Source organism: Nomascus leucogenys, chromosome 15 (assembly GCF_006542625.1).
Source record: "Nomascus leucogenys isolate Asia chromosome 15, Asia_NLE_v1, whole genome shotgun sequence".
Taxonomy (NCBI): Eukaryota; Metazoa; Chordata; class Mammalia; order Primates; family Hylobatidae; genus Nomascus; species Nomascus leucogenys.
Genome location: NC_044395.1, coordinates 50,290,785 through 50,362,873, shown reverse-complemented (window position 1 = coordinate 50,362,873; position 72,089 = coordinate 50,290,785). Strand labels below are relative to the sequence as shown.

Genomic DNA, 72,089 nt, shown 5'->3' with positions numbered 1-72,089 from the left:
AAGCCATCAGAAACTAAATAGTATTTTTTTCTGTACTATGGTCATTAGAGGGAGAACCATGAGGCTAGTTAAGCCTTGTTCTACCTCACAAAATGTTCTTTGTTTTATGCAAATGTACTGGCTGTGGGAGATATTAGATGTACTTTTCATGAGTATGACATGAATAAGTGTCAGAGGTAAGTTGACAATCTCCTCATAAAGATATTAGCAAAACAGTATTATTATGGCCCTGCAACACCTTAGAAATATTTTCGCTATAATCCATCTTGTGATAATTATACCTGTTTTACTGGAATTTGACCTGAAAGAATAGAACTTGGTCAACAAGTTTCCAATCTTGTTGAAAGGGTACATTTTTGCAGCTGACATGAAAAAAAATTTTTTAAGTAATGTGTAGGTTGGGCACGGTGACTCATGCCTGTAATTCTAGCAATTTGGGGGGCCAAGGTGGAAGGATCACTTGAGCTCACGAGTTTGAAACCAGCCTGGGCAACATGGCGAAACCCCATCTCTACAAAAGATAGAAAAAAAAAATTAACCAGACATGGTGCTGTGTGCCTGTGGTCCTAGCTACTTGGGAGGCTGAGATAGGAGGATGGCCTGAGCCTAGGAGGTCAAGGCTGCAGTGAGCTATGCTTGTGTCACTGCAGTCCAGCCTGGGTGACAGAACGAGATCATGTCTCAAAAAACAAAACAAAACAAAGCAAACAAACAAAAGAAAATAAAAAACAAAAGAAATATTTAAAAAATAATATGTGTAGTATAAAGCTGAGTTATATACTAGTGTGCTGCAATTGGGTAGATCCCAAATACAGGTTTGAACAAGATTATTTCAAGGTCTTTTTCCTTATGTGGATTAGTGAGCCTGTGGAAGAGGTCTCGACTCAGAAGCGCCAACCTGTAAAAGTGGTTTCAGCTGGAGTAATTGTGTTCTCACCGTGGGAAAAAGCCTTTCAGTCCTTGCGATAGCAAATTTCAGGAGCTGACGTCTTTTAAATCCTCTAAACAAGTCAATATAAATTAGGATAATAGGCAGAAAGATAATACTGATTTCATTCATTCAGAAAATGTTTGTTGAGGCCAGACACAGTGGCTCACACCTGTAATCCCAGCACTTTGGGAGGCCGAGGCAGGAGAATTGCTTGAGGTCAGGAGTTCAAGACCAGCCTGGCCGACATGGCAAAACCCTGTCTCTACTAAAAATACAAAAATTAGCTGGGCGTGGTGGCACACGCCTGTGATCCCAAGTACTCAGTGGGGCTAAGAGAATAGCTTGAACCCAGGAGGGGGTTGCAGTGAGCTGAGACTGTGCCACTGCACTTCCGCCTGGGTAGCACAGCGAGATTCCGTCTCAAAAAAAAAGAAAAGAAAAGAAAAAGAAAACATTCATTGAATGTGAAGTCACTACAGAAATCACAATGAATGAGAAATGGATTCTGCCCACAAATAACTTAGCCTGGGGTGGGGACATGGCACAGCTAATTAGCTGGGTTAAGGCTGACATTTCTGTTAGGAACTTGAAGTACAGGTATTTTGTGTTGTTAATCCACAGTCTTAGGAGTGTAGACCAAGAAACATGGCGTGTAGCAAAGTTGTCACCCTAATATAAATGTCGAAAAGCTCAGTGGGTGTTTTCTGACTGTTCCCTGGAGCCACTTGCTCTTCCTCCTCCCAGTGGAACGATCCTTCCCTGCAATTCCAGCAACACTTTCAGGATGTGGCCTCTGAGAGATTACGTATCTTTTAGTCATCAAAGGGCAACCTGGCTCCACTGAGGGTGTTAACTGGACACATTTACCAGAGTACAATGTAACTTCCAACTAGTGATTTGGCTTCCCTCTCTTTTCCCTCTCCTAAGGAAATAATCAGAGCCCATATAAACGTGCACATGCAAGTATGTAAATATACATGGAAAGATCAGGAACCATCTAAATGACAAACAGCAGGGGTGTGGTTAAATAAATTGTGGCTATCTTTATGATGTAGTACTATGCAGCCATTAAAATGATATTACAGGAAAACAAATATATATCCATCATATGCTGTTATAAAAATTACTTATAAAATTATAACATGGTAAGAATTATATTTTCCAAATACGTGTGTATTCATGTTTGTGTGTGGACAGAAAAAGACTAAAAAAAATAGAAGACTCTGATATTAATAGTGGCCATCTCTGCATAGAAGTATATGAGTTTTCTTCTTGGTGCTTTTCTCGTGTTTTCCAAATTATCCAAAATATACATGTGTTACTTTCACTATATTTGAAGAATAAAAAACAAAAAGTGGTCTAGTTCTTCCTATTTTATAGCTCTCTTTGACAAAGAAGTTTCACCAAATTTCTCAGGGGCTGGAACAGAAAGCTATTTCAGTGATGCCAACTGTGCCAACTCAAAACATTACTCAGAGAACTGGTTTCTGAAGGCAAAGAAGAGTCACTTCCTATCCTGTCTTGGGGAACACTCACCAGGAGCTGGAGGAAATCTTCAAAGATCTTTTTGTTGTTGTTGTTCAAGGGTTTTTAATTCTGTTATCTCTGGGGCCTCACAAGCAATACCAAAGTCTCTGCCATATCTCCCAGTATACCAAGTGGCCATGTGTAAGTAGGTTTATTGGTGGCCTTGAGTAATATCCCAGAGTTTCTGAGAGAGACTGGCAAAATGGGCTCTATTTGGAGTCAGACCAGCATAATTTAAGAACACAGAATCTGTAGGCAAACAGATCTTAGTTAAAATCCAAACTCTGAAATGTATTAATTATATGGCCTTGGATATATTACTTAATCTCTTTGTGTCTCAACTTCCTCAACTTTCAATTAGAACATAATAATATCTACTTATAATGTTTCTATGATGGGTAAAAGTTATAATACATGTTAAGAAAGTATTTAGCAAACTGTATTGCTCCTCGTAAGCAACAATGAATGAAAGCTATTATATTACTACAATAAGTAACATAAAAGAGAGAAAAATAAGTGTCATGAGAGATCAAGAAAAGGCACAGTTAGTCCTGGTTGAAAAGATGGCAAAAGGCTTTGTGGAAGGAGATAATTTAGATATTCTACTTTTTATTACTTTATTTTAAATTTTGTTAGAGATGAGGTCTCACTATGTTGCCCAGGCTGCAGTACGTTGCCCATGCTGGATTGCTCAAGCAATCCTCACACCTCAGCCTCCTGAATTGCTGGGACTACAGGTGTGTGCCACCACACCAAGCTCAGAACATTTAGATATGGCCGTGCTTTTAGTTTAATACCAAAAATTACATATGTGTGCTAACCAAAACCCTGGTAACTTAATGATTAAAACCTTTACCCAACTTTGTACATTGTAGCTTTTCATACCACTCAGAGTTTACATGTTAAACTTTATTTTAGGCAGTGTTATTACAAAATAGTCTGGTACAAATAATTACCCTGCTAAATCAGGAAAAAAGAGAGAGAGAGAGATAAAGTAATAGTTTACATAGAAGATATAGTAAATTGATGTTATTAAATCTGTTTCTTCCTCCAAAACTGGGGTGAGGGGGCAGTTCTTAATGAAGAGTATCACCTCCATCCCCCCACCACCACCACCCCAGGGTGTTTGGAAATCTGTGCATGGTTTTGTTCAGTTGATTGGGAGAGCTATTAACATTTATGGGTTGGGGCCAGAGATGCTAAATGTCCTGCCATGCTCAGGTCAATCCCCTACATCCAAAAGCTGTTCTGCCCTAAATGCTAATAGCACTCCTTTTGAGAAATACCATTAGAAATACTATTAGAAGGTCTCCAATGGCCTTTCCAGCTCTGCAAGTTTGTTAGTGAATTCTATTCATCCCTTCGAACTAGCATTTCTTTAGTATTCTAAATGTCAAATTTAATTAACAGGCAGACAATATGAACAAACGAAGCATCTGTAAGGGTTAATTTTGGCTGGGCCACCGTGTTCAGCTATTTGGTCAAACATTATTCTGAACGTTTCTGTGATGGTGTTTGGATGAGAATGACATTTAAATCAGTGGACTCCGAGTAAAGCAGATCACCTTCCATAATGTGGGTGGGCCTTATTCAATCAGTTGAAGGTCTGACTAGAACAAAAGACTGACCTTCTGAGCAAGAAGGAATTCTGCCAGCACATGATCTTCAGATTAGAACTGTAGATTTTGTACTTTTCAGCCTCCATAATGGCATAAGCCAGTTACTTAAAATAAATCTGTCTCTTAAAATAAATCTGTCTCTCTATATATGTACACATACACTACTTGTTCGTTTCCTCTGGGGAAGGCTAATACAGCATTCTTATTCCTGCACATAAGATTTAGAAAATATGAGAATGAAAAATGAAGATAATACAAATTATCTCCACTATTTACCCTGGATATAGATTTCTGTGGTCTCATTTTGTGCACACCTCAAATGCTGAAATGCAACATTTGAAGTATTTGGGTTTCAGGATGCCTCTGAGCATTTTACTGAGCATGTTTTCCTCTGCACTTTTAAACTCATGTGTACTTTGAAGAATACAAGCCATGTTTCTGATTCATTTACACTTAACTCATCAAAGTCTTGATTCACAATTATTTGACACTACACCTTATTAGTGCTTGAACTCACTCTATCAAGTCTTTGTTCTAAGTCACCTTTTGGTCCCTCAAAGAAAGAAAATAAAGTAAGAACCCATGTTAGAGTAAATTCAAGATATTTAATTTCTAATTTATCCCTTTTCAAAGAAAATATATTTTTACTAATATCTTCGTTTGGAAAAACTTGTTGTTTTAACCCTATTTAAGATTTTCTCCCAGGCATGTTTTTAAATATACACATATCTTTGAATTAAAAGCAGCAAGTAATTTTTGCATAAAACATATTAAGCATATTTATTTTCTTGCTTTGTTTGTATGTACTGATGGTAGATTAGTGTCAAAGTCAGTGAAATCACATGCAACCTATTTTAAAAGTTGGTTTTTTCATTTATTTTCTTTTAATGCTCACATTGTTTTGCAAAGTCTGTGTAATTTCATATATGTAATTACTCTTTCAACACAAAACTTCCCTGATGTTGGCTTATTTCAACAAAAAACAGCATTATATCTGATCCAACAGGCTAATTCTCCTGAGACATCATATAGTAACAAACCAATATGAACGTAAAAAAAAAAAATTTACAAAGAAATTGGGAATACAGTTTTGCATTTCAAAGGGGCTAGCCTCACAGTGCTAAGTTAAATTTCAGATCTCAACTTTTCTGCATAGTTCACAGAAAAAAAAATAAAAGTGGCTGGGCGTGGTGGCTCACACCTGTAATCCCAGCACTATGGGAGGCCGAGGCGGGAGGATCTAGAGGTCAGGAGTTTGAGACCAGCCTAACCAACATGGTGAAACCCTGTCTCTACTAAAAATACAAAAAAATTAGCCAGGTGTGGTGGCGCACGCCTGTAGTCACAGCTACTCAGGAGGCAGGAGAATTGCTTGACCCTGGAAGGCAGAGGTTGCAGTGAGCCGAGATCGCGTCACTGCACTCCAGCCTGGGCATCAGAACAAGACTCTGTCTCAAAAAAAGAAAGAAAAAAAGAAAAACAAGAAAAGTAAAAATAAATTTCGGATCTCAGGACTCTTTGGGCACTGACTTTAATTTATAGATAGGAGTGAATTTCTTATGGCTGATTAATAAACTTTCAGACAATATAAAGATTACAAAGGTTGGGAGGCTGAGGCAGGAGAATCGCTTGAACCTGGGAGGTGGAGGTTGCAGTGAGCCGAGATTGTGCCACCACACTCCAGCCTGGACGACAGAGCAAGACACCATCTCAAAAAAAAAAAGTTTACAAAATGTTAAAAAAACAACAAAAGTCCCATTTATCTGGCTTTAATTCCCAGTTTTATTTCAGAATTAGGCATTTATCTGTAATAATCCAGACTTTAAGATAATAACAGTTAATTAACCTGGTATTAATTGTAACCTATTTTTCAGAGAATTAGGTACAATAATCATGTACATGCACCAGGCAAGACTTTGCCTTCAAACTGCAGTGTATTCAGTGCTTAAAGTTACAGAGGTGATCTTTTCAGGGAATCAATGGGAAGGGATATTTAAAATAAATTCATTGATCTGATTGATTTTTAAATTCAAGTAAGCTTTTTTCTTAATACAGAAGTAATACATGCTTATGACCTAAATTATAAAGAGGAAGGAAGGAAGAGAGGGAGGGAAGAAAGGAAGAAAGAAAGAAAAGAAAGAGAGAAAGAGAGAGAAGGAAAGAAAGAAGAAAGAAAGAGAAAGGAAGGAAGGAAGAGAGAAAGGAGAAAGGAAAAGAAAGGAAGGAGAGAAGGAAAGAAAAAAGAAAGAAAGAGAAAGAAGGAAGGAAGAAGGGAGGAAAGAAACAAGGTAGGAAGGAGAAAGGAAGAGAAAAGAAGAAGGGAGGGAAAGAGAGAAAGAAAGAGAGAAAGAGGCAAGGGAGGAAGGAAGGAAGGAAGGAAGGGAGGGAGGGGAGAGAAGAAAGGAAAGAAAGAGAAGAAGAAAAGAGAGAAAAGAACGTGTTGACAACTCAGCGGGATGCCATATGGTGAAGTGATAAAAAAAAACTCAGATCTCAGAGTTAGGCTGTGTGGATTCAAACCTAGCTCCACCACTTACTACCTCTGTGACCTGGAGTTAGTAATTCAACTCCCTGTCTCAGCTTTCTCATTTGTAAATACAGATGCAGGAATGTTATGAGGATTAAATAAGATAAATTGTGCAAACGTGCCTGTATAGAGCAAACCCCGTCAATGAATACAACTCAGTACAACTTTCTGGATCCTTTTTGTCTTAGTGTTTAAACAGGGACATTGCTGGTTTTGATTTACATTTGAAAAGAGCACTGAGAATCTCAGAAGATAGTCACTAAAAAAATATATTTTTCTTCAGACTTTTTCTTACTGTGTAAGAGGAAGATTGTGGATAAAATTTTATTGTTCATAAAATCATGGCTGGTAATTTAAAAGCAGGAGCAAACCTTTGTTTCAAAAATTGAAATATATTTATTGTTCAACAATTTTTCCTCCAATAATAAATGGTTTAAGCTTTTCCACACACATATTGTCTCACACACTTTTTCACACAGACATATTTTGAAAGAACAAAATATTTGGCTGGGCATGGTGGCTCATGCCTGTAATCATAACACTTTGAGAGGCCAAGGTGGGAGGATTGCTTGAGCCTAGGAGTTTGAGACCAGTCTGAGCAACACAGACGCCTGTTTTGAAAGAAAAAAAAAAGGAAAGAAAGAGAGAGAAGGAAGGAAGAATGGAAGAGAGGAAGGAAAAGACAGAGAGAGAAAGAGAAAGGAAAGACAAAATGTACAAGACATTGGAATTACATCCATTTTTTCAGCCAATTATTCCTTTTAATTAGTGATAGAGCATTGTTGTTGGCCTTTACCTTTAAGACTATATTTGGGTTTAGGGAGAAGTTAAATTATATTATGCTTATCTTCTCAACACTAAAAGTTAAAAATTCCACCTACTTCTCCTCCTATTTTCTCTATCTTAGAGATACCGCGATCCAGGAAGTCAGCTAAACTATAAACCTGAGTCATCCTAAGCCCCTCACGGTCCATGAATTATTGAGTCCTGTTGATTGTATCTTTAAATATCTCTGAAACCAACCCCTTGCTTTTCATCTTCATTGGCACTGCTTTAGTTCAGGTCTGCGGTACTGAAATAGCTGAAATAGCCCCTGAGCCCATCTCTCAGCCTTACCCTCTGACCTTTGTCAAAGAGAAAACCCTTCTTTGGCTACCCATTACTTTACAGACCAATGACATAAGGCCTTTCATGATGTGACCCCTCCTAAACTAGACACTTACTCATGAACCATTTGCCAAAGTATTAAAGTTATGCTGTGGCTACTTAGGAGGCTGAGGGTGGAGGGTTGTTTGAGCCCAGGACTCTAGCCTGGCTACAGAGCAACACTTTGCCTCAAATAAACAAATAGAAGAGATGCTGTTGGCCAGGCACAGTGGCTCACGCCTGTAATCCCAGCACTTTGCGAGGTCGAGGCAGGCGGATCACAAGGTCAGGAGATCGAGACCATCTTGGCTAACACGCTGAAACCCCATCTCTACTAAAAATACAAAAAATTAGCCGGGCATGGCGGTGTGCGCCTGTAGTCTCAGCTGCTGGGGAGGCTGAGGCAGGAGAATGGAATGAACCCGGGAGGCAGAGCTTGCAGTGAGCCGAGATCATGCTGCTGCACTCCAGCCTGGGCGACAGAGCGAGACTCCGTAAAAAGAAAGAAAAAAAAAAAAAAAGAAGAGATGCTGTGGAGTATACCTCTCCAGTGACTGCAGTACTAATATCCATTCTTTTTTCTTTCTTGTTTTTTTGAGATGGAGTCTTGCTCTGTTGCCCAGGCTGGAGTGCAGTGGCATGATCTCGGCTCACTGCAACCTCCGCCTCCCGGGTTCAAGTGATTCTCCTTCCTCAGCCTCCTGAGTAGCTGGGATTACAGGTGCCCACCACCACGCCTAGCTAATTTTCGTACTTTTACTAGAGATGGGGTTTCACCACGTTGGCCAGGCTGGTTTTGAACTCCTGACCTCAGGTGATCCGCCTGCCTCGGCCTCCCAAAGCGCTGAGATTACAGGTGTGAGTCACAGCGCCCGGCCCGGAATGTCCATTCTTTAGGGCACTTTCTATTATCGAGGAAACCAGAAAGCTGAATTAGCAATCATAAGATAGCATTTCTCTCTCTCTCTTTCTTTTTCTTAGAGACAGGGTCTTGCTCTGTCTCCAAAGCTGCAACCTCGAATGCCTAGGCTCAAGTGATCCTCCTGACTCAGCCTCCTGAGTAGCTGGGACTGCGGGCACACGCCACCATGCCTGACTAATTTTCTAATTTTATTTTTTAAGAGATGGGGTGTCCCTGCGGCCCAGGCTGGTCTCAAACTCCAGGCCTCAAGCAATCCTCCTATCTCAGTCTCCCGAGTAGCTGAGTCACGCATCTCTTTAACAACAAGAAATGCTTTATGCATTGTGCTACATTGCGCTACCATGTTGTTACTGCCATGACATCAATAGGCAATAGGACATTTTCAACTCCATTAAAATCTTATGGGACCACTGTGCATGTGGTCCGTCATTGCGTGAAATGTCATTAGGCAGCACATGACTGTATGTGGTAAACAAAGGCACTGCATAATTACAAGGGAGATTTCACGCAAACTATAAGTGATCCTAATCAACTTTTCTTTAGCCACAAGAGAGTGTTCTTTGCTAATGTTCAGAATGCAGTGTTTGCATCCGATGGATTGTCTGTCTCTCAGACTTTTGTCAGGGTAACACTGACAAAAATTTACTTTCCAAGCTAATTCTCACCTCTTCATGATGCCTTCTCATATTTCCACCAAATTACTCCCCTACCTGTTCTGTCATAGTACTGTATGTATTCTCTGTTGAATATTTCTATTATAGCACTAGGTAGCACTAAAATTATTCATGAAGGTTGTTTTCTAACAGAGAGCTGTATTAGTGTTTAAAAGGACCAGCACTTGGGTCAATGAGATCTGGGTTTGAATTCTGATTCTCCCACTTACTTGTTGAATGTCCTTTGTCTAATCCCTTAACATCTGTGAGCTACAGTTCATCTGTAAGACATGGATAATATAGTACCAGATTTATAGTGATATTGAGAGGATTAAATGGCATGCTGTGTAGAAGGCATTTTGCAAGTACCAGACACATGGGAAACACTTAGTAAAGTAGGTCTTACTGATTACCTTTGCAGTTAGCTTGATAGTAAGGAATCCTGTGTCTAGGACATCCATTATACAGCCTTGCTTTTATTCCTAGTGGTTTATCTACACTAGTTTTTGTTTTTGTTGTTGCTTGTTTTTTTATTTGGTTGCATTTTTTTTTTTTTTTTTGAGACAAGTCTCACTGTCACCCAGGCTGGAGTGCGGTGGCATGATCACCGCAGCCTTGACCTCCCAGGTTCAGGTGATCGTCTCACCTCAGCCTCTCAAGTAGTTGAGACTACAGGTGCATGCCACCATGCCTGGCTAATTTTTTTCTTTTTTTCTATTTTTATTTATAGACTCAACGTCTCCTTATGTTGCCCAGGCTGGTCTTGAAATCCTGGACTCAAGCGATCCTCCCGCCTCTGTTAGCATTATAGGCATGAGCCACTGCACCTGGCAGTTTATCTACTTTGGAAAGCAAAAGCACTTTCTCTCTTCTAAGATTTTTTTCCATTAGATAGTGAACAGATTTTCTAAGACAACTAGTGATACTCATTTGGTTTACCTCTGTCTTCCCTTACTAGACTATAAGTTACTAGAGGAGAGGCGTGATGTTTTATTTTTGAATCCCACCACCTAGAAAGTGCCTAGCACATAGCAGGTACTTTAAGAAAGTGTTTATTAAATGAACAGAAAAATTCCTTGAAACTGGTTATAAGACATTTCTGATTTTGTCATCTAGATCAGTGGTTGTCAAAGCGTGATCTTTGAATCAGCAGTACTGGTATCACCTGTGAGTTTGTTAGACATGCACATTGAGAGGCTGGATCCCAACCCAGTGTATCAGAGTCTCTGGAGATGGGGCCCAGGCAACTGTGATTTAACAAGCTATCCGGATGTTTCTGAATTCTGTTACAATTTGAGAACCATTGACCTAGACAGTATTTCCCTTTAAAATATAGTATTTTTCTTTAAAAGCTAATAACAGTTTTTGTTTTTGTTTTTGTTTGAGATGGAGTCTCACTTTGTTGCCCAAGCTGGAGTGCAGTGGTGCAATCTCTGCTCACTGCAGCCTCCACATCCTGGGTTCAAGTGATTCTCCTGTGTTAGCCTCCTGAGTAGCTGGGATTTCAGGCACCCATCACCATGCTCAGCTAATTTTTACATACAGACAGATTTCACCATGTTGGCCAGGCTGGTCTCGAACACCTGAGCTCAAATGATCCGCCCACCTCAGCCTCCCAAAGTGCTGGGATTATAGGCATGAGCCACCATGCCCAGCCATAAAAGCTAATGACAATATTTAAAAGCTAAAGATAGTATTTGAAAGCTAAAGGCAGTATTTTTCTTTAAAGGCTAATGTCATTTTATACATCTAAAAACCATTATGCTGAGCAAAAGAAGCCAGATACAAAAGGGAACATACTGAATTATTCTATTTATATAAAGTTCTACAATAGGCAAAACTAATACGCAAATATAGGCAAAACAGAATAGTGGCTGCCTGGGGAGAAAGAGAGGAGAGGTTTGACTGGAAAGAGGCATGAGAAAACTTTCTGAAGTGTTGGAAAGCTCCATCTGTATCTTGATGGTGTGTGGATTATATGGGTGTATGCCTCTGTCAAAACACATGGAACTATATACTTGAGATCTGTGCATTTCACTGTATATAAGTGAAATAAATACAAACAGAGTTAAAATAAAATAATGCCATTCTAATTCCTTCTGTGTAAGTCTTATCAACAGGACATATATTTTAACAGAGTTGTCTTAAGAAGGTCTATCAGATCTTCCACGACCTGGCCCCTTACCTCCTTTTCTAGCCTTCTCTGTTACCACACTTTTGTCACCTTCTCTTTTCAGTCCTTCACCAGCACTGACCTTTCAGTGTTCCAGTGGCATTTGTACTCTTCTCATATTCCTACCCCAGGACTTTTGCACATGCTGTTATCACTCCCTAGAATGTTTCTCCTTCTCTTCTTAATGGGAGATTGGTTAAGTCCCATTCTTCTTTTAGTTCTACTCTTCTGTTTGTTTCTCAGGGAAACCCTCCCATGTCTTGCTTTATTATACACGTCCATGGAAACTTTGTCCAGCTCCTATGTATGCCTGTGCAGCTTGTTCATCTAAACAACGGTTCCCAGCTGAGGTGACAACTAAAACTAAAATCAAATTTGTGCTCCACTCACAAAGCCTTGCACATGGAGCAGGGTTGTATCAATCTGGGAAAGGGGGTGCCTTTTCTAATTTACCAAAGTCATTGTTTGCTTGCCAAGCTTTATCTACTCTGGGCTCTTTCTGTTATGGCCTTTTAAAAAATAGCACAAAGATACCATATGGGCTAGCAGCAGCCCTGACCTTGTACTTCCCCTTCATACCACTTAGCACAGTAATTTCACATTTATTTGGTTAATGCTTGTTTCTCCTACTTCTCAATAAGCATGATAACAGCAGGAAATTGGTTTTGCTTATTGTCAAGTTTCCTCAGCACCTGGAACAGTGTTGGGCATATAGTAGGTACTCAGTAAATATATATTAAATCTATTCGTTATTTCTTTTCTTTTTTTTTTTTTTTTTTAGACGGAGTTTCACTCTTGTCACCCAGGCTGGAGTGCAATGGCATGATCTCAGCTCACTGCAACCTCCACCTCACGGTTTCAAGCTATTCTGTCACCTCAGCCTCCCGAGTAGCAGGGATTACACGCTCCAGTCACCATGTCAGGCTAATTTTTGTATTTTTAGTAGAGACGGGGTTTCGCCATGTTAGCCAGGCTAGTCTCGAACTCTTGACCTCAGGTGATCCACCTGCGTCAGCCTCTCAAAGTGCTGGGATTACAGGCATGAGCCACCACGCCCGGCCCCATTCGTTATTTCTTAATGCTGGATGAATATTAGGCTGTTTGAAGGTAGAGACTGTGTATTATTTTCTTTTTTATTGTCCCCTCCTCCCCATTGCCCCTGGAATTATCCTACTGCTTTGCACATAAATGGCATTCAGTAAATTCTTCCTGATTGATTTGAAAATGTTCAAAGAAGCCATATGATGTTCTGTTCATAGAAAACCAGATCTGCAAGCATATGATTACACATTGCATGAATGATGAACAGCTGCTATTTATGAAGCAGAAGAGACAAAAATGTTGAATGAATGAGAAATAGACTCCAGTTGAAATGGGAAGGATTTAATTTAGCTTTTGAAACTCATTTCCTGATATGAAGCTTACAAGATACCAGGAGACAATGCCAAGGAACGCTGTGAATTTTCTTTTTCTATATAAGTAAATGATCTTGGAAAGTTCCAAGATGGATCAACCACTTACTTGAAGGCTAAGGGGTATTTCTTACTGAATTCTCAACAGCCAAGTATGAGATAGACATTTTAAAGTAAGTTTTTATTTTGGAATACTTTTACAGAAAATTTACTAAGAACAAAGTGTAGAGAGTTCCTGTATTCCCCTCATCCAGTTTCCCTCATTATTAACATCTTACATTACCATGGTACATTGGTCAAAATTAAGTAAAGAATGAAATCCTTACATTACTATAAATTATGCTATAGATTCTTTGTTTTCCCAGTTGTATCTTCTTTCTGTCCCAAGTGAGATAGCTTTTTAAAGTTCTTTGATACTTTATAAACAATTCTGTGGTCTAAAGACCAAGCTCTGTGCATAGAATTACATAAATTTAGAGCTGCCAGGGTCCCTCATCTTGAGGTAAAAGTGCTTTGGCTTTCCAATCAATTGGAAATCAATTCTGCCACTTGAACAGCTGTGTGTCTTTGGGCATACTGTTTACTTATCCTAAGTCTTAGTTTCCTGATTTGTAAAATGTGGGTAGTAAGACCTCTCCAACTGTGATGGTTCCTGAGATCGTTCACAGTAGGAGAATGCAGTGTTGAGAAACTTACGAATTTTTCTTTTTTAGAGAAGTAGGTCTCCCTACGCAGAGCAGCCTGGCTTTGATATCCTGGGCTCAAGCAATCTTCCTGCCTTAGTCTCTTGAGTAGCTGGAACTACAGGTACACATCAACTTACTCAGCAAAACTTATTTTTAATAGGTAATTAGACTTTTATGGTTATTAAATTAATACCACAAAAGTAGTACTCTGCATAGAATACCTATGACATTTTACATATCTTAAATTAGTAACAAAGACTTTCCTCTGAGCCCTCTTCTCCATCTTCCTGTCTAGCTTGCCTGGCTCAGCTGTAGCAAGAATTCTGCGTCAGTTTAGAGAAAAACCCACACCCTTGTTATCTGATCACCCTGGCCTTTTTTAGCACAAATTCTGTTAAGTTGGTTTAGCAAAAATTTCCCCATCCGTGATGTCTCTTCTTAGTAATTTTCCAACCACCAACCCCTCCAACTTTGCTCCTTGACTATACATCCCCACTCCTTGCTGTAATTTGGAGTTGAGCCTGATCTCTCTCCTATTGTGATAGTCTTGACAGCTATCAAAATAGTCCTGAATTAAGTGTTCCTTACTATTTTAACAAGTGTCAGGATATTTTTTCTTTAACGCAGTGACAATAACGTAGTAATATAAACTAATTTCCATTTATCACCCCTGATTCATCAGAAACATTTTAAAAATAACCACTTCAACTTTTAATAAGCCTCTTTAAACTATTTTTGCTTTGTTACAGATAATATGAATGCTGTAAGGCATTTTTCTACCATATGTGTCCTTTATCCAAATGTTCAGCACTTTTCTAATTTTATGACTAGACGTTGACTCCCACTTCCCAGCTCCCACTAATCTCTCACACACAGAGTAATTTTAATTTGAAATGCTTTAGTTAATTATCCTTTACTTGTAGAACTATATTTCAGAAACGTCCTTCCCTTTATTGGGAAAGATGTTCTCAACAAAGGGAAGGATGTTTCTGTCTGCTGATGAAAATGTCATACCAAAGCACGTCTTACTTTCTCAGGAGCTTACTCTACTCCAGTCTCATCTCTTCCTCACCAACTGAGGAGTGCTTAGTAGTGCCTGGAACGTTGGAAGTGCTGAACAAATGACGGCCGTCATTGAGACCTCAACTTTAATTTTTTTCGGCTTCTTTATTTCAAAGTCTTCACTGCAGAAACCTCTTATTCTGACCTGCCTTTGCTTTACTTCCTTTTCTCATTCTCAACCAAAAGTTCTCTCTTTATCTATAAAAGAAAGAGTGACTTGCAATCTGCAGATAAGGAAACTGATGTCCTGGTTATAAAGTTACCATGCAGAAATAATTGAAGTATACTAGAATTTTATGGATGGTGCACTCTAGGTGGGTAATGAGGTCTAAAAGAGAAAAGATACACAACATCAAGTAGGTGCCCAAGAAATGGTAGGTCCCTTCCTGCCTCCTCATTTTTACAGATGAGGACATTTTTACAGAAGCCCGAATAGATAAGTAGTCACAATCATGTTCTAAGAAAAACAAAAAAAGGGTGGTGGATGCCGTATTTTATTTTTCGTCATCATTCTCCTTTTCCTGCTGCTCATTCAGTTATGGTTTCATGACCCATATAATAATTCCACAAGGCTCACCAATGTTATCTGGCACCTGCTAGAGAATAGGTATAGGAACAGAGTCAAATATTTTGGTGAAGTATAACAGTTGTGTTGCCTTCTAGAATTTCATTGTATCTAATGTGCAAAAACAACCAAAACATTGTCGGTTAAGTCTCACAATCTCATAATGGAGATGAGCACTGATTCTTAGGCCTTGGCGCAGTTCAGGGCCTATCCTTTAGCAGCTAAAAAGAGCACTTCGGCTGTAACTCATTGGAGTCTAGTCTCATAATTTTAGGATATTTCTATTTAAGTCTTAACCACTATTGGTAGCAACGGGGAAGGATAATCATTCATTACAATAGATAGTCAACAGAATAAATATCCGGCAAGAATTTACGAAGCGTCTAAAGTATAATTCGGTAGCGCTTTGAAATCCACCCTGGGATTCGGAAACCGGGTAGAAAACTACCTGGTTCAGCAAACGAGAATTCAAACAGAGGAGGGGCTTGGAGGAGGCGGGTTTCGATGAACCCAGCGCAAGAGTACGCCACGGCGCCTGCGCATCCCCTGACGGGTACTTTCCATTCGCCAGATGGGGGAAGCCAGCGGGAAGCAGGTTACTGTTTTTGCATTTCTATCTTCAAGGAAGAATTAGGTTATGAATAGTTCCGTGAATAGTCAGGAAGCGCCGTCCTCCAAGTTCAAGATTAAGGAAACGTGGCATGCACAGCTAAAGCAAGAGGTGACGTCTTGTATCTTCCCCCGTTTCCTGGGACATTGGTGGTGTAGCCCATTCCACAGACTTTCGCTCCCTAGCAGCGGGTCGGAGATCGAAGGAACGGGCCAATTGCGGCTGAAACGTCTTTGGAAGGAGGAAGGGGGTGAGGGAGCATCCCTTTGAGTTTCGCTGCTTCTCGAGGCGGTGGTGGGAAGGGAGACATACTTAATACTGCCCTCTTAATCCAACGGATCTTACATCGTGTAGCCTGCCGGGAGGGCGGCGGGAAAAGGGCAAGACGGGAGTTGGGGAAGGGAAGGAGCCAGGAAGCCGCGCGGGAGGGCGCGCGCGCGCGCCCCTTTTTCAGCAGTGTGGCGGGGTCGCACGCACGCCCGCCTCGGCGGCTGGGCGCGATTTGCGACAGTGGGGGGGGCGGGGGAGGTGGCGGCGGCCCCGGCAACTTTGCGGCAAGCTCGGGCCGGGCTTGCTTGACGGCGGTGTGGCGGAGGCCCCGCCCCAGGCGGCAGGAACCTGGAGGGAGGCGGAGGAATATGTCCGAGAGGGAAGTGTCGACTGCGCCGGCGGGAACAGACATGCCTGCGGCCAAGAAGCAGAAGCTGAGCAGTGACGAGAACAGCAACCCAGACCTCTCTGGAGACGAGAATGTAAGTGTAGCTCCTGGCAGTTACGAGACTCCGAAGTGAAAGTTTTAAATTCTTTTAAAACGGGGGGCGCGGGGACGAGCGGGCTGCTGTGGGGGGAGGGAGAGGTGTCACTCAGGAAAACGCGGGCGTGCGGGAGAAAATCGAAATTGCCTACGGGGATTTTGATGTGGGGTCGAGAGCAAGCAGGAACTAGGCGAAGGAGAGTGGTTCTAGTGATTGCGTGGGTCTGAGAGGTCTGCCCTGAAATCAGTTTGCATGTGATGGGGAGTGTTTTTGCCTTTGGGGAGATTTAAGGGGAGAGTGCGGGTCTGAGATTCTAGTAGTTTAAAAGGCACGTTAGAGACTTTTCTAAGAAAGTTGGAAGGACGGGGCAGAGTTAGGGACCCTGTTAAAGGAGCGTAAGGGTTGTCACTCTAAGACCCTTGTGGAATTTTCAGGATGGAAAGTGATCTTCGATTTGCGGAGTTTGGAAGACTTTATTAAAGGGAGTTTTGTGTCTGCCTCCGTCCTGTCCGCGGAGACCCGGTGCGCCTGAAGGTCGCCTTTTCTGTAGGAGGAGCCGAATTGAGAGGGTCGATTTTTGATTTGGGGGTGGGGAGTGACTACCTTTGAGGAAGTAAGAGTGGGTGATTTCTTCTTTGAACGTTTTTACTTAAGTTAAAGTTGAGGGGGGTGGCGACCTGGAAGATTTTAGGCAATAGTGATATAGGCAGATGTATTTAAGTGTGGGCTCCTGGCTTCGCCAAGTGCGAGATGTTTTGCAATCAGATTTTTTTTTTAAGCTCTGAAATGGATATTCGTAATCATTCGGTACCAACATTTAACCCAACTGAGTTTTAATTGACTCGCCAGTAACAGCCGAATTGACATAAATAAGTTTTCAGTTTCATGTTTTAGGTCGATAACCAGTAAGGTCAACGAAATATCTTGACAATTTATTCAAAGATACTACTCCAAAATGTGATTCTCCTTCTCATGATATATAACAACTTGTGAATATCTTTTTAAAATCCTTAAAATGTTTCGGAAGAGTGGCGTAAGCTCTTCGTTTTCTCAGTTTGGCTAGTTTTAGGAATAAATGTTACATCTTCTACACGCAGTTTCTAAATTCTGTCATAATTCCTAGCTGAAACATATAATGGTGTCATAACTAAGATTTTCACGGAAAAGATGGGAAAGGATTCTTTTTGCAGAGACAAGATATACTTGGGATTGTCAGTTTATGGGATCTTAGACTTGAAATTTCGGGAAAGCTTGGGTATTAAGTGTTACTTTTGTATTTTTTCCCCCGATTGTGCGCCCCAATCTCACTGTACATTATTGGGATCTAATATTTTTTACCCTCTTCTTTTTATTATTTGGAGACCGTTCATTTTATTTCTGCGTTTTCTTAAATTTCTCTAGGCAGATGAGAGTATTAAGAGCACAGATGCTGGATCCAAGTGATAGGTTAAAATTTCTGTTCCATTAGCTTGACCTCGAGCAAAAGACTGACATAATTGTCTTAGTTTCTTAAAAATGAGGATGGTGGTGTGTGGTATTTACCTCATAGAGTATTTGCAAGCATTAAATGAGTTAATATAGCTAAAGTACTAAGAAGAGTGTCTGCCCCATAATAAGTACTATACACGTGTTATTTATTTATAATAATTACTACTACTAATTTTATGATTACATAGAATAATGTTTCTGGCCCTTCCACAAACTTAATAATCAGGCAAAATATAATGAAACTGTCAGACCTGTTTAGAACGAAGAAACTTGCAGAGGACAAAATGAAGCTTATTTTCTTCTTGCAGACCCTTAAAGGAAAGCATATTCTTTGCTGCAATTTTAAAGCTGTTCAAGACCAAATGATTGGATTAGTTTTGTTTTGGTTCCTCCATTTGGATAGACTTAATTTTGTGTGTGTGCGTGCGCATGCCTTGGAAGCCTTAATCTTGTAGAGTCTTCTCAAAATAACATTTTCAGATGTATGAAATACAGGATATGAGGTTGCAAACAATTCAATTATAAAATTGTACACCATGTTATAAAATATTTCTAAAACAAATTTTAGATGTAGTACTATACTATATGTACTTTATTAGCACATGAAGTAACAAGATCTAGCAGCAGGTCTGATAGTAGTGATGGGTATAAACACTTTTTCGAAGTATAATATAAAAATACTTGATTTCCATTGGTGACAGAGTCACAACTTCAGTAACATTAAGCATGTGTTACCTAGATAATAATAGAAGGAAGTGCTAAATTTTAAAGGTGGCAAAAATTAAGATGCAATTTTTTTTCCCCATTTGAGTTCACAAGCCTTCTGAATTTCATCCATGTACCCCTGACTTAGGGGCAGTAGTAAGGTAAGGGAGTAGAGAACATCGTATAAAAATGAGTTTAGAAAAGATAAGGGCAATAGTTTTACTCTTGAGGGAGCCAAATAATGGCAAAAGGCCAAAGCAGATGGGGGAGGAATATGTTTTTGTGTTAGAGTTAAGGTAACCTGAGCAGTTACTGTTAATGTGAGTCAGAGAATTATAGGCACATATTTTAAATTTATTGTATGTGTTATCTGCCATTTTATTGAACTTTTTGAGATCATATGACTGCAGAGTAGTTGGCTTCTGCAAGAGTACTAATGGATGCCTTGGTAGTAAGAACAGAGGGCTGAATCTGGAGACTTGTCTTTTTGCTTAAGCAAAAGCAAAGATGCAGGGCATCCCTGTGGCATGATGCAGGTGCAAATTACTGCCCTGTGTCTGTTTCCTCGTTGGGCAAGTGAAGATGGTAGTACCATGTCTGTTGCACAGTATCATTCTTTACTTTGAGAAGGGAACAGGATGGAGGTCAGCCTGTACATATATTAGACACTCAGCAAAGACTTGATTTTAGTTTAAAGATAAAATGGAAGCATGGTGGCTGTATTATATTTTCATTTGATTCCATCTTGATTTGCCTTGGGAGGAGATGGGTAAATTAAGTGGTCAGAAGTAAAATAAGCAACGTGCCCTATTAACGAGTGTTTTGTGTGGCCTCTTTATTGGCAGCTCAGTGTTTAGCCAGGATGTAAAGAAACTGATATGTAAAAATGTCTTAGAGTTTTTAAAATTTCATTTCTCTAGTGTTAAAAGGTAATTTTACAGAAAAAATGGCAAGTGAACACATGTTAAAACTTTTACTCAGAGGGAACCAGGCAAATGTTATACAGTAATAGTTAACCCGCAAAATCAAAACAGTACAAATTTATTAATATATGGAGTAAAGGAATGGAGAGATGAATTCCAAATGGAGACAGAAACTTTTTTTTCCCTTGAGTGGAAGGGAAGACATTTTGAACCTCTACTGTAGAGACAAAATTTACATGTCTATCAGTTATACATAATGAAAAAAGAGTTGTGGCTGGGTGCAGTGGCTTACACCTGTAATCCCAGCACTTTAGATGGCTGAGGTGGGAGGATCCTTGGAGTCCAGGAGTTTGAGACCAGCCCGGGCAACATGGTGAAACTCTGTCTCTACCAAAAATTAGCTGGGTATGGTGGCCAGCTCCTGTTGTCCCAGCTACTCAGGAGGCTAAGGTGGGGGTAATATCACTTGAGTCTGGGAAGTGGAGGTTGCATTTAACCAAGGACGGAGTGGGCAACAGAGGGAGAGCCTGTCTCGAAAAAGAGTTGTAAGATAGCTCAAAGACATAGTGGAGGGCTATAGTCTGGTAACTTGGAAGGGTGTGCTATATAGATAATGCATAGTTCTCCAATGAGATACGGAATTGTTTTCTGCATTTGATTTTAATTATGTGAATACAACTGAAAAGGTGGAGAGAAAAAGAGATTAAAATACCGCATTTTCTGTTTCTGTAAAGACTAATGATATTTACATTAAATTGCAATTCAAATATTTGTTGAGTACCTACTGCTTGCTACCCACCTATTATTTCATTTATGATAATTTTTGACCTTCTATATAAAACCAGCTTTAGGAAGCAATAATTTAGAAATAGCCTCTAAAGCAGTGTTTCCTAGGCTGTTTAATAGGCATTTCATGGAAAAAAAGGCTTCCTCTGGAATGTATTTTAGAACTGCTGCCCTAAGGTCATAGATTAAATAAATCTTTTCTTTCCAAAGGAGACATTGGAATCTGTAATCAGGAGGTAGTGGAATCCTCTTCTGAGATTAGAGAGCTGAGATTAGAGGGCCACTCGTGTGTGAGATAAGGTATGAATTAGGAGAATTTTCAAGGTTTCCTGCAGTCATTTCTTTTTTTTTTTTTTGGAAGGATTTACTTTAATTGTGATTGAGAGTCTCTGGAGTTCTGGTTTATGAGTATTATTATTACTTTAGAACAATGAGACAGTTTTAACTTGTAAATAGCATAGAATATATGTAGCACTTTTAAAAAATTTTAAATGGTTTGCGTTATAAGCAGAATTTGAATAACAGGATTTTAAAAAGTGACAGCTAATGTAGAAGCCATTAGCACTCCTGCTTCAAACGGCTCCCCAGCTCCATGCTCCGGACTGAGCAGCAGTCAAATACATTATGAAGACATATACATCAGTCAGATTTAAGAGTCACAGCTTTGGGGTGGAATTACCAGCCAAGAGACCAGTTAGGCTTTTTTAACACTACCAGTACCTTTTGTAAAGAGCTGTAAAGATTCACTGATACAGTGTATTAAAGTGACTGGAACAGGCCAGTGCCTTATTAAAGACAGTATTACTCTTCCATTATTCTCATTAGTATTTATTTCATTTTCATTTTTGCTGAAATATAAAATATCTACAAACCTTCTAACGTGTAGCTGGATTATGTTTATCCTTATGTGGAGGCAAGAATACATTTTTTTCTTCTTGCAGAAATTATTTCTCTTAAGTCAGTCAGCATCTTCCCAGTAGAGTTACTTACTGCTAAAAACAGTATTGCTGTTTCATGTAATTTTTCCTCACTTACTGCTTACAGGATGACGCTGTCAGTATAGAAAGTGGTACAAACACTGAACGCCCTGATACACCTACAAACACGCCAAATGCACCTGGAAGGAAAAGTTGGGGAAAGGGAAAATGGAAGTCAAAGAAATGCAAATATTCTTTCAAATGTGTAAATAGTCTCAAGGTATGTGCAAAAAAAGATCCTTTGGGGTGAATGCTAGGCTTCAGAAATTAATTCTCTGTGGCACGCATTTCGTACTCAGGATACTCTGTCAAGTTGTAAATATTTTAAAGTTACAGTGTTTTGAAGGGTTTTTTTTTTTTTTGTAGTTCATACTGCATATCTATTTTAGTCCATCCCATGTTTAGTTTTTTGGTTTTGTTTTTTGTTTTAATTTAAATATGTGACACTGAGTGTTGCAGGATGTTTTTGATTTATTGTTTGCATTCAAATTAAAGATTTGGGTAACTATTACTCTTTATATTTTAGTAAAACTTAAAAAGCATAAGCCACTTCTGGCATCAGTTTTTAAAAAGAACTGAATGTAACCCATTAACTTTGAGTAAGTATAAATTGAAATAGATGTTTTACTTTGTACAGTTTCTGTCTTTTGTTTTATTTGTAACTGTTTTCAAAGAAAAAGGTGTAAAAAATTTTTAAACTTTTTAATATTAAATATTTAGGGAAAAGGGGGTTTTGGTTATTTAATGTGTCCCCAATAGTATTTTTATTTACTTTATAAAAAGGGTTACTGGTGTATAAGATAGTTTCTTTTATATATGTCCAGTTTGTTTTTTAAATGTAAGGTTATTTTTTTCTATACTGAGGAAAAATGTCTATTATCTCTTACCTAGGTAGGTTAAAACCTTTTCTAAATATCCAAATGTATTTTTTTATAAGTAAAGTCTTGGAAAAGCGTAAGAAGCTATGACTGTATGACATTTTTCTGTCTGTATAGCAAAAATTCGATGCTCAGTGTGTCAGATTTTGCTCCTGTAAAAGGAGAGAAATTAATCTCAGCATACTTTTTAAAAGTCAATTATAGTTTCATGTGCATATTTATTTACATTAACGTACTACTTTTAGGTACTGTACCTGGAAGATGTTTTTAGCTGCCTTTTATACTTAAGGCCATATTTCAAAATCCTAAAGCTGTGGCTTTTCAAATGATGAGAAAATGAAAGTCGTACTTTAAAAGTGAAAACAGTGCCTTAAACTGAACATGAAAGTCAGTGTTAAATGCCAGAAGATGGTCAGTAAAATCCTACAGCTGAAAAATAACTTTGTGAACAAAAGCGAATAATTGTTCTTTGTACATCTCCTATAGCCTCCTGGTAACTGTGCAGTTAGAGTTTATTTCTTCCCCTAGTCCCCAGTTCAGATATTCTCATTCTGACTAACAGAAAACAGTGATTTGAATGGAGTCTGCTATGCTTCACTTTACAAGGGAAAAATTTAGCCTTATAAAATTTAGTGAATGCCAGAGAAGCTATTAAGGCCATCTGTTAATTTCCTATTTCAGAAAAATAAATTGTGTCCTTTTGTGTCCACCAAAATTATCCAGTCTATTGTGATTCAGAATATGATTGGCTTAAGAAAGTAAAGGGCAAATATTATAAGTGTTTTCATAGGTAAGTGGTTATTACCTAACTTGTGATTTCAGCCTTTGGTTGTGATAAAACTTTATCATACACAATATTTTAAAATGTGAAAACTAGACTAGTAGACATCTTTTTAGTGTCAAAAATTACCTTATGTATAATACACAAAATAATGTATCGCATTTTGGAAAAAAGAAGGGGATAGGTTAGTTTACTATCATTTTCTGGTTTGTAAGATACATTAATTTTTTCTTATTTCATGATTATTTTATAGGAAGATCATAACCAACCATTGTTTGGAGTTCAATTTAACTGGCACAGTAAAGAAGGAGATCCATTAGTGTTTGCAACTGTAGGAAGCAACAGAGTGAGTGTTAAGGGGTCTATTTAGTATTTGGCTTGATTTCCAGATCTGGTGTTAATGTAATATTGAAATAGAATAATTTCAAAGTACATTTTGTGAAGCTGGTTTAACAATATGATTCTTTCATGTAAGAGTGAAGCTTTCTAGAAATTAATTAAAACTAGTATGCATGGCTGAAAATACATCTTTATTTAATATATTACCCCTAATTATTTATGAAACAGGTTTTATACTTGTGTTTGTCTTCATAAATATTTGGTTGAAAGAATTGGCGTTCTTTTTAAAGTGATTTTGGTATTTGTCATTCAAATAGTGTAAGAACTGGCTGTGATTTTTTAAAATTAAGGTAATGAATGGCTCTATAAATGAAGCATAAATCCAGTGGATTTAAATAAGTTATTGAGATGTTTTATTTGCAGTAAACATTTGCGTTTGCCTTTTTTTTGGTTTTGTTTTGAGACAGGTAGTGTTTGGTGGTGGTTTTTGTTGTTGTTGTTGTTGTTGTTTGTTTTTGAGACAGAGAGAGTCTTACTCCTTCCTCCAGGATGGAGTACGGTGGCTAATCAAGGCTTACTGCAGCCTCAACTTCTGGGCCTCAGGTGATCCTCCCACGTCAGCCTTCTGAGTAGCTACAGGCATGCAGTACCATGCACTACCATCCCTGGCTAATTTTTTTTGTAGAGATAGGGTTTCACCATGTTGCCCATGCTGGTCTTGAGCTCTTGGGCTCAAGCAATCTACCTGCCTTGGCCTCCCAAAGAGCTGGGACTGCAGTCATGAGCCACCATGTCCAGCCTTTTAAGGAAATTTTATAATGACATGTAAGGCTCTAGGCCTTTTACTATTTGACAAGGTCAATTCATTGAAACTCTAAATATTTTTAAGTTACCACTGAAGTTGATAACATGAAATAATAGCTTTTTTTCTTCTGTTTTTGGTGTTTAGTCAAATGTAGGTTTTAAGATAATGTAGTCTGCTTATAGTTGTTTAGTTCCTAGATTCTTTGAAAACAACAATTCAGAGGAAAAATTATGCGGTTTTAAGAAAAGGTTGAGGTTATTTTTTTTCCTAGTTGGGAATGTAGTCCATTAATTAAATTTGAATCCACTTTTAAGACACCACTGTAAACCTAAGTTAATATTTAGCTTTGATAGTATTATAATTGGTATAGTTTGTGCTCCAGTATGCTGATTGCAGTGTTTTAGGTTTTCTAACAAAAAAAAATCCCTATTTTTATTTTAAGTGACATAAAGGGGTATCATATAATTTACTGAATTATAAAAAGTTCTGCTGTTAGAATTTCTTTAAAAGGAAGAAAGAAAAAACAGTTATCACATAAGACATAATCAACCTAGTTAGCAGCCATATAAAGAATTTTTTTTTGAACGTTAACATAGAGGAGATAATGAATTAATAGGTTGTGATGATATACAGGATCTTCAGAGGTCAGTACTATTATAAAATAATAATAGGTTTTTGCTAATGTGACTGACTATAAGCTATAAGAAAAATGGGGCCGGGCACAGTGGCTCACGCCTGTAATCCCAGCATTTTGGGAGGCTGAGGCAGGTGGATCACCTGAGGTCAGGAGTTTGAGACCAGCCTGACCAATGTGGTGAAACCCTGTCTCTACTAAAAATACAAAAATTAGCTGGGCGTGATGGCGGGTGCCTGTATTCTCAGCTATGCGGGAGGCTGAGGCAGGAGAATCACTTGAACCCGGGAGGCAGAGTTTGCAGTGAGCCGAGATCATGCCATTGCTCTCCAGTCTGGACGACAAGAGTGAAACTCCGTCTCAAAACAAAAAAAAAAAAAAAAAGGAAAAAGAAAATGGAAAGAAATTTATAAAAGTTTAGTATTACAAAATTGTGTATGGTGTATGTATAGTTTTAATTTTAAAGTATGCAACAAATGAAAAGGCCTGTCATACATGTGAAAGTTAATATTTGATTATCTGTACCCATGAGAAAATAATTCATTAAGCAAATTGTAGACTTTTAAATATGTAACTAATATGTAAATACTCTAAAACTATCCAGATTTATTTTTATTTATTTATTTATTTTGAGACGGAGTCTTGCTCTGTTGCCCAGGCTGGAGTGCAGTGGCACGATCTCGGCTCACTGCAAGCTCCGCCTCCCAAGTTCACGCCATTCTCCTGCCTCAGCCTCCCGAGTAGCTGGGACTACAGGCGCCCGCCACCACGCCTGGCTAACTTTTGTATTTTTTTAGTAGAGACAGGGTTTCACCATGTTAGCCAGGATGGTCTCGATCTCCTGACCTCGTGATCCACCCGTCTCGGCCTCCCAAAGTGCTGGGATTACAGGCATGAGCCACTGCGCCTGGCCTGAATTTTTATTTTTTATGTTTTTTGGGTTTTTTTTTTGAGACAGAGTCTCTCTCTGTTGCCCAGGCTGGAGTGCAGTGGTGCGATCTTGGCTCACTGCAACTTCTGCCTCCTGGGTTCTAGCGATTCTCCTGTCTCAGCCTCCCGAGTAGCTGGGACTACAGGCACATGCCACCACACCCACCTAATTTTTGTATTTTTAGTAGAGACGAGGTTTCACCGCGTTAGCTAGGATGGTCTTGATCTCCTGACCTCGCGATCCACCCGCCTCAGCCTCCCAAAGTGCTGGGATTAAAGACTTGAGCCACCGTGTCCGGACTTATTTTATTTTTTTTTTGAGACAGAGTTTTGCTTTTGTTGCCAGGCTGGAGTGCAATGGTGCAATCTTGGCTCACTACAACCTCTGCCTCCCGGGTTTAAGTGATTCTCCTGCCTCAGCCTCCTGAGTAGCTGGGATTACAGGCACGTGCCACCATGCTCAGCTAATTTTTGTATTTTTGGTAGAGACAGGGTTTCACCATGTTGGCCAGGATGGTCTTGATCTCTTGACCTCATGATCCACGCGCCTTGGCCTCCCAAAATGCTGGGATTACAGGCATGAGCCACCGCGCCCGGCCTAATTTTTATTTTTTAATAGAGATGGGTTTTGCTATGTTGCCTAGGCAATTGAATGGATGAAATATAAGTTTAAAAGACTGGAAATCGAAACCACTATTACTGCAATATTTAATATACTCTATGTATTATGTAAAACATTCAGCTTTATAATGGCTTCTTTAAGCTCACAGGAGGTATTTTAAGGCAGTAGTTTCTGTAGTATATTTAAGATATGATTGCGATTAAAGTATGTTTAAAAGTTGGAGAGAGTATGTTTCTATACTTGAGATGAAATTTACCATATTTTTATTTTCATTAGGTTACCTTGTATGAATGTCATTCACAAGGAGAAATCCGGTTGTTGCAGTCTTACGTGGATGCTGATGTATCCTTTCCTGGGTTTTTAATATCTTTAGTCAAAGGAATTTGTTTTCAATAAGTGCACCAAAACTTTTGTAAATTAATCAATTCCCTAAAGTTATTGTTCTTTCTTAACCTATTTCTTCACTATCAACCAAGAGAATCCTGGTATCTAGTTTTCCTGACCCTTAGAAATCCATTGTGGTATGTGTCAACTCAGCTAGGCAAAAAGAAAAAGAAAAAAATCCATTGTGGGATGGATGTGCTGGTTGGGTGCAGATGTCTATAGAGATAGGAGCATTAGAAATCCAGTAATAGAAAATGTTAGCAAAGACTGGTTAAAACCTCCTTTTTCTTTGCCCTTGCCTAGAATATATCATTTCATTGTAGTTATAATGATGAACTTGGGTTGTGACTGGTAGTCATTCCAAGTATTTGATCAACGAAGCCTAGGAAGAAAAAAAAAGTTTAGAAAAAATATATATAAAAATAAAATAAAATAGGAAATAAAATATTGCAAAACAGGTTCATAAAGAAATGGAAAAATTTGAAAACCCCAAGAGTTAGAGCGGTGAAAGCTAAGTAATAAGATATTCCAGAACCATTTGAAAAACCTAGCAAACAAGACAAGGCAAGGACATTCAGTCTTCTCTAAAAGATATTGAAATGTGACCTGTTGTTGTATTGAGACTGTCTCACAAAGAAAAAAGTGGAAAACTGAATTGTTCTTTTTTAGATATTTATAGATGTATGGGGATAGAGCAGAGGTTAAACTACAGCTTGCAGGTTGGCCACCTGTTTTTGTAAAGTTTTGTTTTGAACACAACCATGCCCATTCATTTGTATATTGTCTGCAGTTATTTTGGTACTACAACTACAGAGTTGAGTAGTTGTACAAGCAGCTAAAGAGTAAACAAAATTGAATGGAGAGACTGTAATTTTGTTTGATCATTTGTTATGGATTTTAGACCTCAAATCACCATTGTATATATTTGGTTGTATAAGGAAAATTGAGAACTTTTGTGTCAAAAACTTTAGCAGTTCTTTGTTAAGTTTCTATTATAATTATTGACATGTGTCTTTTTCAAAAACATTATGTTTCTTAACTGTGGAATTTCTTAGGCTGATGAAAACTTTTACACTTGTGCATGGACCTATGATAGCAATACGAGCCATCCTCTGCTGGCTGTAGCTGGATCTAGAGGCATAATTAGGATAATTAATCCTATAACAATGCAGTGTATAAAGGTGGGTTTTTCTGGTTAAATTGTAGATCTGCTTCTTTTGAATCCACACCTGTAAAAACTTGTAATGTTAAATTTAAAACTAATGGTATGAATGTAACATTTCTCATTTGATTTGTACTTTTCTTACTGCTCTCTTTAGATGAGTCTTTTGAGACCTTTGTCACATTTGGGTAATGTAAATTAAGGAATAAGTAGGAAAATGTTAATATTTGTAGTGTTTTCTTTTTAAATAATTTCCTTCCTTCACCCTTGTCATGGTTTGCTTTGGGAGGCTCTAAATGAACAATAAGAGCGAGTCCATTTTCCAAGATGCCTAAACTGGAGGGGTGTTATCAAAGAGACCTTGTTAACGAACATAAAGGTGAAGCCTAGGAAGTTGATAAGAAGACGGGTTTTTCAAATCACTTTCATCAGCTGTTTTTAACTGTGGGGCCACATCAAACTCTCCTGAAGATCTTTAAAACCCTAAGCATATTGGAGCCTCCGCTAATCCGATCAGAATATCTGCAGGTAGAGTTTTGAGTATCTTTTTTTTTTTTTTTTTTTTGCTTTTTTTTTTTGTTCTGAGACAGGTTCTCACTCCTTTGCCCAGGCTGGAATGTAGTGGCATGATTATAGCTCACTGCAGCCCGTCTCCTGGGCTCAAGCGATCCTCCCATCTCAGCCTCTCAAGTAGCTGGGGCCAATTTTTAATTTTTGTGTGTGTGTGTGTATGAAGATAGGGTCTTGCTGCATTGCCCTGGCTGGTCTTGAACTCCTGACCTCAAGCGATTCTGCCTTAGCTTTCCAAAGTGCTTGGATTAAAGACATGAGCCACCCACTGTGCCTGGGCTCTTTTTTTTTTTTTTTTTTTTTTTCCTTTTCACTTCAAGTTTGTTGGGTGATTTTAGTATGCAGCCAAGGTTGAGAACCACTACTTTAAGTGAAACTATTTTTACATTCTCTAAAGATTTATGAAAAAAAATTTACTGATTTTGAGATAGGAAACTTGAAATGTTTTAAATTTATTGTAGCACTATGTTGGCCATGGAAATGCTATCAATGAGCTGAAATTCCACCCAAGAGATCCAAATCTTCTCCTGTCAGTAAGTAAAGGTAAGTGAAGCAAATATTTCTTTAGTCTGTGCAATTTGTCAGAATTAAGATGAAGTCACTAATGTCAAGAAAACCCTGACAAATAGGAAAAACCATGAGAAAGAGTCCACATGCTTGTATGTCTGATAATAAAAACTCACAAAAAAACACAACCACAACCTTGCACAAAGGCCGTCACAACCGTACACAGAAAATAATGCAGTAAGTGCCTCTCCATCCTGAGACTGGCATCACCCTTGTTACTGATTTTGTGGCCAATCTTATTTCAAAACAATTATGTAATCGTTCTCAGTTTTTTTCTTTAAAAACTTCTGTCTTTCCTTTACCTCTCGGAAAACACACATAGTTTACTTTGGCATGCACATTCTCATTGCAGTGCTTTATTTCCATATAAACATCTTTTATTTTAGAGAGCCTCGCTGTTACTTAGGTTAACAGGTCCTGTTTTATTTTAAGTCTAGTATCTGTTAATTATTTTTCCTGATCTTCTCACTCCTCCCACCCTCTACCCTCCAGTAGGCCCCAGTGTGTGGACAGATAGTGTTCTAAGGAAAAAAAGCCAAATTAAAAAAAAGATTATAACAGTAAATTTTAGTAGGAAAATCCCAGGCTACGTTAGCATATCCAAATCATTCTGTCCAATCATGTAATAATAAATACTACATATGAAAATTCATATTGCTTTTCTTTTTTAAAAAAGCTTTTGTTTTATAAAGGATTTCCTATAGAATTTCTTTAAAATGCTAAGTTTTTCAGGATAAGTTATTTCAAATATTCCCATAAAGGGAAAGCATTGCATTTTGGAAATCACTCTAGGAAGAGTTGATTACTTTTTCTTGTCTCTTGATAACACTAATTGGGGCTCAGATATTTCTGGACAAGTGTATAGGCCATAATGCCTCACTTGTTCTAAATATTACAACTTTTTTTTTCTCTTTTCTTTTTTTTTTTTTTTTTTTTTTTGAGACAGAGTTTGGCTCTTATTGCCCAGGCTGGAGCGCAATGGTGCAATTTTGGCTGACCGCAACCTCTGCCTCCCAGGTTCAAGAGATTGTCCTGCCTCAGCCTCTCGAGTAGCTGGGATTACAGGCATGTACCACCATGCCCGGCTAATTTTTGTATTTTTAGTAGAGATACGGTTTCTCCACATTGGTCAGGCTGGTCTTGAACTCCCGACCTCAGTTGATCCACCTGCCTCAGCCTCCTAAAGTGCTGAGATTACAGGTATGAGCCACCGCGTCCTGCCTCTATTTATTTATTTATTTATTTATTTTTGAGACAGAATGTTGCTTTGGCGCCCAGGCTGGAGTGCAGTGGCTCTATCTTGGCTCACTGCAACCTCTGCCTCCTGGGTTCAGGTGATTCTCCTGCCTGACCCTCCCAAGTAGCTGGGATTACAGGTGCCCTCCACCATGCCTGGCTAATTTTTTGTATTTTTAGTAGAGATGAGGTTTCTCCATGTTGGCCAGGCTGGTCTCAAACTCCTGACCTCAGGTGGTCCACCTGCATCGGCCTCCCAAAGTGCTGGGATTACAGGCGTGACCCACCGTGCCCAGCCCAATATCACAACTTTTAACCCTGGTCTTCCCCTATTGTGTCAGTAAGAGCATTTTTAAAAATCAGACGTTTGAGCATGAATAAGAATTGTACTGCAAGCGATACTATCAAGAAAGTAAAAAAGCCTACCCAAAAGGAGAAAAAATATTTATAAATCATTCTAATAAAGGACTTTGATTTTTATTTTTTGTTTTTGGAGACAGAGTTTCGCCTAGTCACCCAGGTTGGAGTGCAGTGGCGTGATCATGGCTCACTATAGCCTCAACCTCCTGGGCTCAAGTGATCTACCTGCCTCAGCCTCCCGAGTAGTTAGGACTACAGGCATGTGCTGCCACACCTGGCTAAATTTTAAAAAAATGTTTTTGTAGAGACGAGGTCTCCTTGTGTTACCTAGACTGGTCTCAAACTCCTGGCCTCAAGCAGTCCTCCTACCTCGGCCTCCTAAAATGCTCGGATTACAGGCATGAGCCACGATTCCCAGCTAATAAGGGATGTGTATCAAGAAATTTTATAGCTCAGCAATAAAAAGACAGCCCAATTTAAAAATGGCCAAAAGTTCTGAATGACATTTCTTCACAGAGCATACACAGATGGCCACTGAGCACATGAAAAGATCATATTAATCATTAAGGAAATACAAATGAAAATCACAGTGAAATACCACTTCACACCTACTTAGGGTGGCTGTAATAAAAACGTTAGATACTAACAAGTATTGACTGGCACAAGAAGAAATCAGAGCCCTCTCAGATACTGCTGGTGGGAATGTAAAATGTAACTACTTTGAAAAACAATCTGGCAGTTCCTCAAAATGTTATAGAGTCACTAATCCTAGGTGTTTACATATGTATGTATATCCTAGGGTTGTGTGGGTGAGGGTGTACATATGTATCCCCAAGAGAAATAACATGTCCATACAAAAGCTTGTACAAAATTGAAATCGAGGAATCATTTTTACAGCACTGTTAATTTTCACATGTATTACTACCTCTGGGGTGTTTATGTGATGCATTTATATTCACAGACAGAATGAACATTGTTATATTTCAAGTTTACATGATGTGTCTTTGCTTTACACTCTTTCTTTTTTTTTAAATACTGTTTTAGAGACAGGATCTCACTCTGTCAACCAGGCTATAGTAGAGTGATGTGATCACAGCTCACTGTAGCCTTGAACTCCTGGCCTCAAGCAATGTTCCCACCTCATCTTTCTGAGTAGCTGGGACTACATGTGCACACCACCATGCCTGGCTAATTTTTAAAAATTTTTTGCAGAGATATGGTTTCATTATGTTGTCCAACCTGGTCTCAAACTCCTGGCCTCAAAAGATCCTCACACCTTGGCCTCCCAAAGTGCTGGGATTACAGGTGTGAGCTACTGCACCTGGCCTGCTGTACATTCTTTATTAATGTTTAATATAACATTGCTCAAATTATAGTTGCATAATTTTTGAAGAAGGACTATCATTCTATAAACTTGTGCATGATATATGTAGTTACGTTTTCGGCTTACTGTAAAAATCATAAATCTCAGTCCCCTTTCAATTTTTTAATGTGAGTATGGTGAAGGGAAAAGCTAGTATCTTGTTCTGTGGGATAAAATTGCTTATGTCAAATCTATATTTTATTTCAAAAGTATATTTCCATCAAATTAGGTTATTTAAAGAAAGTTATTTGAGATAAATATACTTAAAATATTTTTCAGACCACATAAATATTTCTGAACTTACTGTCTTAGTCCATTTTAACCTGGCATTAGAGAGTAAGAACAAGAAATTGAACTTGAAGCCTTTTTTTTTCTATAATTGGAATTAATTCATTCGTAAGAGTGGCACTCTCATGACCTAACAGTTCTCATTAGGTCTCATCTCCCAACACTGCTGCATTGGGATTAAGTTTCCCAACATGCTTTTTGGGGGGCTCATTTAAGCTGTAGCATTCTGCCCCTAGCCCCCAAAATTCAAATCCTCAATCAGATATGGGTGAGACTCAAGGCAGGATTCCTCCTGAGGTAAATTCTCCATCTGTGGGTCTGTGAAATCAGGCATCTTATCTATTTTCAAAATACCGTGGTAGGAAAAGCATAGGATAGACAGTCCCTTCCAAAAAGGAGAGAGAGGCAAGAATAAGGGTAACTGGTCCCAAGTAAGTCCAAAACCCAACAGAACAAACAAGATTAAATCCAAGGCACCAGAATAATCTTCCTTGGCTCCATGTTTTGCCTTCTGGGCATGCTGGGTGTGGGGTTTGGGCCCCAGAGGCCTTGGGCAGCCCCATCCTTATGGGTTTGCCACGTGCAGCCCACATAGCATCTTATGAGTTGGAGTTGGGTGCCTGCAGCTCTTGCAGGCTGGTGGTGTGCCCTGGTAGCTCAGCAGTTCTGGGATTTGGGGGATGGCTTTTTCCCCGTGGCTCCACCAGGTGTTGCTGTAGTGGGAACTGCTTTGTGGCTCTGCCCTTCTGAAAAGTTTCTGCCTGGAGCCCCAGGCTCTTTGTGATGTCTTTTGAAATCTAGAGAGGAAGCTGTGCCTCCACAGTTCCTGCATTCTTTGCATCTGCAGACTTAACACCACATGGACACTGCCAAGATTTGCTGCTTGTACCTTTAGAAGCTATGGCCTGAGCCATACTTGAGCCCCTTCAAGCTATGGGGTGACCAAAGAGCACTGCCTTGGAATAGGGGGAGCAAAGTGCTGAAGTGGCCCTGGACAGTGAATGTAGAGGTTCCACGGGTGCTACTCTGGAAACCTTGCCCTCAAGGTCCTAGCTATGTCTTGAAGATCTCTGAAATGCCTTTGTAGTCATTATCCCATTGTCCTGGTGAATAGAACCTGCCTTCTCTTCCCTATTAATCTCCTTAGCAATTAGTCACTTAGCCACATCCTTAATATTCTCTCCCAAACACCCTTTTTTATTTTATATATTTTTGAAGAGACAAGGACTTGCTATGTTGCCCAGGCTGGTCTTGAACTTCTGGGCTCAAATGATCCTTCCACCTCAGCCTTTGAAAGCGTTGGGATTACAGGTGTGAGCCACCACACCCAGCCTGCTTTTTTATTCTTTACGTGGCCAGGCTGAGAGTTTATAAATGTTTCTGTTTTGCTTTCCTTTTTAATTACAAATTTCACCTTTAGATCATTTCTCATTTTATGATAAGCAGCCAGAAGAAGCCATGCATCACTGTGAATGCTTTGATGCTCAGATATTTCTTCTGCCAGGTATTGGATTCACTGCTCTTAACTTCTGCCTTCCACAAAGTCCTAGGGCATGGACACAGTCCTGCCAAGTTCTTCACAACTGTATGGCAAGGATGGCTTTTATTTATTTATTTATTTAATTTATGTTTTTGAGGCAAGGTCTCATTCTTGTCACCCAGGCTGGAGTGCAGTGGCACACCCTCTGCTCCGTCGCACCCTCTCCTGCCCTTTTGCTATGAGATGATTCGGCATGAAGGCCCTCACCAGATGCCGGCACCATGCCAGTGATCCTTCCACCTCAGCCTCCCGAGTAGCCGGGACTACAGGCACATGCCACCACACCCCACTAATTTTTGTATTTTTTGTAGAGATGGGGTTTCACCATGTTGCCCAGGCTAGTCTCGAATTCCTGAGCTCAAGTGTCCACCCACCTCAGCGTCCCATGCTGCCGGAATTACAGGCATGAGCTACCGCACCTGGCCTGGCTTTTTATTTTTATTTTTTAAAGACAGGGTTGGTCTCTGTCACCCAGGCAGTGCAGTGGCATGATCATAGCTCACTGCAGCCCAAAACTCCTAGGCTCAATTGATCCTCTTGCCTCAGTCCCCCAAGTAGCTAGGAATACAGGTACACACCACTAGACCTGGCTAATTTATTTTCTGTAGGGATGGGGTCTCACTATGTTACCCAGGCTGGTCTTGAATTCCTGGCCTCAAGTGATCCTCCTGCCTCAATCTCAAAGTGCTGGGATTACAGGCATGAACCATCACACCCCCCCCAGCAGGGATAGCTCTTACTCCATTTTCCAATAACTTCTCATTTCTGTCTGAGACCTCATTGAATGAGACCAACCTCATTCTGTCTGAGACCAACATTGTTCTACCAACATTCTGATTACAATCACTTAAGTAATCCTTAAGAAGATAAAGGCTCTCCCTGCAGCTCTTGTCTTCTTTTCAGCCTTCACTGGAATTACGCTCAATGCTCCACTCACAGCAGTATAGGCTTTTTCTAGCCTGCTCCTCCAGATTCTTCCAGCTTCTCCTCATTACCCAGTTCCAAAGTCATTTCCACATTTTCAAGTATTTATAGCAATAGTCCCATTTCTGAGTACCAACATTCTGTCTGAGTCCATTTTGTGCTGCTATAACAGAATACCACAGACTAGGTGACTGACTGATGGATTCATTAATTAATTTCTTTCCTATTGCTCAGGCTTCACTAATTTTTAAATTTTTTGTTGAGACAGGGTCTTGCTATATTGCTAGGGCTAGTCTCAAACTCCTGGGCTTAAGCAGTCCTCCCATCTTGGCCTTCTGAAGTGCTAGGATTACAAGCATGAGCCACTGTGCCTAGCTGACTGGGTGATTTATAAGGACCAAAAATTTATTTGGCTCATGGTTCTGGAGACTGGGAAGTCCAAGAACATGGTGCCGGCATCTGGTGAGGGCCTTCATGCTGAATCGTCTCAGCGAAAGGGCAGGAGAGGGTGTGAGGGAGCAAGAGATTGAATTTATAGCCTCAGGCCCTTTTATAATCAGTATTAATCCATTTGTGAGGATGGAGCCCCCATGACCTAAATACCTCCCATTAGGCCCCAGCTTACACCTCTATTGCATTGGGGATTGAGTTTCTAGCACATGCTTTTGGGGGGACCTATTCAAACTATAGCACTTACCTAGCTAATTCTACATCTGATGTAAACATTTTAAGTTGCTGTGTAATATGGATTCCATTTTTAGGCTTTACTGTGCATAACTTACATCTAGACTTTAGTAGTTTTTCCTTCACAAGATGTTGAAAGTTCACAGTAAATAAAAAACATTCGCCTAATTTTTGTATGTTTATACTAGATCATGCTTTACGATTATGGAATATCCAAACGGACACTCTGGTGGCAATATTTGGAGGCGTAGAAGGGCACAGAGATGAAGTTCTAAGTGCTGTAAGTTGGAAACTGCAGGGCAATGACTTTCAGGTTTACATAGCTGTGAACAGTCTCCATGGAACTCTTTCCTTATAAGAAAATGTGTTTCATGTAGCCTGTCAGGCAGACATTCACTTATGTTTGACATAGAAGATTTTAATCTCCAGATGAAGGAATAAAACAAGTAAAGACTATATTTATTTATTTTTTTTAAATTACTTGCACTTTTTACCAATCTCTGGAGTCTTATGAGAGCAGTATGATCTTACTCCTTTCCTTTTAATCTAAAATCAGTAAGTTAATGTTTGTTTTGCTGTTTCACAGTTATTAAAGAAAAAAATTATGTAGCCATTAAAGTGCTTTTCAATCTTTTGTTTGAAGTTGAAACGTAAGTTTTTTGCTTTTTGGAAGTGTTTTATTGTGCTCACACAGTTTTAGGTAACTTATTTCTAGCCATTCTCTTTGGGTGGCGTGGTATAATACAAGACCAGTTTAAAGATAAATACCACCTTTATATTGATGTATTGTAATCCATCAGTCTATCATACCAGTGTTTTTAGTTAGGTTTCAGATTTTAACATTATTTTCGCTTATGTTCCATATTTAGCTCATTTGATTCCTGTAGTAATTTCACACCTCTTAGATTGTTTTCCATTAAACTATGTAAAGGGGCACCATATTTTACAGCATGTAACATTTTAGTTGAAGGTACTAAAATATTCCTATGTTGAGGTTTGGATTCTTTTGTGAGAATCATACCTTCCTTGGAATACCTTGTCAACTTGGATTTCCTAAAAGTTGCAGTAGCATTCTACATCTGGCTTTATGTGTGTAAAAGCCAAGTGAACTGTTCTTTATTAATAACTCCAAATTAGTGGTATTGTCTCGAAGGATGTCTTGTTGCTGTTGACAGTGAGGTAATTAGAAGTACCACAACTGTGAATTCAATAAACATCAAGCCTAAAGTTCTTAGGCTCTTATAAAATGGTGCTCATAATTAATTCAAAGGCTGGATTAACATATAATATCTAGGTTAGCAAGGAAAATACACTTCTTCAATAGAATTCTCTACTGTTATTTCTTAGAATGAGAGCAGGAGACAGTATATAGCTCTTCTGTGTAATACAGGAGAGCAGGAGACAGTATATAACTCTCTGTGTAATACAGGAGTTCACTGATAGGTGGATAGGTGTGTGAGATTTTCATTACTCATTATGTGCCTTTTGCTAAATTAAATAGCATCTCTGGGCCTTAGTGTCTGCCTATGAAATGAGGTTGTTACAATAGATGATCTGTTACATGCCTGTTAAAAATCAGTAAACAGCAAATGCAAAAAGTTAAAATCTGTTTTTTATTAGACTTTTAAAAATTCACTTAAAAGTGAACTCTAAAACTAACTTCAAAATATTTTGACTTAGAATTATAAAGTAAAATGTCAGCTCTTTAAGGATTCATGTATTTTCACATGCACATGTCAGTTTCATTGGCTGGTTGAGGTTGGATAGGAAAAGTAATATCACTATTCAGCTCTTTGTGTCAGAATAATTATTTTACCTTAGCATTCAATTTACCTTCAAAATAAGCAAAATAAATATTTTAGTGTAATTGAATAGATAAAACGAAGTTTAAGTAATTTTTTCTTGATTTATACATTGTAACAATGCTCACATATCCCGATGTTGACAAACTAAAACTGTAAATCTTGAAAGTAGTAAACTCTGATTTATGGCCTATTTAGATGAAACCCAAAATGTAGTTTGTATTGTGATTTGAAATACAGTTTTCACTATGTTGCACATTAGGCGAAAATTGGATAAATATAATTTGGAGCTGTAATTTATATAAAACTTTTTGGTTTTACATACAGGATTATGATCTTTTGGGTGAAAAAATAATGTCCTGTGGTATGGATCATTCTCTTAAACTTTGGAGGATCAATTCAAAGAGAATGATGAATGCAATTAAGGAATCTTATGATTATAATCCAAATAAAACTAACAGGTAACAGTTGTGGTATTTGAAACAATTTGCTATGTTGTGCTATTGAATATATGTTTTATTTTTTCCCAAAATTGCTATATAAGCCCCAACATTGAGTTTAGAAGACCTTCTTTTAACTTTAAGGGATAATTTACATACCATAAAATTCACCCCTTTAAGAAGTCCTTTATTTGCAGTGTTTGTGGCTTAGTTTTCAAAATCCCCTTTAAATTGTGTTGTCATCTTAGTAGCACATTTTACTTATTTGTATTTTGGTATGCATATGCTTGGCCTTTTAAGTTATAAGTGTAAAAGTTTTAAATCACTTTAAGCTTATTATGGACTAGGGAGAGTAAAGGACACTTTAGAATAATGTTAACTTTTTTAAATGATATTAATTCTAATTCAAGATGGTAAACCACAGTTTTAAACAATGGAGTTCTTAGCTCTAATTCATGATAATGCTTTTCCCTAAATGATGCTCACTTCATTAAACGGAGAGAATTCAAATGCAGGAGCCTCGCTTCATGGTACTATAGGTTGGGGAATTTTGCAGTTTTCTTAGTATATTTTTGAAATGTCTCAATTCTTAATGCAGTAACTGCGTGTAGAATCTTATCAGGCTGTCATTAACACTTTCACTGTAAATGTTGTATGTCTGCATGTTAACTTTGTTGGCACTTTTGTTTTAGCAAAGAGCTAGAATTCATTTTCTGGTTATCAGGCCAAATTGTTAATAGATTATTAAATTTGTAAGCATCAGTAAATATTTCAATGCACTAACATTCATCAGACCTAAGTGTCCTCTACGAATTATTAAAAGTTTTACCTTTCTCCTTTAAAACACCAGGAGCTAGTAGTACAATGTTAAATTTATATTTTTAGATTATTTTCTAGATATCTGGAATAAATACAAGCTATATTTCACAGTTTTCAAAAAATAACAGTTGTACTCGTTTTTTCTTTGAGAGAGGTTTGGCCATACAATTATAATATGTACTTAGCTAAAAAGCAATTAATATAATTATAGCAGAGTTAAGAATTTATATCAGATCATAAATAACATTTTAATGTTTCAACAAAATATCCCAGAATTTGAATTGGAAGGATTGTTTTTAGTTGCTGCAATCCAAAGTGCTTTTTTACATATCTGAGGGAAAAGGTAAAGAGAGGATATATGAATTGCCTAAGACAACCAGTTCACGGCATATTATACTTATACAGCTATTTCTGATTTCAAACTGAGTATATTAGGAATGTTAAGTGTACTGTTAATTAAATAACTCCAGAATTAATAGCAGCTTGTTTTGTTTCTTCTCACAAATATCTCTAATGAAAACAATGGTGCCATTTAGTTTCCTAAATACAGAAATTATTTGGAAAAGTCCTAGGAAATTTTATTTTATTTTATTTATTTTTTTGAGACAGAGTTTCGCTCTTGTTTCCCAGGCTGGAGTGCAGTGGTGCAATCTTGGCTCACTGCAACCTCTGCCTCCCAGGTTCAAGTGATTCTCTTGCCTCAGCCTCCCAAGTAGCTGGATTACAGGCACCCGCCACCACGCCTGGCTAATTTTTTTTTTTTTTTTTTTTTTGTATTTTTAGTAGAGATGGGGTTTTACCATGTTGGCTAGGTTGGTCTCGAACTCCTGACCTCAGATGATCCACCTGCCTCGGCCTCCTAAAGTGCTGGGAGCCACCGCACCCGCCCCACTTAAGAAATTTTAAATTCCTATAAGGCATCCTTTTCAGAAATTATTGCTCAAGGCAGGACTCCAGACTTATCTTTAGCAGACTTTGGAATGATGTTTAGTTGTTCCTGGAAAGATGACTATCTTTTGAAATAGTGTAGATATATTGACTTTTATAGACTTAATGCTTAATTTTAAGGACTGAGTAGGTAGCTTAGTATATTTTCTGTGGGAAACTGATCAGGCTTTTATTTATTGGTTAGGGTACCCAGAATTGAAGTGATTAATTTTGGGTTATATACAGTAAAAGGCAGGAAACTACAATGTTTATAAACGAAGTATCTATCATAGGACAAAAATAAAATTGGATAATAATGGAGAAAAATAAACAAAAGTAGAATGAGACTTTAGCTTTCAATAAATAGATAAGGTGGTTGGTTATGTAGGAACACAGAGGAATTAATAGTCTTACATTTTGTTTTTCCAAGTTTTATAAATCCAAAAATGAAAAAGAGTATGATTCTACTATAATTTTTTCTTTTAACTTTTTACATTTCCATTCTTCCTTCAGGCCATTTATTTCTCAGAAAATCCATTTTCCTGATTTTTCTACCAGAGACATACATAGGAATTATGTTGATTGTGTGCGATGGTTAGGCGATTTGATACTTTCTAAGGTATGGTAACTGCAGTTAAGCTGTACTTCCATCGTGTGTGTGTGTGTGTGTGTGTGTGTGTGTGTTGGAACTTGGCAGGGAGCAGTTTATGTAGTTTATTAAATTGAATGGCAGCTGGGAAGTTGCCTTTTTTAAAGTCTCCTATTTTGATATATTTAGAAACTTGTTTTAAGAATAAAACATGCCATTGAATTATAATTCTTTGTGCTCCAGTAAGATGAGTATAGTTTTATAAGGTGATAGTGTTCTCTGATATTCAGTATTGTTAAAAGATAACCGGTAACTAAAGCCAACAGAATTGGCTTTTGTTTTTGTTTTTTTGTATCTCTGTGACTATTTTAGTAAAATTTTATTTATAAAAACGTGGCTGGAGTTGGCTTATGGGCTGTAGTTTGCCAACCCCTGCCCCTGTTGATGGATTTATACAGATGCTCCTCAACTTATAGTGGGATTACATCGTGATAAACTCATCATAAGTTGAAAACGCATTTAATACACATAACCTACTGAATATCAGCTTAGCCCAGCCTACCTTAAATGTGCTCAGAATTAGCCTACAGTTGGGCAAAATTATCTAACACAAAGCCTGTTTTATAATAAAGCATTGAATATCTGACATACTGCATACTGCTAGCCCAGGAAAAGATCAAAATTAAAAATTCCAAGTACTTCAAAATTGCAGCTGTTTTGTACCATTTTGGTAAAGTTGAAAAATTGTAAATCAGACCATTGTAAGTCAGGGCCATCTGTGTGTGTGTGTGTGTGTGTTTGTGTGTCTGTATTTTTTTGTAGCTGATAATTTAGAGAAGCTATTGGTGATGTTACATGAGCATTTAGGATTATCAAATTTGGTGAAATTGGTGTCCAGTTTCTTTTCTTGATGTGAATTTCAGGCCACTTCACATTTTCTTGGGCAGAGCCTGATTTACTTTTTTCTTGGCTTTATGTGTAAACTGTTTTTTAATTTTTTCTTTAAACTTTTGACCTTCAAATAACTTGATTCATAGGATGTTTCAAAGATTGTGCAGAGAGGTCCCATATGATCTTTATCCAGAATCCAAAGTTTATATATTATATAACTAATATAATATCAAATCCAGAAAATTGACACTGGTACAATGTGTGTGTATAGTTTTATGTCATTTTATCACATGAATTTTGTCATTTCAAGAATGGTACAGTTTGGGACCTTTTAAGATTGTTTTTTTCCATTCAGACCCTTGAGATCCATCCAAGTTGTTGCCTGTATCAGTAGTTCTCCTTTTTTATTGCTGAGTAGTATTCCATGGTATGGATTACCATAGTTTATTTAACTATCTATGGTAGGAGGTTTTGGTCGTTTCCAGTTTTGGGCTATTGCAAATAAAGCTGCTAATCAACAGTTGTGTCCAGGTTTTTGTGTGGACTTAAGTTTTCATTTCTCTGGGTAAATGCCTAGGAGGGCAATTGCTGGGTCATGGTTAAGTTTGTTTAGTTTTTTAAGAAACTGCCAAACTATTTTCCAGAGTGGCCGTGCCATTTTACATTCCCACCAGCAATGTATGAGAGATCCAGTGTCTCCGAATCTTCGCCAGCATTTGGTATTGTCATTATTTTTTATTTTAGCTGTTCTGATAGGTGTGTAGTGATATCTCATCGTGGTCTTAATTTGCATTTCCCTGATGGCTAGTGATGTTGAACATCTTTTTCATGTGCTTATTTACCATTCATATATCCTTTTTGGTGATGTCTCTTCATATCTTTTGCTCATTTTCTAATTGGATTGGTTTTTTGTTGTTGTGTGTTTTTTTTTTTACTGTTGAGTTTTGAGAGTTTGAATATATTCTAAATATGAATCCTGTATCAGATACATAGTTTGCCAATATTTTCTTTCAGTCTGTAGCTTGTCATTTCATCCTCTTTAATAGGGTCTTTCACAGAGCAAATGTTTTTAATTTATTTTAAATCCAGTATATTGATTTTTTAAAATTATTTTATGGATTATGCTTTTGATGTTGTGCCTGAGAACTCCTTACCAAGCCATAGACCTTAAAGATTTTCTCCTGTGTTCTCTTGTAAAAGTTTTATACTGCTATGTTTTACATTGAATGTGTAATCCATTTTGAGTTGATTTCCTTATGAAGGTGTGAGGTTTAGGTTGAAGTTCATTTTTCCCCTATAGATACTCAGTTGTTCCATCAGCATTTGTTGAAAGACTATTCTTCCGCCATTGAATTGCTTTTGCACCTCTATCAGAAATTGTTTGGCTGTACTTACGTGGAGCTGTTTCTGATTTTCCTGTTCTGTTTCATCTGTATATCTGTCCCTCCACCAGTACTACATACACAGTCCTCATTATTATAGCTCTCTAATTATTTTTGGAATCTGATAGATTTCTCCCACCTTTATTATTTTTTTCATAATTGTTTTGAGCTATTCTAATTCCTTTGCCTTTCTGTGTGTAAATTTTAGAATAATCTTTTCTACATTTATAAAAATCTTGCCGGGAGTTGTTTTGAGGAGAAGGAGTTTTTGACTGGAATTGTATTAAACCTGTATATATAATTTCGAGGAGAATTAATATTGTGCTGAGTCTTCTAATCCATGACTGTGGTATGTCTCTTCATTTATTTACATCTTCTTTGACTTTTGCCATCAGCATTTTATAGTTTTTAGCATATAAGTCCCGTTTTTGCTCTGTTAGATTTATACCTAAGTATTTTTTAAGCAATTATAAACTGTTTTATATTTTTATTTTCCATTTTTATGTGTTCATAACTAATATATAGAAATATAATTGATTTTTGCATATTAATCTTGAATCTTGTGATCTAGCTAGACTACATATTCAAGGTGTGTTTTGTGATTTTCTCTGTAGACGATGATGTGATCTGCAAATAAGGACAGTTTTATTTCTTCCTTTGTGATCTATATGCCTTTTCTTTTTTTGTCTTATTGCACTGGTGAACTTTCAGTCCTGTGTTGAATAGCAGTGTTAGGAACAGATATTCTTGACTTGTCATTCAGTCTTTCACAATTAAGTATATTAGGGTTTGTTTTGTTTTGTTTTGTAGATATTCTCTATCAAGTTGGGAAAGTTAAGAACTGTTTCCTGTTCCTAAATTTTTGAGAGCTTTTTCATGAATGGTGTTTTGTCAAATGCTTTTTCTTTATCAGTTTATATGATCATGTGGTTTATCTTGTGTTGCCTGTTAATATAGTGGATTATATTGATTGATTTTTTGAATATTGATCCAGCCTTGGAACCCCGGAATACATTCCTACTTGATCATCCTGTGTAATTTTTTGTATTGCTAAGTTCTGTTTGCTAATATTTTGTTAAGGATTTTTGTGTCTGTATTCATGAGGTATGATACTGGTCTGAACTTTTTTTTTGGTAGTTTTTTCTGGTTTTGGTATTAGTAATACTGACTTTATAAAATGAATTGGCAAATGATCTATTTCCCATTTTCCAGAAGAGATTGTGCAAAATTAGTGTGACTTTGTTTTTTTTTTTTTTTTTTTTTTTGAGACAGAGTCTTGCTCTGTTGTGCATGCTGGAGTGCAGTGGTGCAGTCTCAGCTCACTGCAACCCCCACCTCCTGGGTTCAAGTGATTCTCGTGCCTCAGCCTCCTGAGTAGCTGGGATTACAGGCGTGCCCCACGCCCAGCTTGTATTCTTTAGTAGAGATGGAGTTTCACCATGTTGGCCAGGCTGGTCTCGAACTCCTGACCTCAAGTGATCCGCCTGCCTTGGCCTCCCAAAGTGTTGGGATTACAGGCGTGAGCCACTGCCCGGCTAGTGAAACTTTTTAATGAGGTCCCTTAACTTAATAGTTATAGGGCTGTTCAAATTAACTACTTCATTTCAGGTCATACTGGGTGAGCTGTAGTGGTTTGTGCTGTTTGAGGAATCGGTACATTCCATCTAAGGTAAAATCTGTGTACAGAGCTGTTTGTAATATTCTCTCATTATCCTTTCAACATCTGCTAGGTCTATAGTGATAACCCATTTCTTTCTCTTTTTTTGAGACAGGGTCTTACTCTGGCTGAGGTGCAACTGGCTGTGGTGCTCACTGCAGCCTCGACTTCCCAAGCAGTCTGCTCACCTCTGCCTCCTGAGTAGCTGGGACTATAGGCGTGGGCCACCATGCCTGGCTAATTAAAAAAATTTTTTTTGTAGAGATGGAGTCTTGCTGTGTTGCCAGGGCTGGTCTCATTTTAGAAATTGGCAGTTTCTTTTTTGAAATTGGCAGTTTAGGTCTTTTTTTGGGTCAGTCTTGCTAGAGGTTTGTGAATTTTATCGATCTTTTCAAAGAACTAGCTTTTTATTGTTTGTTTTCTGCTGTAAATGTTATTGATGTCTTCTCTTTTGTTTGCTGTTGGTTTATTTTGCTCAACTTTTATCAGTTTCTTAAGATGGTAGCTTAGATTGTTGAGTTTTTGAGAATTTGTTTTATGGCTCTATTTTAGATATGCTTGATGGGAGCTTGAAAAGAATATGTATTCTGTTGAGTGGAATGTTGTATAAGTGTTTAATTGGTTGATGATGTTGTTGAATTCTTCTGTATCCTTGTTCTCTGTCTACTGTTTTATCAACTATTGAGAGACAGGTGTTGAAATCTTCAGTTACAATGTGGATTTTTCTCTTTCTCCTTTCAGTTCTGTCACATTTTGCAGTTCTGTTGTTGGTGCATTCACATTTAGTATTGCTATGTCTTTGGAGTTGACTCTTTTTTTATTACATAATCTTTTTTCAAACTTTTAATCTATGTATATTATAATTAAGTTTCTTGTAGATGATATAGTTGGGTCATTTTTTAAATCTATTCTGCCTATGTCTTTTAATTGGTGTATTTAGACCATTTATATTTAAGCCTTAATATCAGTTATTATTTTAAGTCTGCCATTTTTCTTTTTGTCTTTTTCATTTCTCTCTGAGTTTTTTCCCCCCTAACTTTCTGGGTTACATGAACAGTTTTTAGAATTCCATTTTTATTTATGTATAGTAACTCATTAGTCTACTATATTATCAGCATTTTACAATATTTTGTTTTCTCCAGAAATAAAATCTTGCTCAGTCACCCGGGCTGGAGTACAGTGGCAGTCTTAGCTCTCTGAAGCCTGAAACTCCTGGCCTCAAGCAATCCTCCTGATTCAGCCTCCCCAGTAGCTAGGACTAGAAGCATGCACCACCATGCTCAGCTAATTTCTTTAATGTGTAGAGGTGGGGATCTTGCTATGTTGCTCAGGCTGGTCTTAAACTCCTGGCCTCAGGTGATTCCCCTGCTTTGGCCTCCCAGAGCACTGGGATTATGGGCACAAGCCATTTGAGTGAAATTTAGAATGCTTCCTTCCCTTTACATCACTTTATTGTTCTCCATTTATAATTGTCTTAAATATTTATTTATATTTGAGAACCGTATCAGTTTTTTTGTTCTTCAACCATCAAACATAATTTAGAAAACCCAAAAGGAAAAGGAGAGTATTATATTGACTCATTTTGCATTTTCTGTTGTTCTTCCTTACTGATAAATTGAAATCTTCTTAATTAATTTTCTTTCTGTTTCGAAAACTTTCTTTAACCATTCTTTTAGAGCAGGTCTGCTGTTAACAGATTCTCCTAGTTTTTCTTTATCTGAGCATGGCCTCATTTCTTTTTTATTTCTGAGGGATATATTCACTGAATATAGGATTCTGGATTCACAGTTATTTTCTTTCAACACTTGACAAATGTTTTTGCTCCCTCTTTGGCCTCCATAATTTCTGATGAGAAATTTGCTGTCACTGGAATTGTTTGTCCTCTGTAGGTAAGATGTTCTTTCTGTCTTACTGCTTTCAGGATTGTTTTCTTTGCCTTTAGTGAAATTTCAGATTGAGCATGAGTATATTTAGTTTGAGGTTTGAGTGCGATATGACTTGATGTGGATTTCTTTGGGTTTGTCTTGTTTGGGGTTCACTGACATTCTTTAATCTGTAGTAGATTGATGTTTTGTCCCAGGTTTGGAAAGTTTTCAGCCATTACTCAAATTGTTTTTCAGCCCTGCTCTCTTCCCTCATTTTGGGACTCTGATTATATGAATGTTAGATCGTTTGTTTGGTCCCTAGGACTGTCTTTTTTCTTTTTTTTTTTGTTCAGATTGGGTAATTTCTGTTGTACTGTCTTTAAATTTACTGACTCTTGACTCTCTTTTCTTTTGGTATTGAGCCCATCAATTCAGTTTATTTGGGTTATAATAGTATATTTTAGTTATAAAACTTCCAGTTCATTCTAAGTATGTTTGCGTTCATTGAAGCATTTTTATATTCCTGCCTTAAAGCTATGTCAGATCTGACATCCATGTTATCTCAGTGTTGGTATCTGTTGATTATCTTTTTAAAGCTGATTTTTATCTTTTTAAAAAGTTGATTTTTGATTCTTGGTATGAAGAGTGATTTTTGATTGAAACCTGGGTATTTTGGGTATTACGAGACACTGGACCTTATTTAGATCTTCTCTTACAGCAGGCTTTCTCTGATACCTTTTCAGCTGGGGAAGGGAGGCGCATTATGTTGTGCCAGGTTGGGGTGGAAGTCCGGGTTCCCCACTCGGTTGACCTCGTGTTGGTGCTTAATTACTGCTCAGTGGGGGTGGGATTTAAGGCTTTCCGTAGGCCTCAGCTGATACCACCCTAGCTGGGAAGGGCCAGGATGCCTAATTACTGCCCCCCCTAGTGGTCTCCATTGACACTCTGGGTAGTTTGATGGTGGCTTTACCAATGAGTGGTTATGAATGTCCTAATTCTATTAGGCGTCCTCTGATACCACCCTAGCCCAAGAGAAGGCGGGTCACCCTTTGCTCTAAGAGGTACAGGGAGAGTCATGGGGTAGGCACTTGGGGTGCTTAGTTACAACTTGAGCATGGGTTTTCACTGGGCTTTTGCTGGTTCAGATGGAGGTGCGTCCACAGATTTTTCTAGGGTGTTTGGCTGGAGTACAGCATTGTCTGAAAATTTTGTCTTGTTAGGCTGCTACTTTTTTTGGTTCATTGGCTAGAAAAAGCAGGCTTTTGTTGTTGTTGTTGTTGTTGTTGTTGTTGTTTTTGTCTTCACTCATTAGCATTTCTGAGTTGCTGCCTTCTCTCTCATCCAGTCTGGAATACATAAGGCAAAAGAAAACCCAGGAAAGTCAACAGTGATCGTTTATGTTCCAAGGTTTCTAACTTGTTTGCCTTTTCTCTACCTTTCCAAGTCTTATGTTTGCTTTATGTATGACACTCAGACTTTTAAGTGGACTTATAGGAAAAAATACATCTGCTCCATTGTTCCAGCAGCAGAAGTAAAAAGCTATTAGCTTTTTTAAATTTCTGCTCTTAGAACTTAGATTTCTGGAAAGGATTTCTGGATTTTAGGTGGTAGGCTGAACTGAGATATATTGGTGGTCTCAAATCTGGCTCTGCATCGTAATCACTAGGAGAATGTTAGAAAAATAGATTTCCTAGACCTCACCTTCAGAAATTCTAAATCTGGCACAAGGCCCTGGGAATTGGTAGTTCTAAAAAGCTCTTAGATGATTTTGAAGTGCAGCCATCCATTAGCTCTGGCAACATCTTTTTACCTCACTTTGCTTTAGTTTTTCCATCCAGGGACTCCAGTACTTAAAAATTCTTCACCGGTGCAGTTAGTAGGAAGCACTTGAAGAGCCATTTTACAGTTCTGCTTTGGCCTTTCTCTTAGAGACTCTGAATCAGTAGGGGCTGAGATGAGCCTTTCGAGAAAATTCCAGACTATTGATCCAATTTTGCATTTAGCCAAGAGTCATCACACTAGGTGGTTTCTAAGGTCTTTACAGTTAAAGACTTGAATAACAGATGTCATATAACACTAGGATTTAAAAAGTCTAAATAAAAAAGGTAGAGAAGAAAAAAGAATGTGTTGTCTCCTCCCTAATCTTCAAGTGGCCATACTATTAAATTATTTAAATGCCTGTGAACCCCACAGGGCTGCCACCTGTCACTATATTATGTAGGCTGTCCAGTAAAACTCTAGGGGCACTGTTCACTTACACGAGGATTTCTGAATCCTGGTGCTATTTAGTTTAGGCCAGATAATTCTTTTTTTTGTAGGGGGTTTCCTGTGCATTATAAGATGTTTAGTAGCATCTCTGGCCTCTACCCATTAGAGCACAGACACATTGCCAAATGTCCCTTAGTGGGCAAACCACTGACCTAACAGTAATATGAATAGTGCCCACAGTTTTGCAATTTTTTCTCATTGTATTCTTTACCACTTACTGCTTAGGTGTGTGCATACAAATTTGATTTTGTAGGATAGGAAAAGTAGAAGTTTGAAGCCTATTTCAATCCTATCCCCATATCAGTGTCTTGATGTTAAACAACTGCTTTACTTGTCTTTGATTGCCCTATTTATAAACTGAATTCTAAGGCCATTTATGTGAGTTCATCAACTTTCTTAAGATACCTGTTGAGCACCTACTGTGTGGCACAGATACTGGATGAAGGAATAATAGTTAATAAGGTAAAGGAAACCACCTGTGATTAGAAGTGAAATGGGAAACCGCATGTGGAAAGATGAAACTAGTGAAGTAAGCAAGAGCCAGATTAATGCCGGATTATGAAAAGCCATGTATTCTAATTCTGCGTGTTTGTAATTGACCTGCACTATAAAACACTTCAAGTCTCTGGGTATCAGAGTATCTAGAGCTGAACTTGGTTTAACTTGGAAGAGAAATGTTGACTTCCAAAATGAGTATTTCAGACAATGTGATTCTTTTGTATTATCGAATTCTGTTGATAATCAGATTTCTTGTCCTTAAGTATGGTCATTGACTGTAAATATAAATGAATGTACGTCACTGTACTTGATAGATGGATTAACCAGGTTCTAAGAGCTGTGAATTCCAAAACAATAGAAAAGCCTTGTTTTTACTTTGTAAGATTCAGTTCCTCATTAACATTTCTTTTTCTCATTTCTCTCTCTGTTTTAGTCTTGTGAAAATGCCATTGTGTGCTGGAAACCTGGCAAGATGGAAGATGATATAGATAAAATTAAACCCAGTGAGTCTAATGTGACTATTCTTGGGCGATTTGATTACAGCCAGTGTGACATTTGGTACATGAGGTTTTCTATGGATTTCTGGCAAAAGGTATCAACATACTTTTACATTTTGAAATGATCTGACTTATGAAAGACCATTGTAATTCCAGCTTTTTCTGTTGTGTCCATGTTCTTTTTCCTTTACAAATCTACCCTGATGTTTTGTATTGATTACTTTGCCTTTTGATGTCATTCATCAAATACTTTGGTGTTATTCATTCTACTTTTGTGGCTCTGCATATGATCTGCAGTGCTTACTTTAAATTAAGTTGGCAGTTAGGTATCAATGGTGGAAATTAGGTGTTTATGTTCCGTAATATAAACATTATCATAACATTACTAAGACTTAATGTTTTAGTAATTAGATTGTCAATCTACCTATGTAACTGTTTCCTAGAGAAAAATCAGGATAGAAGACCGATAAAATACTAGTTACCTAAAAATTTAAAGAAATCTATTGTTAGGATTTTGCAGTAACAAATTACTTGGGTATTTATTTCTGTAAGAAAACTTTGGAAGGCTTTCTACAGCTTTTGCTGTATTTCTTGAAGGCAGAAGAAAAAATAAGTACCATGCTAACAATGTAAATTTGTAAGGCCCTTCATAAATTTGCAAAATGCCTTCTTACTTGCTCAAGACACTTGTGATGTATTAATTGCTCTTATTCATATTTACAAATCAGGAGTATAAGACCCAAAGAAATAGTCAAGAGCACAGAGGCTGGAACTGAGCTTTTTCTGAAACAAGAAAGCTGTCTTGAGGATTCCTCCAATGCTTTAGAACCTGGTAATTTTATTAATTTGATGTTTTTAAAAATATGTTTATACAGATGCTTGCATTGGGCAATCAAGTTGGCAAACTTTATGTTTGGGATTTAGAAGTAGAAGATCCTCATAAAGCCAAGTAAGTATTTAGAAATTTCTGTTCAAAATTTCAGGCTTTTTCTCCACACTTGTATGCCAATGTAGAGAAGATCATTTATATTTGCAGTGCCATCCTTAAGTCATTTTTAACATTTACTGTTTTCAGAGTTAAAGTTATTCTTTTTTATTCCAATAATTTTTGTTTTTCCTAAGTACCTTGGTGACAAGTCATTTCTCGTTTTTATACAAATTATGTAGTGCTTGTTGAACTTAAAATATATCCAAATTTTATAAAATTTGAGACTGAGCTCTTAGTGAAGTATATTTGGGTTTTAAATGCTTCTCGTGTGACTTGGAACATCTGCTTATTTTCTAATCCACTGTTTTAGGGTAGACACTGACGATGTTATGTGTGGTCTTTAACCTGTTGTCATGTTTTTTCCCTAGATGTACAACACTGACTCATCATAAATGTGGTGCTGCTATTCGACAAACCAGTTTTAGCAGGGATAGCAGCATTCTTATAGCTGTTTGTGATGATGCCAGTATTTGGCGCTGGGATCGACTTCGATAAAATACTTTTCCCTAATCAAAATTAGAGTGTGTTTGTTGTCTGTGTAAAATAGAATTAATGTATCTTGCTAGTAAGGGCACGTAGAGCATTTAGAGTTGTCTTTCAGCATTCAATCAGGCTGAGCTGAATGTAGTGATGTTTACATTGTTTACATTCTTTGTACTGTCTTCCTGCTCAGACTCTACTGCTTTTAATAAAAATTTATTTTTGTAAAGCTGTGTGTTTAGTTACTTTCATTGTGGTGAAAAAAAGTTAAAAGTAATAAAATTATGCCTTATCTTTTATAATGGTTTTTTTTGTGGTTCTCTTAACCAGAGAAAGTTTTGTAATACAGAGATTAAGTATAGGCTGTAGAACTAAAGTGAATTCAAATCTTGGCTCTCCTACTACGTGACCTTGGATAAACGATTTCTCAGTGCTTGGTTCCTTGTGTATAAAACAGGGATAATAATACTTGCCTCAGGGTTGTTGTGAGGATCAAATGATTCGTTATGTGTGAGACAGAACAGTATTTGACATATAATAAGCCCTAAATATATTCTAAATGTTTATAATTATTGGAGATTATAGTTCCTATGATTTTATATTTTTTAATGATTTATTTAATAGTTTCATAAGTGATATTTAAAATTCTACAGAGTTAGAACCTATGATAATGTTTAACTGTAACCTTTCTTTATAGTTTAAAAAATATTACTGCCATTAGATTTGCAACTAGGCCATTGGTAACATTAGAGGAGATATCATTAGAGCAAAGGAGGAGAGGATATAGAAGCTTAAATGCAGTGGGTTGGATCATGAGAGAGATGGCAAGTATGTCCATGTAGTGAGTTGTTGCCCCTTTTCTAGAAGGATGTTACTGGCTAAGAGAGATCATAAGGTTGGGAATAGTTGGTTATTTTGTCTCCAACATAAGGCACACTGCATTTATTTGTGGGCAAAAATTCCCTAAAGAGTGAAGGAATTCCCTAAAGAGGGAAGACCAAGATCACATGTGGAGGGGTTAACTTGAAGCAGAGGAGTGAAGAAAGCCTGAAGAAAGCCTGAATGATCATAAGCTAAGGTTGGAGGTGAAATGAGGTGAGCCAGAGGAAAATACAAAAGACTGAATTTTGTCAGGTTTTTAAAAAGATTCATGAACCTTGTTTCTATAAATATGTGCATTTTTAAAGTTTAGTTTTCATATCTTGTACAGTGTTTGATACTGCCCCTTTCTGAGCTGTCTCTGAAGCACAGTTTGCTTCTCTGATAATAGTATAATGCTTAAGTCTGAATAAACAGGAAAACTTACTGCCTTTTACTGTCTTGGTCCAATGAACCCTTAAATTGTTTTTTAGAAATTTTAATAGGAACTTCAAGAAGTAAACCTTTATAGCAAGTAAATTCTTATGTACAACATCACAAAAGACAAGGAATACTGTCATATCCTTTTAGCAAAATGAGATTGACTAGTTTCTTGTTGCAAAATACTGCATGATGAAATCCTTCCTGTTGCATGATTAACTGGGTGAGAATATCATCTTTCCTTTTGGTCCTTAGAAATGTATTATTCACGACTCCATTCTTGAGGTTTGTTTTTTAATTTTTTTGGAGACAGTCTCACTCTGTTGCCCAGTCTGTAGTGCAGTGGTGCTGTCTCAGACGTCTCACTGCAACCTCTGTCTCCCAGGCTCAAGTGATTCTTGTGCCTCGGCCTCCCAAGTAGCTTGGATTACAGGTGTGTGCCACCATGCCCAGCTAATTTTTGTATTTTTAGTAGAGACGGGGTTTCACCATGTTGGCCAGGCTAGAATATTGAGTGTTAAAGTTAGTGCAGATAATGAAAGGTCCAGGAGTCAGAACTCACAGGCCAGTTATCAGCCACATGTTTATACTCTATTTTTGCCCTCTCTCCTTTCCCTGAAATACTGAGGAAGTAACATCTCTTTTCCTAATGGATGTTATCCAGAGGCCCCCAGTCACCAGTTATCTCATTAGCCTACAAAAACACGTTATTTTCACTCAAGTGATCTCAAGGTTCTTAGAAGTTGTATCAGGAAATGGAAATCAAGAAGAAATTATATTCTCAAGGGTTTTAGAAGTTGTATGAGGAAATAGAAACCAAGAAGAAATTATATTTAATTGACCATTGTATATATTTATAGGGTACAATGTGATGCTTCATACACGTATACAATGTAGAATGAGTAAATTGGGCTAATATATCCATCACTTTGTTCCTCATCTTAAAGGAAAAGCCTCCAACTTTTCACTATTGAGTATGATGTTAGTTATTGGCTTGTCACACATGGCCTTTATTGTGTTGAGGAATATTCATTCCTTCTATACCTATTTTGTTGGGAGTTATCATGAAAGGGTGTTGAATTTTGTCAAATGCTTTTTCTGCATCTATTGTGATAATGTACAGGTTTTGTCCTTCATTCTGTTAATATGGTAAATCACATTAATGTGCATATGTTCAAACATCCTTGCATCCCAGGGATAAATCCCACATGGTCATGGTGGATGATTCTTTTAACGTATTGCTGAAGATGATGGTTTGCTAGTATTTTGTTGAGTATTTTTGTATTTACGTTCATCAGGGATATTGTTTCTGCTAGTGTCCTTGGTCTGGCTTTGGTATCAGGCTAATATTGTCCTTGTAAGATGAGTTTGGAAGTATTCCCTGCTCTTCATTTTTGAGAAGAATGTGAGGTATTAATTCTTTAAATGTTTAGTAGAAACAGAAAAGCCCCGTCTTGGGCTTTTCTTTGATGGGAGACTCAGTGTGTTAACAGCTGTAATATTTCCTCTTTCATTTCTGATTCGACTCCTTTTTTTCTTATTGAGTGTTGCTAAGGGTTTGTCAATTTTGTTTAGCTTTTTGTTTTTTTCATTTTTTTTTCTATTTCATTTATTTCTGCTCTGATCTTTGTTATTTCCTTCCACTAACTTGAGGTTTAGTTTGTTCTTTTTCTAGTTCCTTGAGGTGTTGAGGTTTAGGTTGTTGGTTTGCGATCTTTTTTAATGCAGGCATTTAATGCTATAAACTTCCCTCTTAAAACTTTTTGCTGCATCCCATAAGTTTTGACATGTGTTTGCATTTTCATTTGTCTCAAGGTATCTTTATATATGTTTTTAGAGTCGGGGTCTCGCTATGTTGTTCAGGCTTAAGAGTTCAGTGGCTATTTGCAGGTGCAGTTATAGCTCTCACTGCAGCCTCGAACTCCTGGGCCCAAGTGATCCATTCCTGCCCCAGCTTCCCAAGTAGCTATGACTGTAGGCTTGCATCACTGTGCCAGGCTTTCAAGACATCTTTCAATTTCTCTTTTAGTTTCTTTTTTGACCCAATAATTGTCCAGTATATTTCTTACACAGTGTCTTAGGAAGGATAAAACCAGCTTTGATATGTTGGCTATTATGTTTCCGAAAAGACAAGACAGGGTTGTTTTTCTTAACTCTATACTTGAAAGTTTCAAACATATAGAAGAGTGAAGAAAGTAGTGAATACGATGTACCAAGTCAGGCTTCAACAATTACCAATACATAGCCAATCTTGATTTATCTATACATCTATGCCAGATTGTTTTGAAGCACATCCCAGGCTTCATTTTAACTGTAAAAATTTACTCTGTATTTCCAAGAAAGACTTTAAACAAAATATCAATACCATGCTCACCTTTTAAAAAGTAATTTCTAAATTATATATGCAGTTTCTTTAGAAGTATAAAGAAAAAAGTAAAAACTACCTTTAATTTTACTGCACAGAAATAATTGCTTTTAGTGATGTATTTTGTGTAAGTTTAAAGAATTGTGATTGTCTGAATATATTGTTTATATGCTGCATTTTCAGATTCCCAGTAATTCTTAACAGATTATTCTGTTTGCATATCTTTTAATACACTTCCATGAATTACCATTATCTATTTAATGCCTTGTTGTTGGACATGTTCATTTCTGCCAGATTTTTGCTATTATAGATAATATTTTGAATAACAGACCAGTACACAAGTCTTTGTGTAACTCTCAGGCTCATTTTATAATTAGATAGGATATTTCTTTCTTATTAAGTTTGTACCAAATTACACTTGCCCCAACAGCATATGGTAGTACCCATTTCAGTTTTGTTGTTACTAGTTTCCTGTATATTATCTCTGCAGATCAGGGTGCTTTTTCTGTAAAGAGCTAGATAGTACATATTTTAGGCCTTCCCATACAGTCTCGTCATAACTATTCAACTCTGCTGTTGTAGGGCAAAAGCAGCCATAGACAACTGGGTATGGCTGTGTACCAATAAAACTTTACTTACCAAAACAGGCAGTGGTGGAGCATGGTGGCTCATGCTTGTAATCCCAGCACTCTGAGAGGCTAAGGTGGACAGATTGCTTGACCCCAGGAGTTCGAGACCAGCCAGGGCAACCTAGTGAAACCCCACCTCTACTACAAATACAAAAAAAATTAGCCAGGCATGACGGTGCATGCCTGTATTCTCAACTACTTGGGAGGCTGAGGCAGGAGGAAAAAAAAGAGCAAACAACAGACAGTTGGCTAGATTCTGTCCACAGGCCATAGTTTGATAACCCCTTCAGTGGATACTAGTTATTAAAGCAAAACAAACAAAATAAGTCTTAAGGAGGCCTGTAAAGTTGTTGAAGATTTAAGTCAACCGAATAGTTTACAATCAAAGATCACAAGATAGACGATGAAGCAAGCTCTATGGCTGAGAGTTGAAACAAACAAACAAAAAATTAAAATAAACTTAGACCACCAAAGACTTTAGGTATTGCAATTTTCAGATAATATAAAACAGCCACCTTATTTTAAAATTGCAACTCTCCTTCCTCTCTGTACTTTCTCCTTCCTTGTTTTGTTACTCTCCATTTCAATTACCACCTACTATACTGGGTAATTTGCTTATTTGGTTTATTGTATTCTGCTACTGTGATGTAGTCTATGAGAGCAGGGTTTTTATTTCACTGCTATAAACCCAGCACCTAGAGCAGTGCCTTTCATGTAACAGGGGGTCCAATAACTATTGGTTGAATAAATGAAACAGAATTAAACAGTCATATAACTAAGCTAACAGTAAGAGGCTATGATGACTGACGAGGTGAATATGAGAGGGAAACAAATAGAACTTTTACAAATGAAAAATACATTTTTTGAAGTAAAAAATTCAACGGATGGGTTAGACAGATTAGTCACAGCTGAATAGAGATTAATGAATTGGAGGTGATCTTTAGAAATTACCTAGAATGGGCCGGGCGCGGTGGCTCACGCTTGTAATCCCAGCACTTTGGGAGGCCGAGGCGGGCGGATCACGAGGTCAGGAGATCGAGACCACAGTGAAACCCCGTCTCTACTAAAAATACAAAAAAATTAGCCGGGCGTGGTGGCGGGCGCCTGTAGTCCCAGCTACTCGGTGAGGCTGAGGCAGGAGAATGGCGTGAACCCGGGAGGCGGAGCTTGCAGTGAGCCGAGATTGCGCCACTGCACTCCAGCCTGGGCGACAGAGCGAGACTCTGTCTCAAAAAAAAAAAAAAAATGTAGAGAGGATAAAATGAAAAGATCTAACAATATATTTAATTGGAGATCCAGAAAAAAAAAAAAAGAGAATGATGTGAAGGAAATATTTGAAGAGATAATTATCTTACTTGCTACCAGGATACTTGAGTGCCATATGGGCATGTATGATAGAGCTAGGAGAAATAGCAGGTGGTTCTGGCATCTTCCTTACCATCGTGTCTCCCACTTTGACTGCAGTCGTGACCACTGATGTGCCAGTCTGCTTCAGTCTCTACCAAGCCCAGAACTTCACCCTCTATCAGGTCCTGAGGAAAAGCAGCTTCCACGGTTTTATTTCAAGCTGGATGAGGATCCAACTGATGCCATACCCCTGTTGTAGCCTTTTGTGGTGAGACAAGGCGCTCATCAGGACAGCAGATTCTTCAAAGCCTTCCACACCAATGTGAAGGACAGTAAGATGTGGAAGTTCCTGGGTTTTGTTTTTGGACAGTGGGAACCAAGGGTGGCATCCCTACACTCTATAGTGTAGGGCCTGACACGATGTAAACTCCTCCAGTAATCATTCATCAAGAGTTTCAGTGTTGTGATAACCCATGAGTTCTCCACATAGTGGCACATCATGGAGCTCATTTCCTTCCTGGATTACAACTGCACCTTGGACAGTGAGGGCTGTTTTGGAAGTGCACACCTAGCTGACCTGCCCTCCAACTCAAAAGTGGACAAGACCTGTTCAGAGGTGTTAAGCACCCCCACACTCAATGTCCATTCAGGCCAAAAGTATGCTCTTTGCCCCAAGGGAACCAAAGTCATGATGACATATGCCAGAGCTTGGGTAAAGGATACAGTGAGGATTCTTGGATTTCAGAACAAAGTATTCATGGAGCCCCCTGTACTTCATGAAGCCTGTGTCCAGCTTGTTGTCAAAGAAATGTAGATTAATTCAAAAGGAGCACAGGATGCTATCGGTCCTGTTCCTAGTCCTGAAGACAAGGTCAGCTATGTGATATCCAGGGCCCAGTGCAAAATGAAAAGGCAAACTCCTTGGGCTGGGTGTGGTGGTTCATGCCTGTAATCCCAGCACTTTGGGAGGCTGAGGTGGGTGGATCATCTGAGGTCAGGAGTTTGAGACCAGCCTGGCCAACATGGTGAAACCTCGTCTCTACCAAAAATACAAAAATTAGCTAGGCGTGATGGCATGTGCCTGTAATCCCAGCTACTCGGGAGGCTGAAGCATGAGAATCACTTGAGCCCGTGAGGCAGAGGTTGTGGTGAGCTGAGATTGCGCCACTGCACTCCAGCCTGGGCAACAGAGTGAGACTCCGTCTCAAAAACAAAAAAACAACAGAAAAGGCTGGGCACGGTGGTTCATGCCTGTAATCGCAGCACTTTGAGAGGCTAAGGCAGGAGGACTGCCTGAGCCCAGGAGTTTGAGACCGGCCTAGGCAACATAGCAAGACCCTGTCTCTACAAAATATTTGAAAATTAGCTGGGTGGGGTAGTGTGCACCTGTAGTCCCAGCTACTAGGGAGGCTAAGGTGGGAGTATCACATGAGCCCAGGAGGCTGAGGCTGCAGTGAGCTGTGATCACACCACTGCAATCCAGCCAGGGTGACAGAGCAAGACTCTGTCTCAAAAAAAGAAAAAAAAGTTAAAAGGAAAAATTAGGTTAAAGGTACTAACTATAAAGCTTTTTCCATTCTTTAACAATTTCTCAAATGGTCATGGTTTTAAATTTTGCTATTTAATGCCATTCTAAGTAAAGTTAAATTGTTAGCATGAATTTTATTCATTTTCATATTGTGTAATGATCTTTTTTTTTTTTTTTTTTTTGAGACAGAGTTTCGCTCTTGTTGCCCAGGCTGGAGTGCAGTGGTATGATTTCAGCTCACTGCAACTTCCGCCTCCCAGTTTCAAGGGATTCTCCTGCCTCAGCCTCCTGAGTAGCTGGGATTACAGGCATGCGCCACCACGCCCAGCTAATTTTTGTATTTTTAATAGAGACAGGGTTTCACCATGTTGGCCAGGCTGGTCTCGAACTCCTGACCTCAAGTGATCCACCCGCCTCCGCCTTCCAAAGTGCTGAGATTACAGGTGTGAGCCACCAGGCCTGGTGTAATGATCATTTTAAACACAAACATAACAGCCTTTACCTCTTATGTGAAATTAGAAATTACAAAATTGATATTTGTGTCTCATACACACAAGTATTTTGTTCTTACCAGGGGAGTAGAAACGCTGCACAAAAGAAACTCAACTTTTATTTGAGACAGTCTCGCTCTGTCGCCCAGGCTGGAATGCAGTGGTGTAGTCTCGGCTCACTGCAACCTCCACCTCTCAGGTTCAAGCAATTCTCCTGTCTCAGCCTCCCGAGTAGCTGGGATTACAAATGTGTGCCACCACAGCCAGCTAACTTTTTTTTTTGGTATCATTAGTAGAGACGGGGTTTCGCCATGTTGGCCAGGCTGGTCTGGAACTCCTGGCCTCAAGTGACCCGCCCGCCTCAGCCTCCCAAAGTGCTGGGATTACAGGCGTGAGCCACCGTGCCTGGCTGAGATGACAAATAGGATGAAGTCTTGGGGTGTTTAGAAGGAAAAAAAATGGGGTGAGAAAGGAATAAGATGTGGCTTTGAGTATATCATCTACTACAAAATACTGGAAAAAGGCTGATAGAAACTCAGTGACTTTAAAATTATCTTTAAGCAAATGCCTGAGAAAGGCAAAAGTCTAAAGAAATGATGGTCACTTTTTCCAGAAGTGCTTAAAGAATTAAAATGCTCCTTTGAGGCCAAGGGGACAGTCATTCTGCTTAATTTGCATCTTCAGGCTTGAACAAGGTATCATCTAGGACAGTATGTTTTAAATTTTTTTTAATGCAACCCACAGTAAGAAATAGACTATACAGGCCGGGTGCAGTGGCTCAGGCCTGTAATCCCAGCACTTTGGGAGGCCGAGGCGGGCGGATCATGAGGTCAGGAGATGGAGACTATCCTGGCTAACACGGTGAAACCCCGTCTCTACTAAAAATACAAAAAGTTAGCCAGGCGTGGTGGCAGGCGCCTGTAGTCCCAGCTACTTGGGAGGCTGAGGCAGGAGAATGGCGTGAACCCGGGAGGCGGAGCTTGCAGTGAGCCAAGATAGCACCACTGCACTCCAGCCTGGGCGAAAGAGCGAGACTCCGTCTCAAAAAAAAAAAAAAAAAGAAATAGACTATATATAATAACCCAATCATACACACATATAGAAAGTCCCATGAAACAATATACTTACCAAGTATGATGCATTCTGAAATTTTCTATTGCTTTTTTTTTTTCTTTTTGTAATGCTGGTTGTAACTCACTAAACTGATTTCACAACCTGCCCATGGATCTCAGCCTGCAGTCTGAAACACAGTAACCTAGGGAAAATGAGTCTAGATGGCTTTTACCAAGGGTATTAGAAGTGGGGCCCACATTGTCAGAAATACAACCGTAAGTAAAAAGTGCTAAATGGCCTCTCTTTAACCAGAGACCACAGTGCCAACACTGTAAAGTCTGTAACTTCCCCTGCTTTCAGTGGTCACCTCTGGGTTTCCCCTGTTGTGATTTATAGAAAATGACTATCACTTTGGAATTGAGCTGGTGGATTTCTACAAAGATTTTTGGTATTTCATGGTTATTTTCTGATGCAGAGCAAGACTTCATGTGAATGAAAGCAGATTCATTTTGCCTTTCTTGCTTTGAGTACCCCAGGCTGATGTGGAATAAAAAATTGTTGGGTGATTTCTCCTACATTTCTGCATAATGAGTGAGGGAAGTGTGTGTGTTTGATTCTGAAACCATTAAATTTTGGGTTGCCAGAAAATCATTGATCATAAGAAGTGTATGGCACTGAACTGACACCCTGTGCTATATGGGCCATTATTTTTCCTCATTGCAAAATCACTATTTTTTATTTATTTATTTTTTTTTGAGACAGAGTTTTGCTCTTGTTGCCCAGGCTGGAGTGCAATGGCGCAATCTCAGCTCATGGCAACCTCTGCCTCCTGGGTTCAAGCGATGCTCCTGCCTCAGCATCCCGAGTAGCTGGGATTACAGGCATGCGTCTCCATGCCTGGCTAATTTTGTATTTTTAGTAGAGACGAGGTTTCTACATATGGGTCAGGCTGGTCTCGAACTCCTGACCTCGACCTCCCAAAGTGCTGGGATTACAGGCGTGAGCCACCGCAAAATCACTTTTTAAACTGTTAGTATTTCATATAAGAGAGGTTTGGCTTATCTTACTGATTCTGGTTGCAAATTAAGTCTTAATAATCCCAGTTCTGAATAGCAACCTGCAGGGGACGGTGGCTCAGGCCTGTAATCCCAGCACTTTAGAAGGCTGACGTAGGAAGATCACTTGAGCCCAAGAGTTTGAGACCAGCCCTGGCAACATAGCGAGATTCCATCTCTACAAAAAACAACTAGCCAGGTGTGGTGGCACATGCCTGTAGTCTTAGCTACTTGGAAGGCTGAGGCAGGAGGATCGCTTGAGCCTTGAGCCATGATCCCATCACTGCACTCCAGCCCTGGTGACAGAGCGAGACCCTGACTCTAATGAAAAATAATAAAATGAATAGCTTATGTAAGAGTTCTGCATTATTCCCCTTAATCCCTGAGTAAATGTGGCTGAAATACAGAGTTTGTGACCCTTGGGAAGTCAAAACTCTCTGTGAAGTGCCCTTCAAAATACTTTTTTGCCTTTGCTCTAAAATGTGAGCTCCCAGTAGACAGGAGAGAATCATTTATTCATGCATTTTATTGGCTAGGTGTGCAAAGCATTGTATTAGTGATGGCCCTATATAGACCTGTATCATGCAGTGGTTCCCACATGTGAAAAGAGTGAATGTACCATAATCATTTAGGGAGTATTTTAATAATAAACTCTCAAACGTTTTGCTAAACTGCAATTTTATATTGGCTGGGCACAACACAAAACAGCACAAAGTAGATCTAATTATATAAAGTTGATTTCAGCCCAGCCCAGCCCAACTTTCCACAGTCAACTTGAAATTTTCTCACTGTTACTAACTGGTGTCTTCCAAACCCATGTCCAAGGTTACGGGTGGGAGTGGTAGAGAATTGTCACTAGCTCTGCCGCCTATTGAATTGCTTCCGTGTCTAGGATTTAGCAGTTCCTGTCCCAGACTGGGGCCTGACTCAGCTTTCTGCCAGGACTCTTCTCATCTGTGGCTGTGCTTTCTAGTCTTCTGGGCCATAATCAAGGCCAGTACGTCCAAGAAGCCAGCTGTGAACAGACTGGGATTTGATAGGGCCCCTTGCTGCCTGATGCCTCTTTCTGGTGGCCTTGCCAGGTTTAGAACTAGATCCTGCTAGGCTGCCTTCCTGGTAGTAGAGGCTTTCCAGGTAGTCAGGCTGCTTTCTGCATGCATGATATTGGGCTCAGTTAATATTTGTAAAACAAATGTCCTCTGGAAAGGGCTCTGCCTTTCTGAGTTACTGCCTCTCTTCTACCTCCTTTAATAGCCTGCTTGTTTTAGCATCTCACTGAAATGCACGCATCTTGTGGTTTCCTATGCTCTAAAATCAGTGCCAGACTAAGAGCTCTTCAAACAGGAGCCTTTCCCTCCTCCCCCTCCTTTTTTTTTGAGGCAGAGTATCGCTCTGTTGCCCAGGCTGGAGTGCAGTGGTACGATCTCCATTCACTGAAACCTTTGCCTCCCGGATTCAAGCAGTTCTCCTGTCTCAGCCTCCCAAGTAGCTGGGACTACAGGTGCACACCACCACGCCCAGCTAATTTTTGTATTTTTAATAGAGTCGGGGTTTCACCATATTGATCAGGCTGGTCTTGAACTCTTGATCTCAGGTGATCCACCCGCCTCAGCCTCCCAAAGTGCTTGGATTACATGCATGCGCCACCGCACCTGGCCCTTTCCTTATTTTTTGAATGCTCATTGCTTAACACACTATATGGCTCATAATAGACATTCAAAGAAATGTCAAATGAATGAAAAAATCAGCTAAACAATCTTTGCTTAAGTGAATTTCTGATGATTTTCAGGCTATAAAGAAGAGAGTATAGGGGAGGTGAAGGCATGCTGGAACACCACTAGGTCTAGTCCCTTATGTAAAACTGTCCTGGGAAAAGAAGGGGAAGATTTGTGCCCCATTTGCCCCAGTATTCTTAGCCCCAAATACACACACAACCTCTTATATTTTCTTCAGCAGTGTTTTTCAAATGTTAGCATGCATTGGGATCATCTGGAGGGCTTGTTAAATCAGATTGCTGTGCAACATCCTAGAATTTCTGGTGCAGTAGGTTTGGCGTGGGGCCAGACAATTTGCATTTTTAGTAAGTTCCTAGGTCTGTTGATGCTGCTGGCCCAGGGTCCATACTTTCCAAGGTTCAAACTTGGAGAATTACTGTATTTTCTTTCTTTTCTTTTTTCTTTTTCTTTTTTTTTTTTTTTTTTTTTGAGATCGAGTCTCACTCTGTTGCCCAGGCTGGAGTGCAGTGGTACGATCTTGGTTCACTGAACCCTCTGCCTCCTGGGTTCAAGCGATTCTCCTGTCTCCGCCTCCCAAATAGTTGGGATTACAGGCACCTGCCACCATGCTCAGCTAATTTTTGTTTTTAGTAGAGACAGGGTTTCACCTTGTTGGCCAGGCTGGTCTTGAACTCCTGACCTCAGGTGATCCACCCGCCTCAGCCTCCCAGAGTGCTGGGATTATAGGCATGAGCTACCGTGGCTGGCCTGTATTTTCAATAGTAGTAGCTACACTATTAGTTGAGTACTGACCAGCTTATTCCTTACCATGCACTGTGGTAAATTATGTATGTTATTTCATTTCCATTCAACAACCACATGAAGGAGAAATTGTCATTTCAGTTTTACAGATGAGGAATCTGAGGAGTAGAGTTGTTAAAAAACTTGCCTAGTATCTTAAGTACAGGGCTGAAATTTGAAGTAAATTCTGTCTGATTCATAGTAAGTGTACAACAAATACATAATTGTTGAAAACGAATGCATAAAGTATCTAGGCAAACCTAAAACTTGTGAACCAAGTAGGTACATGTTCACATATATAGACTGAGTGTGCAGAAATCCTGTATTAGACTGATGGGTATTTACTCCACTCCAACTCAAGACTTCTGAATTAGCAAGGCAACTTTATGTATGAGACTATATTGCCAGTTTCTCAAATTGTGGTTCCTGAACCAGCAGCATGAACATCACCTGAAAACTTGTCTAAGACTGCCAGATTTAGGGATTTAGGGATGCCAGATTAAATTTGAATTTCAGATAAACGATGAATAATGAAATCTTTGAGACATACATATACTAAAGATTATTCATCGTTTATCTGAAATTCAAGAATCTGATATATGGGAATTCTGTATTTTATTTGGCAAGACTATTAGAAATTGAAATTCTCCAGCCCTAGCCCAGACTTACTGAATTAGAAACTCAAGTGAGTCCCAGCCATCAGTGTTTAAATAGGCCCTACAAGTGATTCTGATGCACCCTCAAGTTTGAAAACCAATGACCTAGGCAATGCCTTGTTCACCTAAAGCAGCGGTTAGCCAAATCTGGCCAGCTGTCTGTTTTTGTCAATAATTTTTTTTTGAAACACAGTTACACCCACACCCATTCTTTTGCTTATGCTTTCATTTACTTATTAAGTTACCTGCCCTCTTGGAGCTTATATGGTCTAGCTGTGGACAGTTGTGTTAATTATATCTTCAGGTGTAAGTAACAAACAAACTACAATTGCCTTAATAAAGGAATACAAGATCTTGCATAGCCGGAAGTACAGAGGCTGCAGGGATGCTTGGCTCAGCAGTTCTTGTGTTACAAGAGCATGACAGGACAAAGACCTTATGGCCCTAGAATGTTTGCTATCTGGCCTTTTACAGATAATGTTTGCTTAACCCTGACCTAAGAGAGCATCCTCTGATCATAGAAGCATATGCTCGACCCTCTCTAACAGGTGCTGGAAGCTGGGATAGGACAGACACTGAGGTTCTGAAAATTGTAAAAGTCCCTTCTGAGCTTTCTTGCATTGTTGTGCTCCTTGGCTCCAAGAGGGATTTGGGGGAAGATGAAGGGGAATACAGCAAAGGAGGGGCTGAGGAGCAAAAAAAAAAAAAAAAAAAAAAAAACTTCCCGGAGCCCAGAACACCTGGTTATGGGCACCCCCTGCTGGAGAGTTGGCAAAATTCTGTGACATAGGTCAATTTAGTCACCAAATGTGTAGAGTAGAGGTTTACTGTATGCCAGATTGTGGAAAGCAAAGGTAAAGTTCTTCTTTTGAAGGACTGACTCACAGTCAAGAGTAGTCAGGCTCCCTAATTAGATCTTTATGCTGTCTAGTCAAGTGTCAATTGCAGTCGTACTTAACAAATGATGATTGATATAATATGCTTATAGTCATTCAGTAAATAACTATTACATGTTCGCTAGGGGATAGGTGCTGGACTACACACTGGAGATAGAGTGGCAAACAAAATAGACATATTCCTTGCCCTCTTGGAGCTTATATTCTAGTGGATGTTGTGTTAATTATAACATCAGTTGTAAGTAACAACAAAGCCAACTAAAATTGGCTTAAGCAATAAGGAATATATTATCTCACATAACTGTAAGTACAAAGGTAGGGTAGGCTTTAGGGCTAGTTGATTCAACAGCACGAGACATCAATAAAGACAAGTTATTTTCATCTCAATCTCTGCCTTTCTGATTGTGCTGGCATTTTCCTCAGGTTGTTCCTTTATTATTATTATTATTTTCTTTTTTTTGAGATGTCTCACTCTGTCTCCCAGGCTGGAGTACAGTGATGTGATTTCAGCTCACTGCAACCTCTGTCTCCTGGCCCCAGGTCAGGGCCTCCACCTCCTGGGCCCAGGCCCTCCCACCTCAGCCTCCTGAGTAGCTGAGACTACAGGCATGTGCCAACTACCCCGCTAATTTTTGTGGGTTTTTTTTTTTTTTTTTTTTGCCATGTTGCCTAGGCTGGTCTTGAACTCTTGGGCTCCAGTGATTGAGCCTCAGCCTCCCAAAGTGCTGGGATTACAGGTGTGAGCCACCTCACAGGCCTCAGGTTGTTCCTCTTGAAGTTTCAAAATCGTTGCTACAACTCCAAGTATCACCTTCAGATATGTCAAAGTACAGAGACAGAAAGTGATCATCTCTTTGTGTGGCTTTTTCTATTTTGTTTTAAGAGACAGGGTCTCACTTGTTGCCCAGGCTGGAGTGCAGTGGCACAGTCATAACTCACTGCAGCCTTGAACTCCTAGGATCAAGAGATCCTCTAACTTCAGCCTCCCAAATTTCTGGGATTACAGGCATGAGCCAGTATGCCTGGCTGTGTAACTTTTTTTTTTTTTTTTGAGGCAGGGTCTCACTCAGTCACTCAGGCTGGAGTGCAGTGGCACAATCACAGCTCACTGCAGCCTCAACCTCCTGGGCTCAAGCGATCTTCCTGCCTTAGCTTCCTGAGTAGCTGAGACTATAGGCCTGTGCCAAACACTTGACTAATTTTTTACTGTGGCCTTCTTACAATGAAGACACTTTTCTCAGAAGCTCCCAGAAAACTTCCTTTCAGGTTATGGGGCTGATCCTAAACCAATCACTGCAAAGAGAAGAGAAAAATTGTTGATTAAAGTAGGGGCTTCCCCTGGGGCTCCTGAGTCACAGAGAGGAGAGATGGATGCCAGGACAAAATTGGGGTTCTATTAACAAGGAAGAAGGGAAGAAGTGGATGTTAAATAGATATCTACCGGCATTTGCTATAGGAAAGGGAAACTAATACATAAAAATTATGTTCATGGGCCGAGCGCAGTGGCTAACACCTGTAATCCCAGCACTTTGGGCAAAGCCGAGGCGGCTGGATCACCTGAGGTCAAGAGTTTGAGACCAGCCTGGCCAACATGGTGAAATCCTGTCTCTACTAAAAATACAAAAAGTTAGCTGGGCATGGTGGTAGGCACCTGTAATCCCAGCTACTCAGGAGGCTGAGGCAGGAGAATCACTTGAACCCGGGAGGCAGAGGTTGCTGTGAGCTGAGATTGTGCCATTGCACTCCAGCCTGGGCAACAAGAGTGAAACTGTCTCAAAAAAAAAAAAAAAAAATTTTCATATGGTGAAGGAATTACAAAGAAGTTAGCTTTTGCTGTTGAACAAAACACCTCCAACCTCTATGGCTTAGGACAGCAATTTATTTAACTCATGATTCTATTTGGGCTGAGCTCAGCTGGGTGGTTCTTTTAGACTTACTCATGACTGTGGTCAGCGGCAAGTCAGCTAGGTAGCTTTGCTCATGGGATCTGGCTGTTAGCTGAGGAAATGAGTCCAGGTGTCTTTACTTATCCAGCAGGCTCTCCTTGGCTTATTCCTGTAGTAAATCAGCAAACTTCTAAGGACTAGAGCAGATGCTTGCAAGTAGTTTTGAAACCTAAGCTTGGAACGGGAACATTATCAGTTCTGCTGCATTCTTTAGGTCAAATCAAGTAAGAAGGCCAAGAGGGTGAGGAAATAGATTCCATCTCTTGAGAGGAGGAGCTTCAAAGTCACGTTGCAAGGGCATGGACCAAGGTAGGGAAAGAACCTGTGACACTTTTGCAATTTATCACAGGTGGTAAGAGTAATAGGGAAAGCTACCTGGATCTGCCTTCAAGAGAGAACTATCATTTGTAAAGTTTCAAATCAGCAATATGTCTACTCTGAGCTGAAATTCTTATACTAGTATAACTGTTACTGATGATTTCATTACACTGTTCTAGGTAGCAAAAGTTCAGAGGTTGTGATGCTGTGATTTAAAACAATAATGTTAGGGTTTTCTGAGCTTCTTCCTGATGGGCAAGGAGATCTGTGGTCTCGTTTTTGGCCTTTCCACACAACATGGCCCCCCAAATGCCATGCTTTCTATTTCTGCTTCAAAAGAAGAAACCAAGAGCACCTTCTGCCTTGAGGCTGGAAGAGACATCAGTCTGTCTGGGCTTGTTGAAGAAGGGAGAAAAAGAACAAGAGGCAACTGAACATATTGATGAAGTACAAAATGAAGTAGACTTAATAAGCCAATGAGGAGACTTTGAAAACAGAACAGAAATATAACAAACTCGGCCAACTATTTTTTCAGACGAGGTCTGAATTGATAGCCAAAATCCCAAACTTTGGGGTAACAGCATTTGTCAACCATCCACAAGTGTCTGCACTGCTTGGGGAGGAGGATGAAGAGGCACTGCCTTATTTAACCAGTGTTGAAGTGACAGAATTTGAAGATATTAAACCAGGTTACAGAATATTTTTCATTTTGACAAAAATCCTGACTTCAAAAATAAAGTTCTCTCCAAAAAATTTCATCTGAATGAGAGTGGTGCTCCATCTTCAAACTCACTAAAATCAAATGGAAATCTGGAAAGGATTTGATGAACAATGCAAGTCAAATGCAGAATAATGCCAACAGGAAGAGGCAGCATGGAGAACCAGAGAGCTTCTCCACCTGGCTTACTGACCATTCTGATGCAGGTGCAGATGAATGAGGGAAGGTCATCAAAGATGGTATTTGGCCAAATCAATTACAGTATTACTTGGTTCCCAATAATGGATGATGAGGAAAGGGAAGGAGAAAAAGAAGATGAAGACAGGGATGAGGATGAAGGTGAAGAGAAAGATGATGATGAAGGGGAGGAAGGAGAGGAAGATGAAGGAGAAGATGACTAACAGAACACCAATGGATTCCAACCTTCCTTTTAAAACATTTTCTCCAATCCCTGGGAGCAACTTGAAGTCATTGTTTTTTTTGCTCTTGTGCTCAGTCACCCCGTTGTTGAGGTCTTTTCTCTATACCATGGTTCCTAACTCATTTTTGGGAAAAATATATTGAGCAGAGGTGGGCGTTTTGACAACATGATTTCTCCTTTCATATGGATGGAACCATATATGTGGTCTTTTGTGGCTTCTTTCACCTAGCACAATATTTTCAAGGTATATCCATATTGTAGCATGTATCAGTACTCTAATTTTTTATGCTGAATAATATTCCATTGTATGGATATACCACATTTTATTTATTCATTCATCTGTTGGTAGAGATTGGGTTTTCACCTTTTAGCTATTATGAATAATGATGCTGTAAACCTTCATGTACAAGTTTTGGTGAGGACATGTTTTCATTTCTCCTTTATCTTAGGAGTAGGTTCACAGGGTCACATGGTAGCTGTTTTCCACAGTGGCTGCACCATTTTACATTCCCATCAGCGGTGGATGAGGATTCCAATTCCACATCCTTACTTCCTAGTGGGTATAAAGTGTTCTATTGAGGTTTTGATTTGCATTTCCCTAATGATATCCAGCATCTTCTCATATGTTTATAGGCCACTTATGTATCTAACTTGGAGAAATGTGTACTCAGATTAGTAGAGGACTGAATAGACCCTCCCCACTCCCCTAAATTCATGACCATTTGGTACCTGTGAATGTTGCCTTTTTGGAAACACAATCTTTGCAGATGTAACCAATTTAAGTTGAACCCATACTGGAGTAGGGTGGGCCCTAAATATAATGACTGGGGTTCATATAAGAAACACAGAGACACAGAGAGGAATGCCATGTGAAACAAGCCAATGAGGCAGAGTTTGAAATTTATCTATAGGTTAAGGAATGCCAAGGACTGCTGGCAACACCCAGAAGCTAGGAGAGAATCATGGAATAGATTCTCCTCTGGAGCCTTCAGAGGACACATGGCCCTCCCAACACCTACTTTGACTTCAAACTTTTAGCCTCCAGAACTGTAAGAAAATAAATTTCTGTGGTTTTAAGCCTCCCAGTTTATAGTAATTTGTTACAGTGGCTATAGGAAATTAATAAAAACCCATGGTCCATTTTTACATAGGGCTGTCTTTTTTTTTTTTAAAGATGGGGGTCTCACTATATTACTCAGGCTGGCCTTGAACTTGCAGGCACAGGTGATCCTTCTGCCTCAGCCTCCTGAGTAGCTGGTACTATAGACATGTGCCACTGTTCTCATGTTCTCAGCTTAGTGTTATCTTCTTCTTTTTTTTTTTTTTGAGACAGAGTCTCACTTTGTCGCCCAGGCTGGAGTGCAGTGGCATGATCTCGGCTCACTGCAAGCTCTGCCTCCCAAGCTCAAGCGATTCTCCTGCCTCAGCCTCCCAAGTAGCTGGGATTACAGGCATGCACCACCATGCCCGGCTAATTTTGTATTTTTAGTAGAGATGGGGTTTCTCCATGTTGGCCTGGCTGGTCTTGAACTCCTGACCTTGTGATCCACCTACCTCGGACTCTCAAAGTGCTGGGTTTACAGGCGTGAGCCACTGCGCCCGGCAGTGTTATCTTCTTATTGAGCTGTTAAGTACTTTAAATATTCTGGATACAAATCCCTTATCAGATATACGATTTGTAAATATTTTCTCCAATTCTGTGGGTTTTTTCATGGATCTTTTGAAGCACATTTTAAATTTTGATGGAGATTATAAATTGTGCTTCTCTTGCTCATGGTTTTGGTGTCATATTTAAGAATCCTTTTCTAAATCCAAGGTCATGAAGATTTAACCCTGTTTTCTTCAAAGAATTTTATAGTTTTGACTTGTATATCTAGATCGTTGATTCATTTTGGGTTTTTATATATATTATGAGGTAAGGATCCAAGTTATTTTTTTGCATGTGGCCATCTAGTTGTCCTAGCATCATTTATTGAAAAGACTATTCTTTCCCCCCATTGAATGGTATTGGTGTTCTTGTTGAAAATCAGTTGACCATAGACATATGGTTTTATTTCTGGACTCTCGAATCTAATCATCTATATGTCTACCCCTGTGCCAATACCATACTGTGTTACCTTGAACTCCTGGCCTCAAGTGATCTGCCAGCCTCGGCCTCCCAAAGCGCTAGGATTACAGGCATGAGCCACCCTGCCCAGCCTTTTAAATATTATACTGTCTTGATAACTGTTTCTTTGTAGCAAGTTTTGAAATCAGGAAGTATGGATATTCTTTGTTCTTTTCAAGATTGTTTTGGCTCTTCTGGATCCTTTGCTTAAGAGTTTTAGAATCAGGTTGTCAATTACTACAAAGAAGTCAGCTAGGATTCTGATGGTAATTGCATTGACTCTGTAGATAAATTTGGGGAGTACAGCCTTCTAAACAATATTAAGTCTTCTGACCCATGAATATGGGACGTTTTCCCATTTATTTAGATGTCTTTTAATTTCTGTGTTACTCCATTTGCATTGCTATAAAGAAGTACCTGAGGCTGGGTAATTTATAAAGAAAAGAGGTTTATTTTGACTCAGTTCTGCAGGCTGTACCAGCATGGCAGCATTATATGTCCAGCTTCTGGTAAGGGCCTCAGGAAGCTTACAATCATGATGGAAGTGGATGGGGGAGCAGGCATATCACATGGCGAGAGGGAGCAAGGAGATGCCAGGCTCTTTATTTTTTATTTTTTTAAATAATCAGCTCTCAAATGAAATAATACAGTGAGAACTCATTACTGCAAGGATAGCACCAAGCCATTCATGAAGGATCTGCCCCCATGCTCCAAACACCTCTCACTAAGCCAACCTCCAACAATGAAGTTCACATTTCAGCATGAGATTTGGAGGAGACAAATGTCCAAGCCAGATCAATTTCTTACAACAATTTTTTGTAGTTTTCAGAGTATATACTTTATACTTCTTTTGTTAAAGGAGAATTTTAAATGAAATTATCTTCTTAATTTCATTTTTGGATTGTTCACTGCAAGTGTGTAGCAACACAATTTATTTTTGTATATTGACCTTGTATCCTTCAATCTTGCTGAAATTGTTTATTAGTTCTAATAGGTTTTTAGTGGATCCCTTAGGATTTTCTATATACAAGCTCATGTTGGCCAGGCGTGGTGGCTCACACCTGTAATCCTAGCACTTTGGGAGGATGAATTGGGTGGATCACCTGAGGTCAGGAGTTCGAGACCAGCCTTGCCAACATGGTGAAACCCCATCTCTACCAAAAAATACAAAAATTATTTGTAATTTTTTAATTTTTATTTTAACTACAGGCATGGGGGTGCATGCCTGTAGTTCCAGCTACTTGGGAGGCTGAGGCAGGAGAATCACTTGACCCTGGGAGGTGGAGATTGCAGTGAGCTGAGATTGCCATTGCACTCCAGATTGGGCAACACAGTGAGACTATGTCTCAAAAAAAAAAAAAAAAAAGATCATGTCATCTGTGACTAGAGATTGTTTTACTTTTTCATTTCCAGTTTTATTTATCTTGCCTAATTGCCTTGGCTGGAACTTCCAGTGCAATGTTGAGTAAAAGCAGCTATAAAAGACACCTTTGTCTTGTTCCTGATCTTTCACCATTAAGTATGAGGTTAGCTGCGGAGTTTTTGTAGATGTTCTTCATCACGTTGAGGAAGTTCTCTTCTATTCCTAGTTTGTTGACTGTTTTTATCATGAAAAGAGTGTTGGATTTTTCCATCAGTTCTTAAAAAGTGACCCTTTTCCCCTATGGATGAGGGATGTAAAAAAGAGCTATCTCTGCATGGATGATATAGTACAAAGCACTCTCACATGGATGCTTTAGAAAAAGCCACCCCTCTTTGGGTGGACATAGTCTGGGATATGTTTGACTTGGTGAGCCAAGGACTCCTCTCTCATTTGGATGCCCTCAATTTAGGACCGAATCTGTACGTGGTGGCCTTAATCTACAACCACTTTTTTTCAGTATATGGTTTCCTAGGACCCAGGGTGCCTCTGATTTAATTTTTTTCCACAGAGATTTCATACCAGTGGCCTTTTGCAAGGTGTGGATGAGGAACAGATATAAACATCTTAACATTGATTTTAAGCAATCTACCTGTCTTACCCTTGCATTCTGTGGCCCCTGGTATCTCCAGTTCCTGAGCTTCTCTGATATTTATCTTTCTCTGTAGGTACCTGAGTTTGATCTTC

General features: G+C 38.9%; 1 protein-coding gene and 1 pseudogene across 6 annotated transcripts; both read left to right on the top strand.

The window, feature by feature from the left end:
• The first annotated feature begins 15,625 nt into the window (after positions 1-15,625).
• EED (embryonic ectoderm development) lies at positions 15,626-50,870 on the top strand. 6 transcript variants are annotated; one of them, XM_003254570.4, is made up of 13 exons: positions 15,626-16,585; positions 21,535-21,687; positions 23,380-23,472; positions 26,733-26,798; positions 27,896-28,021; positions 29,034-29,115; positions 35,723-35,814; positions 37,664-37,797; positions 40,036-40,141; positions 41,647-41,721; positions 49,106-49,264; positions 50,045-50,118; positions 50,526-50,870. In XM_003254570.4, the coding sequence occupies exons 1-13, from the start codon at positions 16,472-16,474 to the stop codon at positions 50,650-50,652; spliced, it is 1,401 nt and encodes a 466-aa protein (XP_003254618.1). In that variant the 5' UTR covers positions 15,626-16,471; the 3' UTR covers positions 50,653-50,870. The 6 variants fall into 6 exon arrangements, with proteins under 6 accessions (XP_003254618.1, XP_030685378.1, XP_003254617.1 ...); XM_003254569.4 differs by lacking the exon at positions 41,647-41,721 and having other exon boundaries at positions 15,995-16,585; XM_030829514.1 differs by lacking the exon at positions 23,380-23,472 and having other exon boundaries at positions 16,450-16,585; positions 50,526-50,866.
• Positions 50,871-56,776: 5,906 nt separating this feature from the next.
• On the top strand, positions 56,777-67,855 carry LOC100583759 (annotated as a pseudogene).
• Positions 67,856-72,089: the final 4,234 nt, after the last annotated feature.

Excerpts from the sequence above, each read along its gene's own strand:
- EED (XM_003254570.4), top strand. The coding sequence starts at position 16,472 with ATGTCCGAGAGGGAAGTGTCGACTGCGCCGGCGGGAACAGACATGCCT. Across the intron at positions 23,473-26,732 it reads CAACTGTAGGAAGCAACAGA|GTTACCTTGTATGAATGTCA; the intron begins GTGAGTGTTAAG and ends TATTTTCATTAG. Across the intron at positions 29,116-35,722 it reads TCTCCTGTCAGTAAGTAAAG|ATCATGCTTTACGATTATGG; the intron begins GTAAGTGAAGCA and ends TGTTTATACTAG.